Source organism: Apium graveolens, chromosome 3 (genome assembly GCF_009905375.1).
Source record: "Apium graveolens cultivar Ventura chromosome 3, ASM990537v1, whole genome shotgun sequence".
Lineage (NCBI taxonomy): Eukaryota > Viridiplantae > Streptophyta > Magnoliopsida > Apiales > Apiaceae > Apium > Apium graveolens.
The window spans coordinates 106,724,223-106,796,311 of NC_133649.1; the positions used below are offsets into that span (position 1 = coordinate 106,724,223).

Sequence of the window (72,089 nt, forward strand, 5' to 3'; positions counted from 1 at the left end):
CGAGATTCCAGCTTATCTGGGTCAACTTTCTTGACATAAGCTGGACATCCCCAAATCTTAATGTGTTTAAGACTCGGTTTCCTTTCTTTCCATATCTCATATGGATTTTGAGGAACAAATTTGGAAGGCACCTTATTCAGTAAATATGCTGAGGTTTCCAATGCATAACCCTACAGGAATACTGGAAGATTCGCATAGCTCATCATGGACCGAACCCTGTCTAACAAAGTTCGATTTCTCCTTTCAGATACCCCATTCAACTGTGGAGTATATGGAGGAGTCCACTGGGAGACTATACCATTTTCTTTGAGATAATCTAGAAACTCTCCATTCAAGTATTCACCACCTCGATCTGATCGAAGAGTTATAATACTATGTTTGGTTTGTTTCTTCACTTCATGCTTATATTCTTTGAACTTTTCAAAGGCTTCAGACTTGTGTTTCATCAAATACACATATCTGAATCTAGATCGATCATCTATGAAAGTAATGAAGTATGAAAATCCACCCATGGCTTGCGTAGACATTGGTCCACATACATCTGTGTGTACCAATCCTAGCAAATCTGCAGCCCCCTCTCCATGTCCACTAAATGGAGATTTGGTCATTTTACCCAATAGACAAGACTCGCATGTAGGATATGATTTAAAATCAAAGGGGTCAAGTAACCCTTCCTTATGCAATGTCCACAGTATATTTTCACTAATGTGACCAAGTCTGCAGTGCCACAAAAAAGTGAGATTTTTATCATCCTTTTTTCTTTTATTAGTATATTCAATTTGTAGTAAATTATGCTCTACATCACATACATACAGACCATTATTTAAAATACCACTTCTATAAAGAATGTTATCTCTAAGAATTGAACATTTATTATTCTGAATAACAAACGAAAATCCAGCCAAGTCTAACATGGGAATAGAAATAATATTCCTCACAATCGAGGGAACAAAATAACAATTATTTAAAACAATAGTCTTGCCCGTAGGCATATGTAAATGAAATGATCCTACAGCTTCAGCAACAACTCTTGCTCCATTTCCCATCCGTAGAATCACCTCCTCTTCCTCAAGAGTCCTACTTCTCCTTAATCCCTGCAACGAATTGCAAATATGAGAACCACAGGCGGTATCTAATACCCAAGTAGAAATTTGATTTAATGACATATTCACTTCAATCATGAACATACCTGAAGCAGAAGCGGTAGTCTCACTGCCCTTCTTCTTCTTCTTCAATTCTGCAAGGTAAACCTTGCAGTTCCTCTTCCAGTGCTCCACCTTATTACAGTGGAAGCAAACATCTTTGCTCTTGGGGTCTTCAGCTTTTGGTGGAACCGGCTTTTTCTCACCTACTTTCTTCTTCTTGGAAGGGCTTTCTTTTCTTAGGATTGGAACCTTCACCAATTAGAAGAACAGAGCTCTTCTTAGGGGGGGAATTCGATTCCGCAGTCTTCAACATGTTGTGGAGTTCAGCCAGGCTGACATCCAGCTTATTCATGTGAAAGTTCACAACAAACTGTGAAAACGAACCCGGAAGTGATTGCAAGACCAAGTCTTGGCTCAGCTCCCCATCCATGGCAAAACCAAGTTGTCCAAGACGTTCAATCAAATTGATCATCTTAAGTACATGGTCATTCACAGATGATCCCTCAGATATCCTGCAACCGAACAGCTCCTTTGATATCTCATATCGAGTTGTCCTCCCTGCCACATCATACAACTCTTGTAGATGCATAAGGATATTGTGAGCATCCATATGCTCATGCTGCTTCTGTAGCTCAATGTTCATGGAAGCTAGCATGATGCATTGAGCAATATTTACATCATCTATCCACTTACGATACACAACATGTTCATCATTATGTGCATCGTTAGCAGGTTCAGTAGGCTTACGTGAGTCAAACACATATTCCAGCTTCTCAACCCTGAGAACAATTCTCAAGTTTCAAAGCCAGTCAGCAAAATTAGGACCAGTCAACTTGTGAGCATCTAGTATACTCCGGAGTGATAGTGCAGAAGACATAACATATATAGTAAATCTGTAAATGATGAACACATAATAACACTTAGCAAATATCCAATTTCATTTCAAAACACTATATGAATTGGGTCTTTATTCATAAGTGGCTCCCACTAGTTTATCTAATTTATACAACCCCCTAAGTGAAAAATTAAGCATTCATAATGCAAGGGGGAATAGGGATCCTATATTCCATCACACAACCTCGGCTGTAGCACGAAACGTCATGTGATGTTCAATAGGCAGACAACTCTTGTCATTTGCATATTATGTTATTCCCTAGTAAAACTTTAGCCTCTTGAATAATTGAGTCACGGCTGTAGCACAACAGACATAATATTCTAAGTCAAGTCTAACCCAACATTTTGTACAATTGAATCAGTCTCCAACGGCCCACGGCTGTAGCACGTAACGACCTTTAGTTTCTAATTCAATGTACACATCTCTATGTAATAGACAAGTATTTCTTATTTCTAAATCAAAGCCCTCGGCTGTAGCACGAAACGACAATGATTTAAAAATAAGAACTACTTTCTACCATGTTGGAAGGCTATGACCAACACAAGCTCGTAGTGTCATTGGCCAATTACTACTTGATATTATTTAATTTTAGAGGGATTATATTATGTTACAATCATAATCATATTACAAAGAGATTCTTCCTTTTAAATTAAATATTTCAAATCAATAATCGATAATTAGATGATTCCCAGATCGGGGGGAGCATTGTCAAGAGGCGTCACTTAATACCCCTTTCTCACAGATCGAAATCTGTTTTTGACAGAATCATCCTTTCTCTCAAAATTGAAAATTCATATTTAATTACGTGTTTCATAAATACAAGAATCTCATGATTGTATTCATAATATTATTGTCAAGGCAAGAAACGATTCCTATTCTAGATTTTCTAGAGCACGCCTTATTTTGATTTACGTTCACCTAAATCTATCATCGCATGGTAAACATAGGCATATATTTCATATATAAAAATAAATAAACAAGTAAGCATGCAAGCAATATCATGTCACACATTGATATAATGATGTATGGATTTATTATAGCATTTAAAAGCAATTAAAACATGCTTTAAAACACTTTTAGGAATATAAACAGTTCAAAACTTTTATATAAAAAATATTTGACCACCCCATTAGATCCGTCTCAGAAAAACGAATCCAACGATATATTGCACGCCCAAAACGGAGTTACGAAACTCCCAAAAAATCAAATTTTAAAAAGACAGATGGGCTGTAACGCATTACATGAACGCGTTACAAGCCCTCTAACGCATTCCGGTAATGCGTTACAACCCTTTTAAGCCATTAAAGGGTGTAACGCATTCCGTGAATGTGCAACAGGGTGTAACGCATTCCCGGAATGCGTGACATCCCCTTCCCCGCGTGCGCTGCGCGCGCCTGCAGCAGCCGACACGGCTGTTTTTTTTTCTTTTTTTTTTGTCAGTCACCTGCCTGCCGTTTGTCTGCCAGCCGTTACAAAAAAAATGTAAACCCCTTTCCTTTTAGTCCCTTCCTTAATAACTCTTTATTAATTTATTATTTTAATTTTATTATTAAATAAATTAATTAACATTTAATTAATAAATTAATTAACATTTAATTAATAAATTAATAAAAATCAAAATAATATGATTTATTAAATCAGGGAGTAGCAGAAAAATACCAGATCAGCCATGGGTCCTTGTGCAAATTTTAATCATATTTATTCTCATGCATAATTATTCCATGAATTTTTAATTAAAATAATTTAAAAAATTCATAACAAATAATCTACACATCACAAAATTATGAAAAAAATACCTAGATGATCTACAACACTTGTAGAACCCAGATCAGTAGTCAAGATATTATGCAAAAATTATTTCAAATTAATTCATAATTAAATCTAAATAAACTTGTAAAAATCATAACAAATCCATACATGCATTAAAAATCTGAATTTTTTTATATGAATCTCTATATGCAGAACTTAGCTCTGATACCAATGAAGGAATTTACGGGTGAGCGGAAGCGTGAAATAACATTTATTCCGTAAAAATCATATACCGCACATATAGAAAAACGTATAAAAAAAGAAAAACTGAGGAATCGTAACCATACCTTGTGAATCGAAGCTTTATAAAAATGGAGTGCTAGCAGTTGCTCCTCAGTGTGTGAAGCACTCTTACCGGTATCCACCAAGAACGATCCTCTTCGATGAACCTTTTTATAAAACCGAGCTTTTATAAAATGGAGTTTTTGGGAGAGAGAGAGAGAGGAAGAAGATGGAGGCTAGGGTTTTCACAAAACCAAAATTGTGTTAATAGAATGAGTCATCTCATTCTATTTATAGGGCTCTCCTAGGGTTATAAAATATATCTTTATATATATATATTAACCCCCACATTTTATCTTTATAAAATGCTTTAATAATTAAAATTATTTTAATCATTATTTCCTTTTCTAAACTATTTAGAAAATAATTCTCTCTCTCATTATTTCATCAAAGAAAATATTCTTTTATGGTGTGACCCTGTAGGTTCAATATTATTCTGGTAGTAGAAATAAATAATAATAAACTTTTATTAATTATTTATATGAATACTAAAATTCACTAAATATAATTAACTGATTAATTATATTTATTCTACATCGTGAGTGATGCTTCTCAACATATCGCGATTATTCGGATATTATTAATTCACTGCTTAGAATACCAAGAACCTGTCAGTGACTAGTTACCGTACAATGAATTCCTTCTACCCTTACAATATCCCGATTAAATACAAGGCATGGATCTCGTGTCAAGCCTATCAAATTTAATCATATGATTTCTTATTCATAATGCAAAGTTCATATTAATGCAAATTAGAAACTCCTTTCTAATTTCATACACTCTGGCCAGAGATTCCAGAACTCGCATACTAAGAATAACATAGGATATTCTCATCCTATACTGGAAGGGGTAGATCCTCTATTGACGTTAACTATCTCTGTACACAAATCCCTATGCCCAGAATAGACCTAATGGATGTCCTTGAGATAAAGGACTAAACCAAAGCACAGTTCATCATATACAAGATAACTTTAACGATCTCAAGTCTAAGGACACTTGTACAACTATCACTCAGTGAACCACTATTGACACGTGAGTAATCTCCATTAGCTGTTCAACTTATCGAGTCATGTTCAGTGAACTTATTCCCTAATAAGCACCTACATACTAGCTATAGTGTCACCACACAAATGCCTATGTGAACAGACATCCTCCTAAAGGGAGCAAGCATAGTATGTATCAATCTTTTTGGATTCACTAACATCCGATTAGTTATCCTATGATCAGGAACTGTTTAAGTCTAGAGTTATCATCTTCTAGATCTCACTATTATAATCTCATTATAATTCTAAAAGCTTTACTCTAAACTATGGAACATCTTATTTAAAACACTTTAAATAGATAAAGCCCATAATAAAATATAACAAGTCTTTTATTATTTTTAAAGAAATCAAATAGGATTACAAGAAAGTTCTTCCTAACTCATCATACATGATTGGATTTAGGACAAACACTTTCACAAAATTGACAGGAAAGGCACAAGTGGAAGCTGCCAATTTCTTGGAGGCAGATTAGTTTCTTGGTTTAGCAAGAAACAAAAGTCAATTTCCACATCAATTGCAGAGGCATAGTACATTGCTACAGGAAGCTAATGTGCACAGATTCTTTGGATGAAGAATCAGTTACTGGATTATGGGTTAGAATTTTCTAAAATTCCTATATACTGTGATAATCAAAGTGCTATTGCTATGACAGGTAATCCAGTTCAACACTTAATGACAAAGCACATCAGCATTATGTACCACTCCATAAGGGAATATGTGATGGAAGGTACAGTGGAATTGTATTTATTCCAACAGATCAACAACTAGAAGATATCTTCACAAAACCACTATGTGAAGCTACTTTTACAAGATTTGTAAATGAACTTGGAATGGTTTCAGGTTCTTTCTTTAAATCTGCTTAGTTTATATTCTGATACATCAGACATTATGATCAGTCTTTACAGATATTACTATCTTTATGTAATATGTGCTTAAATTGAAATTTACTTAGTGATGATTGTTGTCTGATATGAATTTCTAAACTCTGATAGTGATATGAATGTTTCTGTGACTATTCAATCCAATGATGATACGTGTGCTAGATACTGACACAGGAGGAGTATGCACTCTGTCTTGAGCAGTTTCTTCAGCTTTAATTGGTGACAGTGGAGATGTAGATGCAGTGGCTTCATCAAATTCTGGCTGTGTAGATGGAAGGGATTCAATCATAATTGGCTCCTTTGGGATCAGAGATTCCTGATCCCCTTCCTTAGCTGTTACTTCCACATCCTCTGAATCTGACTCAACTGTGTCCCTGTTAGCTCTTTGTTTCTTCCATCTCTTCAAGGGTGGAGAGAGTTTGGGAGCTTTGTCATCATAATTTCTCTTTCTAAGCCTTTTGAGGGGCCTAGAACTCCCAGTTTCCTTTATTTTCTGAGGATACACTTCCTCAGCTGCTTCCACAATAGGTTCTGATGGTTGAACCTGTACCTCATCTTCTGATTCATCTCTCAGAATCATCCTCCTTCTTTTTCTGTTGTGTCTGAGGTACAGTCTTTGTCCTCTTTGCTCTAGAAGAAGAAGGCTGCACAGTAGGTGCTGATGGTTGATTGGCATGTGCTGATGTATGTGGTTGTTGTGTTTGGGTGGTGGTTGGTTCTGATGGCTGTTGTGTGTTGGTGGGTTGGACATCAGGATATAGTAATGAATAGGTTGCATAATCAGCATTTACCAGAGCTTGCTTTACTGATAAAGGAATACTAAGGGGTCTCAAAACTCCCTTCTTGTTCTCAGTAGATAAAAGATCAGTAAAAGCCCTTTTTGCTAACCTAAAAAGTTCTATGATTTCACCTGCTAGTTGTGGTTCATCTGATGTACAGTAATTGTAAATTAACTGACAGAAACTAGCAAAGTAAACTACATTCTTGTCCTCTTTCATTCTATCTCCTATAAAACATAACACAATCTTTGCATAATCAAAATGAGACTGGTTTAGGAGTGCATACCCAATTTGTTGTGTCAGAATGGGAATGGCATCAAAATTTGAGCATTTGTTGGCGAACGTCTTCATGATGCAATCGAAGAAGAAGCTCCATTCCCTTCGAATATATGGGCATTTGAGTTGACACATCTTAGCCAAACTCTTTTTATATCCAAGATTAGCCATCATTTGCTGTAGCAAGGGCTCCTCCACAACAGAACTGAATTGGCAGGATTCAGGTAGGTGTCGAGCTTTTCGAACTGCTCCTAGAGTAACAACATACTCAACCTCATTTTCTGTAAATACGATGCTTGGAGTCCCATGCTTACCACCATCATCATAATGTCCAGTACGCCAGAATGTCAGAACTTGAGTTCCAGATATACTGGAGGGCTGTGTCAATGCGAACCCAATTTTACTATGAGATAAGAAATCCTGAATAAAATGAAGTTCCGAAGGAGCTTCACTCTTAGTGAGAATGGCAGCATAGTTGTTGGGGACGAACTTTGCTCCATTAAAGATTATATTCTTGGGTGCCATTGAAAATAGGTGAGAAGTTAGAATGCTTGAAAAGTGTTTGAGAAAATATCTGTATAGTAAGCCGTCAGAAAATATGAGAGAATAAGAAAAAGAGAGAGAGTAAATAGAATAGAAATGTAAATAAAAGATTTGAAAATCTTTTATCTCTTTTACTTAGACACCCCACGTGACAACAGTTATTGAGAAGTGGAACAGACGTTACACCTGTCAGGCATGCAGCAGTTAAGACAGTAGTTAATGGGCACGGGAAATAAGTAATGATTACTATGCACATGCAGTTTTTCAAAAAAAAATTGTTCCCACTAAACAAATGATTATTACTGTCTTTATCTCACTTAAACCAATATTCTGATAAAATATAACCGTTGAAGTATTGACCAAAAATAAATCAAGTAAATAAATACTGCCACGTTAGCATCAGAACTTGATTTTTATCAGAACTTAAAAGTCATCAGAATATGGCTTCTTAACTCAAAAAGTGAATGTTTATTTCTGTAATTCTTCACACAAATACTGATGTGGTTTCTTCAGAACTTAATCATCAGAACTTGTCCTCAGAATTTATGCAACTGACACTTAAACTGTTCATCTAAAACAACATTGATCACCACAGTAATTTTCATCATTTATATGGAGTGTAAGTGTGTGCATTAAGCTAAATATCAGACAAAGAGTAAAGTCTGATTCACTTCAGTACATCTTAGAAATAAGGCATAACTAAGAACTTTGCTCAAAATATGTCATTAGTCTGAAGTCCACTACAGAATGAGTTCATGCATGAGTCCACCTCAATTGTTTTGTGCTCATTTTATGCATCTTTTGAAATTCATTTTTACAGTGGCTTCTCAGTGTAAGTGAGTCACAACTGCTTATCAGAATTTATGCTATTATCAGAGTATTTCTCCAGTAATCAGAGAATGTGAAAAGTCGCCAAGAAAAATTTATTTTTCTTTTCTAATTCATATTACTTAATACCAGCAATGCACTTGGGTCTTCCCTTCCACATAAATTTTTCTCTATATCTCAAAGGAGTACCTGATATTTATTTCTTTTCTTTTCTTTTCCTTTTGATAAGTGAGGCTTATCAACACTTAGTACATCCATAAGATTTACCAACATCAAAACTTAACAGATAAGAAGCACTATTCTAGTTTGTGACTTAGTAATAAGATACACAAAGTAAACCTAACTAAACTCAATATCAAAATTTGTTTGTGTCAAAAGATTTCCACATAAACAATTACTTCAAACATGGGATCTTTAGTATATTAGAGACTACTAGGTCATCATCTAGTACAGGTATCCTCATTGGATTGAATAGTCACGAAAACATTCATATCACTATCAGAGTTTAGAAATCCACATCAGACAACAATCAGCACTTAGTAAATTTCAATTTAAGCACATATTACATAAAGATAGTAATATCTGTAAATACTGATCATAATGTCTGATGTATCAGAACATAAACTAAATAGATTTAGAGAAAGAATCTGAAACCATTCCAAGTTCATTTACCAATCTTGTAAAAGTAGCTTCACACAGTGGTTTTGTGAAGATATCTGCTTGTTGTTGATCTGTTGGAATAAAATGCAATTCCACTGTACCTTCCATCACATGTTCCCTTATGAAATGGTACCTAATACTGATGTGCTTTGTCATTGAGTGTTGAACTGGATTACCTGTCATAGCAATAACACTTTGATTATCACTGTAAATAGGGATTTTAGAAAATTCTAACCCATAATCCAGTAACTGATTCTTCATCCAAAGAATTTGTGCACAACAGCTTCCTGCAGCAATGTACTATGCCTCTACAGTTGATGTGGAAATTGACTTTTGTTTCTTGCTAAACCAAGAAACTAATCTGCCTCCAAGAAATTGGCAGCTTCCATTTGTGCTTTTCCTATCAATTTTGCACTCTGCAAAATTTGCATCTGAGTAACCTATTAGCTTAAAGTCTGATTCCCTAGGATACCACAATCCTAGATCAGCTGTACCCTTAAGATACTTGAAAATTCTTTTTACAGCTGTTAAGTGAGGTTCTCTTGGATCCGCTTGAAATCTTGCACAAAGACAGGTAGCATACATGATATCAGGTCTACTTGCAGTTAGATAGAGTAATGAGCCAATCATACCTCTGTAATCGGTAATATCTACTGATGTACCAGTATCCTTATCCAATTTTGTTGCAGTGGCCATAGGAGTGGATGCACTTGAATAGTCTTGCATTCCATATTTCTTCAACAAATTTCTAGTGTACTTAGATCTACAAATAAAAGTTCCTTCTTCATTCTGCTTGACTTGAAGGCCCAGAAAATAACTAAGTTCTCCCATCATACTCATTTGATATCTTGACTGCATTAGCTTAGCAAACCTTTTACAAAGTCTGTCATTTGTAGAACCAAAAATGATATCATCAATATATATCTGCACCAAAAGTAAGTCCATTCCATGGTTGAGATAGAATAAAGTTTTGTCAATAGTCCCTCTGTTAAATCCACTTTCCAGAAGAAACTGAGCTAATGTCTCATATCATGCTCTTGGAGCTTGCTTAAGGCCATAAAGTGCTTTATCAAGTATGTAGACATGATGAGGAAATTTTAAATCTACAAAACCTGGAGGTTGTTCAACATAAACTTCTTCTTCCAATTCTCCATTAAAAAAAGCACTTTTTACATCCATTTGAAAGACTGTAAACTTTTTGTGAGCAGCATAAGCGAAAAATATCCTTATGGCTTCCAATCTAGCAACTGGTGCAAATGTTTCATCATAATCAATTCCCTCATGTTGAGAATATCCTTTTGTAACTAGTCTTGCTTTATTCCTTGTAATTATGCCATCACTGTCAGTTTTGTTTCTGAACACTCATTTTGTACCAACAACAGATCTGTTCTTTGGTCTTGGAACTAGGGTCCAGACTTTATTTCTTTCAAATTTATTTAACTCTTCTTGCATTGCTTGCACCCAATCAGCATCTTGAAGAGCTTCTTCCACTTTCTTTGGTTCAGCCTGAGAAAGAAAAGAATGATAGAGACATTCATTTGATGTTGTTGTTCTAGTTCTAACACCTGCTTCAGGATTTCCAATAATTAAGTCAGGTGTATGTGCTTTAGCCCACTTCCTCGCAGATGGAAGGTTATCTCTAGAACTGGATACTCCCGCATGATCCATGCTGTCTCCATCAACATTTTCTGATGCTCCCCCTGAAATTATGCTCTCTGAGTTGGATTCTTCAGAATTTGAAGTTCCAGAATTATCAGAATTTGGCCCATCAGAACTTGATGAATCAGAATTTGAGTTTCCAGAATTATCAGAACTTGATGAATCAGAACTTGAAGAGCCTGTTCTAGGTTCTGATGCTTCTTGAGATGTGGTTGGATCTTCAATATGCTCCCCCTGCACAGGTGCATTTTCCTTTGGCGTAGTCACCACAGTTTCAATAACATCAAAGTTTAACCCATCAGAGTTTGCAGTATCAGGATTTAGACTATCAGAATTTACAGAATCATAATTTAAAGCTTCATTCTCAAATCTCAGCTGATCATTATCATTGAAAACTTCAAGTCCAGTAATCTTCTTATCATCAAAAGAGATATTAATAGATTCCATGACAACCCTTCTTCTTAAATTGTAGACTCTGAAGGCTTTTGTGGAAAGTGGATATCCAACAAAGATTCCTTCATCAGCTTTTACTTCAAATTTGGATAGTTGTTCAGGATGAGTCTTAAGAACAAAACACTTGCATCCAAATACATGAAAGTACTTCAAATTTGGTTTATTTTTCTTCACCATCTCATATGGTGTCTTTCCATGCTTGTTGATAAGTGTTGCATTCTGAGTAAAACAAGCAGTCTGCACAGCTTCAGCCCAAAAGTAGGTTGGTAACTTTGCTTCATCAAGCATAGTTCGTGTAGCTTCAATAAGAGTTCTATTCTTTCTTTCAACAACTCCATTTTGTTGTGGAGTTCCAGGAACAGAAAATTCATGCTTTATTCCATGGTCTTTGCAGAACTCTTCCATAATCATATTCTTGAACTCAATGCCATTATCACTTCTTATGATTTTCACAGAGTCTTTGACTAATTTATCCAGTTGTTTGACATGATCAATCAAGATAGATGCAGTTTCACTTTTTGTGTGCAAGAAATACACCCATGTGTATCTGGTAAACTCATCTACTATGACCATAACATATTTCTTCTTTGCAATAGACATGACATTCACTGGACCAAATAGATCAACATGTAGTAGGTGATAAGGCTCAAGAATTGAAGATTCGGTCTTGCTCTTGAATGAAGATTTTCTTTGTTTTACCTTTTGACATGAATCACAAAGGCCATCAGGAGCAAATACTGATTTTGGAAGTCCTCTCACAAGATCTTTCTTGACTAGTTCATTTATATTGTTGAAATTTAAATGAGAGAGTTTCTTGTGCCAATTCCAGCTTTCTTCAATTGATGCTCTACTTAAGAGACAGATTGTAGAACCATCAAAACTTATTGAAAGCTTGGCTTCATAAATGTTACCATGCCTGTATCCCTTTAGAACAACTTTGCATGTAGATTTGCTTACAACTTCACAGTGTTCTTCAAAGAAATCCACATGATAACCTCTGTCACAGATTTGACTAACACTCAGCAGATTGTGTTTAAGTCATGAGACTAGAGCTACTTTTTCAATGATGACATTCCCAAGATTGATATTGCCATATTCCATAGTTTTTCCCATGTTGCCATCTCTATAAGAAACTCCTGGGCCAGCTTTCTCCACAAAGTCTGATAGCATGGCTTTATTTCCAGTCATATGTCCTAAACATCCACTGTCCAGAACTAGGATATTTTCCTGTTGCCCTGCAATCACAAAGACCACTAATGATTAGTTTTAAGGACCCAGACTTGCTTGGATCCTTTGGCCTTATTAAGTTTGTTAGCATTTGCAGCGGATTTAACATCAGAGTTTATGTTAACATTTTTTTATCAGAATTTACAGTATCAGACATTGCATCAGAACTTACACTAGAAGGAACAATGCTAACTTTCTTTGAAGAAGGTTTTATTTGATAATAATCATAGTATAAACCATGATATTCCTTACAAGTATAAATGGAATGCCATACACCACCACAATGAAAACAAGGATTTTGTGGCTTAAACCTAACAAACTGACTGTTAACTCCTGACTTAGAAGGTAAGGAGTTTATATTCTTATTCTTCCTGCAAAAAGAAGCTAGATGGTTAGAATTTCCACAGTTATAGCATTTCTTTCTAGAGCATTAGGAACAGACTTATAATTATTGCTTTTGTTCACACCTTCCTTTCCATTCCTATTTTTCCTAGGCGGCTTTACCTTGTTTACATCCTTAATCTCTTTCAGCTTGTACTTAAGTTGCTTCTTTGTCATTAAGCCTATGTTAACTTCAGCTGGTTTATCCTATTTTAACTTATCAGAAGTTGACTCTGCCTTAACTTCTATCTCACTATCTTTCATCTTTTCAGAATCAGACTTTACAGTTTTAGCTACAAATTTAACAGGATTTACCTTTGGCTTATTAGTTTGTTTAACAATAATTGGCTTAATTTGTTCAGTTCCTATTTCACTTTTATCATCTCCATAACCTAAGCCCTCTTTCCAGTTTCCACTACTTAGTAAATTCTGAGTTGTTCTACCAGAGTTAGTCCAAGTCCTGATAATCTTTCTTTCCTTTTCTAACTCAGTTTTTAGAGATTGATTCAATTTTAACACTTCATCTCTAACATAAAAAGCATCATCTCTTTCTTTCTGAGTTTGATGGAACATAACTAACTCCTTTTCTAAATAGTCATTCCTTTTCTTAAAAGCCAGATTTTCAGAAGTTAACCTATCATATGTTAAAGTTTGATCTCTATAGCTAATGAATATGGTTTTAAGATAAGATCTCAACTCAGTAATATCACCAGTATGAAAAACATAAGTTGTTTGAGGTACCTTTAACTCAACAGCTTCAGAACTGCTATCAGCATTTGCCATCAAGGCATAGTTCACCTCATTTTCAGAATCTGAAGTGTCTGTCCAGCTTTTCTTCTTTGTGACAAGTGCCTTACCTTTGTCACTTTTTCCTTTCTTGCAATCAGGAGATATGTGGCCTTTCTCACCACAATTGTAGCATTTAACATTTGAGTAATCTCCTCTTTCAGACTATCCTGCTTTGCCTTCAGATTTTCTGAATCCCTTCTTATCAGAACTTCCACTTTTCCTGGAAAACTTCATTCCCTTTCTGAATTTTTCTGTAGGCTATCTTTGTGATGCCCTTCACCATAAGAGCACACAATCTCGTCATCTCTTCATCAGCATCCATCTCAGATAGACTTTCAGTTTCTGAATCCTCATCATTATCAGAACTTGATGATTCAGTATCAGACTTTGTGATGAGAGCCTTTCCTTTGCCTTTCTTTGAGACAGCCACTTTGGGGGGTTCCTCCTCATCCTTAAGAGCAACTGTTCTTGACTTTCTCCCATGTCTCTTGCTTCTTTGATCCATCTCAAGTTCATGAGTTTTGAGCATACCATAAATTTCATCAAGAGTAGTTTCATCAAGAGCATAGTTGTCTCTTATAGTAGTTGCCTTCAAGTCCCAACTTTCAGGAATAACTAAAAGGAATTTAAGATTAGTATCTTCAAGATCATATTCCTTATCCACCAGTGACAGATCATTCAAGAGTTTGACAAATCTGTCATATAAACCAGTTAATGACTCATCAGGTTTTGAGTCAAAGTGCTCATACTCTTGAGTGAGTATAGTCCTCATGTTCTTCTTAATTGAATCAGTTCCCTGACATCTTGTCTCCAAGGCATCCCATATCTCCTTTGCAGTCTTGCAGTTAATTATTCTGTTTGACATGACATTATCAATGGCACTATGCAGCAAATGCCTTACCTTTGCATCCTTGGAAATAGATGAGATATCTTCAGCTGTATATTCACTTTTCTCCTTTGGTACAGTCATTGCTGGCTGATTCGCAACTACAACAGAGAGCTTGGTTGGCTTATGTGGCCCTTCATTAATTCTGTCAAGGTATTCTGTATCTGTAGTTTCTAGAAACATATTCATCCTCACTTTCCATATGGGATACTCAGAAGGTTTCAGTATGGGAACCTGTTAGGTCACACTTTCACTGTAGAGGGGGTGAATACAGTGTTTATTACAATCAAATCAAACTTCAAGAACTTATGTAACAGAAAACAAACTTTATTTAAACAATAAACTCTGTTACAATCTGGAACTGTTATCTCTCAGTGATGAACAAAATATCACGAGAGCTGCTAGAGTTATATTAAATAATATTCTCGATAATGATAACACTTCTAGTGTAAACTCTATTTCTGTGTTTATATACTACACAGTTACAAGATATTCGCTAATTGATATGGAATATAATTCTGCTTCCTAAAATATATCAATCAGATATCTTTTATTCCAAGTATTCCATTCTTCACGGAATTCCTTCTTCATGCATATCTCTTCTTATGTTTATCTTGATCTTCTTAACTTTAATCAGCTACTGTCCTTATCTGATCGTCCTTCAGCACTTAAGTTCTGATATCTATCTCCTGATAACATAAGTACTGATATCCCTTAAGTTCTGACTTCCAGTACCTTAAGTTCTGACTTCTAGTATAAGTACTGATCAGTTAAGTACTGATTTGTTCTGTTCAAATAAGATCTGAAATCTAAACATAAAACATATTAGCCATGACATTATCAAATATATCTAACAATCTCCCCCAACTTGTAAATTAACAAAATATACAAGTTTAACAGATATTTGATGATGTCAAAAATATTAAGTACAAATGCATGAGAAATAGACAAGATAACTACAACTTACAGTCCTTAAAGTTTTTACCAATTCAACTTCTGATAACAACTTCAACCTGTATAAATATCAGAATTTAAGCAGTTGTAGATCTTCGACTTGGCTTCATCATTTTCCGATCTCTCTGATGTCAGAAGTTGTTCTGAGATAATTCTTCAACAAACATTTCTCAGCATATCTGAGTTCATCAATCATTCTCCGTTTGACATCTTTAAGCTCTGCAGTATCTTCACCAGTTTGAAATATTGCAGCTCTGAGATCATTAATCTTTGCTTTTCTCAACTCCCGATCTAGTCTTATGACATAAGCTTTGTTAGACTCTAGATTGAATTCAAGCCCCTTAATACCAAGATATGTTCTGATCTGTGCAGTATTAGGCTTCATATCAACAATATCACCATTGTGATTTCTGTACTTTGGAACATATCTGCTGTCAGACTTAACAGAATAAAGTCTTTTCTGTCTCTGAATCTGTTCCTTTAAGTAGTTTGCAGCAGTCTCTGTTATTCTGTCATCCACTTGAAGTAAGAATAATACATGTTCCAATTCTTCAAAATACTTCAATGGAATGGCATTTTGTCTTATATGATAAACCCTACCATCTGTCATGAAATACAACATGATGTATTCTTTCAAGTAGGTATGGTAAACCATCTGTACAGATTCTAGTTGATTCAATCTCTCAGGAGTTGCTCCAATACCTGGTTCACTCAAGGAAGTTGGATCATCAGTAGTGTTGTGTACTCTTCTTTCATCAGCACTTCCCAATCCAGTTTTATCTCTAGCTTCCTTTCCAGTAACTACTCTTGCTTCAAAACCACTTAAAGTAGTCTTCAAAGATTGAGTCTGTTTTGCTTTAGTGAATCCTGGTAGGAGTGTTTTAGATTTATCTTCTGATATCAAGTTAACTTGAGCACTGTCAGAGGTTACTTGCTTCTTCTGAATATCAGAACTTACAATTTCTTGACTCTGAACAACTTGAGCCATGTCAGAGGTTGTTTTAAGAATTTTTCTTGAAGTCAGAGCAAGATTATGTTTTCCATCAGTAATTTCTTCTTCCTCAGGAGGTACATAAGGCTTGATAGGTTCACCAACCTTTTCTTTACCCTTGGATCTTGGATCTATCTGTGGTTGTGATCTAGCCAAAGTTTCTTCAGTATGTATCCTCTCTTTGATCACAATGCCTTTAGGTTTTGGAAGTAACTTTTTACCAGAAGTTTCAGATTTAGATGTGACTTTCTCTGATTTAAGTCTGGCTTCTTCTTCCTTTAAACTTTCCAAGTCCATCCCTGGATTTTCTTGAAGAAATAACTGTCTTGACATTTCCTCATCAAGATCTAGAAGTTCATCAGAACTTATCCTTTTACCAGCAGCAGAACTTATTCTTTTCCCAGTATCAGAACTTGTTCTGTGACTAGCTTGTCTTGATGTAAATCTTCTACCTTGACTATGACCACTACCCATTCCAGAGTTTCCTTGGTCATCTTTTCCATCATCCTTTCCTTGCAGTGACTTGTTGGTTTTGCATTTGGACTTAATTACCTTCTCCCCCTTTTTGGCATCAGCAGGTAATAAAAGAGAGATAAGTAGTTCCACTGAGGTCTGGATTTCAGTAAGTTGCGATTGCTGAGAAGCTTGATTTGTCAGAATTTGATCAATCTGAGCTTGTTGCTTCTCTTGAGTTTTCTCAATATAAGCAACCCTGTCAATGGTAGGTTGGAAGAACTTTTTCTTATCAAGTTTCCAAACTTGTTCCTGTTTAATAAAGTTCTCCTGAATCTTGTGTAGCTCTGCATGAGTGTTGGAATGAAGACCTTGTAGATGTTTAGTACTCAATGCAGTGACTCTAAGCTGGGTTTTAAAATCATCAGAATTTAACATTTCATCAGCTTTAGTCAAGTGCTCAGCAAGATGTAAAGCATTTGGAACACATGAAACTGAGTTCCATTCCTTAGTCCACTCCTGTCCTGCAGGAGTTTCACTCCAAGGTACTGGTGCATCCCTGATAACAAACTCCTTTAGCAGTTCAGACTTAGGAAGAGTCAGTGGAGGAGTATGTCCTGAAGGTCCTGCTGCATCAGCATCTACAGTTGTAGCAGCTTCACCAGTATCTCCAACATTTGCAGCATCAGAACTTAAAGAATCAGTATCTTCTGATAAGACAACTGTATGAGTAGCAATGGAGGCTTCAACATCCTCTAATTGCTGATCTGATACTAAGTTCTGATCAACAGCCATATCCTGATGCTCACCTAAAATCTGATCATCATCTTGATGCAGAGAAGGTGTTAGTGATAACTCAGGAGTTTGAACAGCATCAGTAACAGGTGTTGTGAAAGGATTATTTGCTGTTGGAGCTTCTAAGAAAAGTATTTCAGGCACAACCAAGTTCTGAATATCAATTTCAGCACTTGTGCCTGGATCAACAAGAGATAAAGAAGGTAAATTAGCCTTGTCAGATACAGGTTCCTGAAATGGAGTTGATGGAGAAGAAGTGACTGGAGCAAATTCCTTGTCTTGTGAGATCAGAGATTCCTGATCCCCTTCCTTAGCTGCTTCCTCCTCATCATCTGAAACTGGCCTCTGTGCCCTCTGTTTCTTGTACTTTGTTGTTGATTTGGATTCCTTGGGAGTTGCAGGAACCGTCATACGTCTAAGCCTCTTGAGAAGCCTAGAACCCCCAATTGCAGAATCCTTCTGAGAAGTTGCCTTCTCAGCTTCATCGATCATAGGTTCTGAAGATGGAATCTGATCCTCAGAATCTGATTCATCTCTCAAAGTAATCCTCCTCTTCTTCTGAGATGTTTGAGGAACAGTCTTTGTTCTCTTTGGCTTAGAGGATGTAGGCTTCACAGTAGGTGCTGAAGAAGAATGTTGAGCAGTCTGTGAAGTGGAGAGATAGGATTTGAGATAAGTTCTGAGGGTAGGTTGAGTAGAATTAGAGGTAGGGACTGAGGTTGATGGATTTTGGTTATGGTGAGTTGGTTGAACATTTGAGTAAACAGATTTGTAAGTAGCTGGATCAGCATTTACCAGAATCTGTTTCACAGACTGAGGAATCTGTAATTGTCTCACCATTGATTTCTTTGTGTCAGCATTTATCAGGTCGTTAAAGTACCTTTTTGCAACCTTAAAAGGTGGGGTTTGAGTGCTGACTAACTGGGGTTCAGCAGTACAATACGTATAAATAAGTTGACAGAATCTAGCAAAATAAACAACATCTCGATCCTCTGTCATCCTATCCCCAATAAAACCAATTATTCCAGTTGCAAAATCAAAATGAGTTTGATGGATAATAGCATACCCGATGTGCTGACTCAGAATTGGGATAGCATCAAAATTAGAACATTTGTTCCCAAAAGCCTTGGTGATGCAATCGAAGAAGAAACTCCATTCTCTTCTGATATGAGCCCGTTTCAACTGTCCAAGTTTCGTCAGACTCTGTTCATATCCCAAATCAGTCATTAACCCCCGAAGTTCTGATTCCTCTGGTATAGAGAAGGTACAATCTTCTGGAAGATGTAATGCTCTTCGTACTGTACCAGGAGTGACTACATAGGAAGAATCACCCACTTGGAAGATAATACTGGGAGTTCCTCGTTTACCACCATCATCAAAAATTCCAGTCCTCCAGAACCGCAGAACTTGTTGACTTGAAAATAATTCAGGCTGAGTTAAGGCGTACCCAACCTCACTATGTGCAAGAAGATCTTGCACAAAATGCAATTCAGATGGAGCGTCAGCATGATCAAGAATTGCAGCATAGTTGTTTGGAACAAACTTTGCTCCATCAATGATTAAATCCTTTGGTGCCATGTGAAAAATATTGAAATTCAAGTATGCCTGTTAGGTGTTTGAGATAATATCTGTATGAAAACAACGGAAATAGTAAAGTGAAGGAGAGTAAAAGTAAGAAGAGAGATAGAAGATGAAGAAATTAAAAAGATTAAAGAAATCTTCTCTCTGCTGTACTTATACAAAAGAAATATTACCGTTGGACACCTGTCAGACATGCAGTAATAACGGATAGTTACTGGGCACGAGAAAACAATAATCAATACTTACCTATTTGCCGAGTTTCAAGGAAAAACTGTTCCATTTATCAATGGAAACAATTCAAATTTTAACCCGTTATCACTGATTGGTTATTTTGCACTGCAACATTAATATTCTGAAAATGAATCATGTTAAAAATGACCGAGATAATTTCGATGAATAAGTGCTGACTAAGAATCAGGACTTAAATCAGAACTTAAGACAAAATTTAAATGGTCATCAGAATATCAAGCAGGATTTAACAACACAAGATAAAATAACTCAGAGACAAAATCTTGAAGTAAAAACAATTTTCATTAATATATCAAGTCAATACATAAATGAAATAGAAATTACAGCAATGCAAGATTTTCCCTAAGCTTCTAATCCTAACGTCAACAGCTTTAGTCCTAGCTAAGAAGCCTGATAAAGCTGAGGATGAAGAAGAACAGGAAGAAGACGAGATTAAGTCATCTTCCTCTTCCTATCTTCAACAAACAAGATAGCGAGTCGAATGATTCGCTCTTGCTGACGGATAGCTTCCTGCCTTTCCTCCTCCAGGCGCTCCAGATGGCGATGATAATCCATCTCGAAGAATAGAAGGTGAGCCAGCACCTCCTGTGGGACAGAGTCCCAGATCTCCTCAGGAATGGCTGTTATATGCCACTCCTGCTGCCACTCGGCACAACTGAGCTCCATTGTGAAGGTTTGAGTGTTCAAAAACATGTTGTATCGAACCATTGTGTTTTTGACAGAAGAAGGAGGATAAGTGTGTGAGAAGAATGTGATGGAAAGACTGATGTGAAGTGGTTGCATATATAGGCAAGAGAATGCCAAGAGACACAAACATATTGAATGCAGACAGGTAGAATTAATTCTACCTCGTCTCCCTAGACCTTGAAAAAGAATAACAGTCATTGGAAAAGGAATGGGCACATGTAACAAGAGTGAACTGTTCAAGGACGAGTGCCATTATGTTTTAACCATAGACTATTAATCTTCCACTTCAACATTTCGAAATTAATCTGAGACTGTTACCAAATTTTACTCATAAATAAGTCAAGTAAAGAGTTAGACTGAAAAATCAGAACTTAGACCTATACCAGAACTTAACAGTCATCAGAACATAATGTCTTACCTCGAACAAGGAATATCTATCTTAGTAAATACTCATACAAGTTCTTAGTTATGAACGTCAGAACTTAATCATCAGAACGTGTAACTAGAACTTGTCCTCAGAATTTGTGCAGAAGTGACACAATGACTGTTTATCTAAAATAACATAGATCACCACAGAAATTTCATCATTCATATGGAGTGATGTGTGTGTGCATTAAGCTAAATAACCGACAAAGAGTAAAGTCTGATCTACTTCAGTACATCTTAGAAATAAGTCATAATTAAAATTTTGCTAAAGAACTGTCATTATCCTGAAACCTACTGATAAACGAGTTCATGCATGAGTCCACCTCAACTGTTTTTGTGCTAATTTTATGCATCTTTTGAAATTCTATTTTACAGAGGCTTCTCAGTGTAAGTGAGTCACGACTGTTTATTAGAATTTATGCTATTATCAGAGTATTTCTCCAGTAATCATAGAGTGTGAAAAGTCACCAAGAAAATATTTTGCTTTTCTAATGCATATTTACTTAATACCAGCAATGCACTTGGGTCGTCCCTTTCACATTTTTACTCTAGATCTCAAAGGAGTACCTGATATTATTCTTTGATTATTGTTCTTCTTCTTTTGATAAGTGAGGTTTATCAGCACTTAGTACATTCAGCAGTTTTACTAGAATCAGAACTTAAACAGATGAGTAGCATTATTCTAATTTGTGACTTAGTAATAAGATATACAAAGTAAACTTAACTAAGCTCAGTTATCAGAATTTGCTTGTGTCATAAGATTTCCACAGAAATAACTACTTCTTTCATGGGATCATTTGTTTATTGAAGACTAGTAGGTCAGTATCTAGCACAGTTATCCTCATAGGATAGAAGAATTACTGAAACAGACATATCACTTATCAGAGTTTAGACACATATATCAGACAACAGTCAGTACTTGAAGACATTTATCAATTAATGCACAGAATATACAAAGAGATTAATTCTGTAAATACTGATCATAAAGTCTGATAACATAGAACAAGTTTAAGCAGATTTAGAGAAAGAACCTGAAATCATTCCAAGTTCATTTACCAATTTTGAAAAGGTAGCTTCACACAGTGGTTTTGTGAAGATATCTGCTACTTGTTGATCTGTGGGAACAAAATGCAATTCCACTGTACCTTCATCCACATGTTCCCTGATGAAATGGTACCTGATGCTGATATGCTTTGTCATAGAGTGTTGAACTGGATTACCTGTCATAGCAATAGCACTTTGATTATCACAGTAAATAGGGATTTTGAAATATGTTAACCCATAATCCAGTAACTGATTCTTCATCCAGAGAATCTGTGCACAGCAGCTTCCTGCAGCAATATACTCTGCTTCTGCAGTTGATGTGGAAATTGACTTATGTTTCTTGCTATACCAAGAAACCAATCTGCCTCCAAGAAATTGGCAGCTTCCACTTGTGCTTTTCCTGTCAATTTTGCAACCTGCAAAATCTGCATCTGAGTAACCTATTAATTTAAAATCTGATTCTCTAGGATACCATAATCCTAGATCAGCTGTTCCTTTAAGATACTTAAAGATTCTTTTTACAGCTGTTAAGTGAGGTTCTCTTGGATCTGCTTGAAATCTTGCACAAAGACAGGTAGCAAACATGATATCTGGTCTACTAGCAGTTAGATAGAGAAGTGAGCCAATCATACCTCTGTAATCAGTAATATCTACTGAATTACCAGTATCCTTATCCAGTTTTGTTGCAGTGGCCATGGGAGTGGATGCACTTGAACAGTCTTGCATTCCAAATTTTTTCAGCAAATTTCTGGTGTACTTAGATTGACAAATAATTCTTTATCAAAATTTTAATTATGACTTATTTCTAAGATGTACTGAAGTAGATCAGACTTTACTCTTTGTCGGTTATTTAGCTTAATGCACACACACATCACTCCATATGAATGATGAAATTTCTGTGGTGATCTATGTTATTTTAGATAAACAGTCATTGTGTCACTTCTGCACAAATTCTGAGGACAAGTTCTAGTTACACGTTCTGATGATTAAGTTCTGACGTTCATAACTAAGAACTTGTATGAGTATTTACTAAGATAGATATTCCTTGTTCGAGGTAAGACATTATGTTCTGATGACTGTTAAGTTCTGGTATAGGTCTAAGTTCTGATTTTTCAGTCTAACTCTTTACTTGACTTATTTATGAGTAAAATTTGGTAACAGTCTCAGATTAATTTCGAAATGTTGAAGTGGAAGATTAATAGTCTATGGTTAAAACATAATGGCACTCGTCCTTGAACAGTTCACTCTTGTTACATGTGCCCATTCCTTTTCCAATGACTGTTATTCTTTTTCAAGGTCTAGGGAGACGAGGTAGAATTAATTCTACCTGTCTGCATTCAATATGTTTGTGTCTCTTGGCATTCTCTTGCCTATATATGCAACCACTTCACATCAGTCTTTCCATCACATTCTTCTCACACACTTATCCTCCTTCTTCTGTCAAAAACACAATGGTTCGATACAACATGTTTTTGAACACTCAAACCTTCACAATGGAGCTCAGTTGTGCCGAGTGGCAGCAGGAGTGGCATATAACAGCCATTCCTGAGGAGATCTGGGACTCTGTCCCACAGGAGGTGCTGGCTCACCTTCTATTCTTCGAGATGGATTATCATCGCCATCTGGAGCGCCTGGAGGAGGAAAGGCAGGAAGCTATCCGTCAGCAAGAGCGAATCATTCGACTCGCTATCTTGTTTGTTGAAGATAGGAAGAGGAAGATGACTTAATCTCGTCTTCTTCCTGTTCTTCTTCATCCTCAGCTTTATCAGGCTTCTTAGCTAGGACTAAAGCTGTTGACGTTAGGATTAGAAGCTTAGGGAAAATCTTGCATTGCTGTAATTTCTATTTCATTTATGTATTGACTTGATATATTAATGAAAATTGTTTTTACTTCAAGATTTTGTCTCTGAGTTATTTTATCTTGTGTTGTTAAATCCTGCTTGATATTCTGATGACCATTTAAATTTTGTCTTAAGTTCTGATTTAAGTCCTGATTCTTAGTCAGCACTTATTCATCGAAATTATCTCGGTCATTTTTAACATGATTCATTTTCAGAATATTAATGTTGCAGTGCAAAATAACCAATCAGTGATAACGGGTTAAAATTTGAATTGTTTCCATTGATAAATGGAACAGTTTTTCCTTGAAACTCGGCAAATAGGTAAGTATTGATTATTGTTTTCTCGTGCCCAGTAACTATCCGTTATTACTGCATGTCTGACAGGTGTCCAACGGTAATATTTCTTTTGTATAAGTACAGCAGAGAGAAGATTTCTTTAATCTTTTTAATTTCTTCATCTTCTATCTCTCTTCTTACTTTTACTCTCCTTCACTTTACTATTTCCGTTGTTTTCATACAGATATTATCTCAAACACCTAACAGGCATACTTGAATTTCAATATTTTTCACATGGCACCAAAGGATTTAATCATTGATGGAGCAAAGTTTGTTCCAAACAACTATGCTGCAATTCTTGATCATGCTGACGCTCCATCTGAATTGCATTTTGTGCAAGATCTTCTTGCACATAGTGAGGTTGGGTACGCCTTAACTCAGCCTGAATTATTTTCAAGTCAACAAGTTCTGCGGTTCTGGAGGACTGGAATTTTTGATGATGGTGGTAAACGAGGAACTCCCAGTATTATCTTCCAAGTGGGTGATTCTTCCTATGTAGTCACTCCTGGTACAGTACGAAGAGCATTACATCTTCCAGAAGATTGTACCTTCTCTATACCAGAGGAATCAGAACTTCGGGGGTTAATGACTGATTTGGGATATGAACAGAGTCTGACGAAACTTGGACAGTTGAAACGGGCTCATATCAGAAGAGAATGGAGTTTCTTCTTCGATTGCATCACCAAGGCTTTTGGGAACAAATGTTCTAATTTTGATGCTATCCCAATTCTGAGTCAGCACATCGGGTATGCTATTATCCATCAAACTCATTTTGATTTTGCAACTGGAATAATTGGTTTTATTGGGGATAGGATGACAGAGGATCGAGATGTTGTTTATTTTGCTAGATTCTGTCAACTTATTTATACGTATTGTACTGCTGAACCCCAGTTAGTCAGCACTCAAACCCCACCTTTTAAGGTTGCAAAAAGGTACTTTAACGACCTGATAAATGCTGACACAAAGAAATCAATGGTGAGACAATTACAGATTCCTCAGTCTGTGAAACAGATTCTGGTAAATGCTGATCCAGCTACTTACAAATCTGTTTACTCAAATGTTCAACCAACTCACCATAACCAAAATCCATCAACCTCAGTCCCTACCTCTAATTCTACTCAACCTACCCTCAGAACTTATCTCAAATCCTATCTCTCCACTTCACAGACTGCTCAACATTCTTCTTCAGCACCTACTGTGAAGCCTACATCCTCTAAGCCAAAGAGAACAAAGACTGTTCCTCAAACATCTCAGAAGAAGAGGAGGATTACTTTGAGAGATGAATCAGATTCTGAGGATCAGATTCCATCTTCAGAACCTATGATAGATGAAGCTGAGAAGGCAACTTCTCAGAAGGATTCTGCAATTGGGGGTTCTAGGCTTCTCAAGAGGCTTAGACGTATGACGGTTCCTGCAACTCCCAAGGAATCCAAATCAACAACAAAGTACAAGAAACAGAGGGCACAGAGGCCAGTTTCAGATGATGAGGAGGAAGCAGCTAAGGAAGGGGATCAGGAATCTCTGATCTCACAAGACAAGGAATTTGCTCCAGTCACTTCTTCTCCATCAACTCCATTTCAGGAACCTGTATCTGACAAGGCTAATTTACCTTCTTTATCTCTTGTTGATCCAGGCACAAGTGCTGAAATTGATATTCAGAACTTGGTTGTGCCTGAAATACTTTTCTTAGAAGCTCCAACAGCAAATAATCCTTTCACAACACCTGTTACTGATGCTGTTCAAACTCCTGAGTTATCACTAACACCTTCTCTGCATCAAGATGATGATCAGATTTTAGGTGAGCATCAGGATATGGCTGTTGATCAGAACTTAGAATCAGATCAGCAATTAGAGGATGTTGAAGCCTCCATTGCTACTCATACAGTTGTCTTATCAGAAGATACTGATTCTTTAAGTTCTGATGCTGCAAATGTTGGAGATACTGGTGAAGCTGCTACAACTGTAGATGCTGATGCAGCAGGACCTTCAGGACATACTCCTCCACTGACTCTTCCTAAGTCTGAACTGCTAAAGGAGTTTGTTATCAGGGATGCACCAGTACCTTGGAGTGAAACTCCTGCAGGACAGGAGTGGACTAAGGAATGGAACTCAGTTTCATGTGTTCCAAATGCTTTACATCTTGCTGAGCACTTGACTAAAGCTGATGAAATGTTAAATTCTGATGATTTTAAAACCCAGCTTAGAGTCACTGCATTGAGTACTAAACATCTACAAGGTCTTCATTCCAACACTCATGCAGAGCTACACAAGATTCAGGAGAACTTTATTAAACAGGAACAAGTTTGGAAACTTGATAAGAAAAAGTTCTTCCAACCTACCATTGACAGGGTTGCTTATATTGAGAAAACTCAAGAGAAGCAACAAGCTCAGATTGATCAAATTCTGACAAATCAAGCTTCTCAGCAATCGCAACTTACTGAAATCCAGACCTCAGTGGAACTACTTATCTCTCTTTTATTACCTGCTGATGCCAAAAAGGGGGAGAAGGTAATTAAGTCCAAATGCAAAACCAACAAGTCACTGCAAGGAAAGGATGATGGAAAAGATGACCAAGGAAACTCTGGAATGGGTAGTGGTCATAGTCAAGGTAGAAGATTTACATCAAGACAAGCTAGTCACAGAACAAGTTCTGATACTGGGAAAAGAATAAGTTTTGCTGCTGGTAAAAGGATAAGTTCTGATGAACTTCTAGATCTTGATGAGGAAATGTCAAGACAGTTATTTCTTCAAGAAAATCCAGGGATGGACTTGGAAAGTTTAAAGGAAGAAGAAGCCAGACTTAAATCAGAGAAAGTCACATCTAAATCTGAAACTTCTGGTAAAAAGTTACTTCCAAAACCTAAAGGCATTGTGATCAAAGAGAGGATACATACTGAAGAAACTTTGGCTAGATCACAACCACAGATAGATCCAAGATCCAAGGGTAAAGAAAAGGTTGGTGAACCTATCAAGCCTTATGTACCTCCTGAGGAAGAAGAAATTACTGATGGAAAACATAATCTTGCTCTGACTTCAAGAAAAATTCTTAAAACAACCTCTGACATGGCTCAAGTTGTTCAGAGTCAAGAAATTGTAAGTTCTGATATTCAGAAGAAGCAAGTAACCTCTGACAGTGCTCAAGTTAACTTGATATCAGAAGATAAATCTAAAACACTCCTACCAGGATTCACTAAAGCAAAACAGACTCAATCTTTGAAGACTACTTTAAGTGGTTTTGAAGCAAGAGTAGTTACTGGAAAGGAAGCTAGAGATAAAACTGGATTGGGAAGTGCTGATGAAAGAAGAGTACACAACACTACTGATGATCCAACTTCCTTGAGTGAACCAGGTATTGGAGCAACTCCTGAGAGATTGAATCAACTAGAATCTGTACAGATGGTTTACCATACCTACTTGAAAGAATACATCATGTTGTATTTCATGACAGATGGTAGGGTTTATCATATAAGACAAAATGCCATTCCATTGAAGTATTTTGAAGAATTGGAACATGTATTATTCTTACTTCAAGTGGATGACAGAATAACAGAGACTGCTGCAAACTACTTAAAGGAACAGATTCAGAGACAGAAAAGACTTTATTCTGTTAAGTCTGACAGCAGATATGTTCCAAAGTACAGAAATCACAATGGTGATATTGTTGATATGAAGCCTAATACTGCACAGATCAGAACATATCTTGGTATTAAGGGGCTTGAATTCAATCTAGAGTCTAACAAAGCTTATGTCATAAGACTAGATCGGGAGTTGAGAAAAGCAAAGATTAATGATCTCAGAGCTGCAATATTTTCAAACTGGTGAAGATACTGCAGAGCTTAAAGATGTCAAACGGAGAATGATTGATGAACTCAGATATGCTGAGAAATGTTTGTTGAAGAATTATCTCAGAACAACTTCTGACATCAGAGAGATCGGAAAATGATGAAGCCAAGTCGAAGATCTACAACTGCTTAAATTCTGATATTTATACAGGTTGAAGTTGTTATCAGAAGTTGAATTGGTAAAAACTTTAAGGACTGTAAGTTGTAGTTATCTTGTCTATTTCTCATGCATTTGTACTTAATATTTTTGACATCATCAAATATCTGTTAAACTTGTATATTTTGTTAATTTACAAGTTGGGGGAGATTGTTAGATATATTTGATAATGTCATGGCTAATATGTTTTATGTTTAGATTTCAGATCTTATTTGAACAGAACAAATCAGTACTTAACTGATCAGTACTTATACTGGAAGTCAGAACTTAAGGTACTGGAAGTCAGAACTTAAGGGATATCAGTACTTATGTTATCAGGAGATAGATATCAGAACTTAAGTGCTGAAGGACGATCAGATAAGGACAGTAGCTGATTAAAGTTAAGAAGATCAAGATAAACATAAGAAGAGATATGCATGAAGAAGGAATTCCGTGAAGAATGGAATACTTGGAATAGAAGATATCTGATTGATATATTTTAGGAAGCAGAATTATATTCCATATCAATTAGCGAATATCTTGTAACTGTGTAGTATATAAACACAGAAATAGAGTTTACACTAGAAGTGTTATCATTATCGAGAATATTATTTAATATAACTCTAGCAGCTCTCGTGATATTTTGTTCATCACTGAGAGATAACAGTTCCAGATTGTAACAGAGTTTATTGTTTAAATAAAGTTTGTTTTCTGTTACATAAGTTCTTGAAGTTTGATTTGATTGTAATAAACACTGTATTCACCCCCTCTACAGTGAAAGTGTGACCTAACAAGTTTCAGGCAAGCTTTCAGAATCTGAGTCATCATCACTCTCAGAACTTGATGACTCAGTATCAGATTTTATGATAAGAGCTTTACCCTTATCTTTCTTTGAGGAAGGTGGTTTGGGGGATTCCTCTTCAACCTTGAGAGCAACTGTCCTTGACTTTCCTCCTTTTCTCTTGCTTCTTTGTTCCATCTCAAGTTCATGGGTCTTGAGCATTCCATAGATTTCATCAAGAGTTGTTTCATCAAGATTGTAGTTGTCTCTTATTGTTGTTGCCTTCAAATCCCAACATTCAGGAAGAGCTAACAGGAATTTGAGGTTTGTATCTTCAAGATCATACTCCTTATTTACTAATGACAAGTCATTCAAGAGTTTGACAAATCTATCATATACATCAGTCAATGACTCATTAGTCCTAGAGTCAAAGTGTTCATACTCTTGAGTGAGTATTGTCTTCCTGTTCTTCTTAACTGTTTCAGTTCCTTGACACCTTGTCTCCAGTGCATCCCATATCTCCTTAGCAGTCTTGCAGTTGATTACCCTGTTTGACATTACATTATCAATGGCACTATGCAATAAGTGACGTACCTTGGCATCCTTAGCAATAGATGCTATATCTTCAGCAGTGTAATCAGTCTTTTCCTTTGGTACGGTCATTGCTGCTTCACCTGCAACTACAACAGCGAGCTTGGTAGGTTTGTGAGGCCCTTCCCTGATTCTATCAAGGTATTCTGGATCTGTTGCTTCCAGAAACATGGTCATCCTTACCTTCCATATGGGATATTCAGATGGTCTCAATATGGGAACTCTGATAGTCTCATATCGACTCTGAGTTGATATCTTTGATGATTCCTCAGTTTTGGTAGGCTTAGTTGGAGTTTCTGTGTCAGACATGATTGTGTTTGGATCTTTAACTGTATGTGTGTTAACAGATAGCTCTGATACCACTTGTTAGGTCACACTTTCACTGTAGAGGGGGTGAATACAGTGTTTATTACAATCAAATCAAACTTCAAGAACTTATGTAACAGAAAACAAACTTTATTTAAACAATAAACTCTGTTACAATCTGGAACTGTTATCTCTCAGTGATGAACAAAATATCACGAGAGCTGCTAGAGTTATATTAAATAATATTCTCGATAATGATAACACTTCTAGTGTAAACTCTATTTCTGTGTTTATATACTACACAGTTACAAGATATTCGCTAATTGATATGGAATATAATTCTGCTTCCTAAAATATATCAATCAGATATCTTCTATTCCAAGTATTCCATTCTTCACGGAATTCCTTCTTCATGCATATCTCTTCTTATGTTTATCTTGATCTTCTTAACTTTAATCAGCTACTGTCCTTATCTGATCGTCCTTCAGCACTTAAGTTCTGATATCTATCTCCTGATAACATAAGTACTGATATCCCTTAAGTTCTGACTTCCAGTACCTTAAGTTCTGACTTCCAGTATAAGTACTGATCAGTTAAGTACTGATTTGTTCTGTTCAAATAAGATCTGAAATCTAAACATAAAACATATTAGCCATGACATTATCAAATATATCTAACAGAACCCTAATAGTATCATATCGATTATGGATTTGAGTCTTTGGAGTTTTTTCAGTTTTGGTGGGCTTGGTTGGAGTTTGTTCTTCTTCAGATATGATTGTTTTAGATCTTTACTGTATATGTGTTAACAAATAGGCTCTGATACCACTTGTTAGGTCACATACACTGTAGAAGGGGGTTGGATACAGTGTATACTACAATCAAATCGAATTAAAAACACAAGTATGAAACACATAATAATCTTATTAATAAAACAGTATTACAATGGAACCGTTCTCTCTCAGTGATGAACAAATATCACGAGAGCTGCTAGGGTTACAATGAATAATATTCTCAATTATGATAACACATATTGTGTAAACCCTATGATGTGTTTATATAGACACACAGTTATAAGATAATCTTCTAATTGATATCGAATATAAGTCTGCATCCTAAAATATATCAATTAGTTATATTTTCCTCCAAGTATTCTATTATTCATAGAATTCTTCTCCATGCATATCTCTTCTTGTGTTTGTCTTAATCTTCTTTCCTTCAATCAGCCGCCTTCCTTATCTGAAAGTCTTCTTAAGTCCTGATATTATCTCTTGATGAATATCCTCTGATATCTTAAGTTCTGATAACTTAAGTTCTGATATCTTAAGTTCTGACTTCAGTATAAGTACTGATTTTCAGTTAAGTCCTGATTTGTCCTGTTAGTCAAGATCTGAAAACTAACCACAAATCATTATTAGACATGACATCACAAATATATCTAACACTGATGCTGCTCAAGCAACTCCTTCACTATCAAGGAGATTAAAGAAAATGAGGGCAGGAAGGTATATGGCTAAGCCTCCATCTGAGGATACTGAAGAAGCGGAGGAAGGGGATCAGGAATCTCTGATCTCAAAGCTAATAGTAATTGAATCTTTGTCACCCCCAACTCAGGCTGAAGACACTGTTCAGGATACAGTGATCACACCTCATGTCTCTCCTTTTCATGACAATGTTACAGTTGAAGATTCAGGATTAAGTCCTGAAATTGAAATCCATAGGCTGCACATTCCAACTGTTCTTTATCTGGAAGCTCCATCAGCAACTCAGCCATCTACAGTTAATTCTCCAATCTTACAGGCTGAGATACCATCTACACCAATTCAGGATCAGGAACCTGGAGATCAGAATTTAGATAAGTTGTTCCAGAATCTCCTATAGCCTCACACACTCTTGTGTTATCAGAGGATAATGAGTCTTTTTCAAGTTCTGGAGACAATGTTTCAATAGATACTCCAGCTCCCATTCTTGGAAAGGAGGCACTTATTGAAAAGTTTGTTGAGCAAGATGCTCCTGTTCCTTGGGAAGAAACTCACAGAGGTGTTGAGTGGACCAAGAAGTGGAATGAATCTGATTTCATTCCAAGCTCTAAAGTTCTGTCTGAACATATTTCCAAAGCTGAAGAGCTGATGACAAATTTTGATTTCAAGCACCAACTCAAGGTCACTGCTCTAAATATCAAGTCTCTTCAAGGTCAACATTCTACAACTCATGAAAAGGTTGACAAACTTCTTGAAAAAGCTGAAAAGCTAGATATGGAGATCAAGCTAGATAAAAAGAGGTTTATCAGACCTATTTCTGAGAAAGTTGAAGCCATTGAGAAGGTTCAAAAACAGCAACATGCCCAAATTACTGAGGTCCTGCAGAATCAAGCTTCTCAAAAAGCTCAATTGGATGAGATTCAATCTTCAATAGAACTTCTTCTCTCTCTCCTACTTCCAGATGATGCCAAAAAGGGGGAGAAGGTAGTTAAGTCCAAATGCTCACCTACTCAAATACTGAAGAAGAAGGATGACAAAGGTGATGACCAGGGAAACTCTGATAAGAGTAGAGGTCAAGAAAAAGTTCAAGGAAAATCTTCACAGAAAGTAATTTCTGATGTTAGCAAATCTTCTACACAGAACAAGTCAAGTTCTGATGTTGTGAATGCTAAAAGTCTGATATCAAGTTCTGATAAGCAAAGTCTGATGACAAAGCCTGATGTTCTGATTCAAGGTGGAAGTCAAGACTCTCATAAGTTTCTGCAAACTCTGAAGCTCAAGGGAAAGCAGACTACTGTCTACTACAAGGATCCTAAAATCCAGACACTTGATGAAGAGATTGCTAGAAGATTGTTTCTCAAACATAATCCTGGAATGAATTTGGAAACTCTCAAGGAGGAAGAAGCTAGATTTAAAGATGAGAAGACAAATCTAAAGTCTAAAGCTTCTGTTGCAAAGAAACCTCCAAGGCCTAAGGTAAAAAACATTGTGATCAAGGAAAAGTCAAATTCCGAGGCTTCAAAGCCCATGACAAGATCACAGATTGATCCCAAAGATAAAGGGAAAGGAAAAGTTGATGAACCAACAAAGCCGCAGGAGATGAAGATTCCTCAAATCCTGATGAAACCTGTGTGCAAAATGGTTCAAGTTTATGATGATACTGCTGTTGAAGATGAATCTATTCAAATTCTGAAAAGAAGGAAGATAACTGAAGAATCCAAGATAACCTCTGACAAAGCTCAAGTTGTTCAGAATGAAGAATAACAAGCAACATAAGAAACATCAAATTCTAATCAAGTCATCAAGAAATCAACCTCTGACAGTGCTCAAGCTGATTTAGACAAGATGAAAGTTGCTGATAAGAAGAAACTCCTATGGAAGAATGTCAAACCATCAGATCCAAAGAAAAGTCAATTGTTATCTGATTTCATGACTATTGGATTGAAAGCCAGAGAAGCAATAGACAGAGCTGGACTAGGTTCTGATGAAGCTAAGATCAAGACAGGAGTTGAAGTGCTTATAAGAGATCCATTTTTATTAACTGACAAACCTCTTGAAGATGTTACACAGAAATACCTTGATAATGTTATATATGTTCAAGTGGTACTGGATTCTCATGATAAGCATAATGTCAAAGAAAATCTGATTCTATTTCTTGAAGATGGAAGAACATATCAAATGTCAGAATCAGATGTGCTGAACAAATCTCTGAAAGAACTTCAATTCTTTCATTATCTTTTAGAGATAAAGTCTGAGATTACCAGGAGATGGTCAAATTTCATTATAAAGACCATAAGAGATAAAGCAAGAATTTCTGGTTCAAGGGTTACAGAATTCATTTCAAACATAGTTGAAGATGATGGAAGTGAAATTCCAATGAAGAAGGATTCTGCTAAACTTGAAGTCATTCTGAAAGAGAAATGTCTGTGCTACAATGAAGACTATTCTCATCTAAGGGTAATTAGACTTGTTGATGGTTTGGAAAGAAACCATATCTCAGCACTTAGGACTGCAATCTACCATATTGGAAGTCAGAATGAAGAATTGAAGCAAGTCAAAACTACACTATCTCAAGTCCTGAGGAATAAAGAAGAAAAACTGATATCAAACTTTATCAAGAATCATTTTGGATTCAGATTGACTCAGTGAGATTGGTAAAAGCTACAAGGACTGTAAGTTGTAGTTAGTTGTCGTATTAAACTCTTATTGCATTTGTACTTAAAATGTTTTTGACATCATCAAATCTATTAACTTGTATATTTTTCATAATTTACAAGTTGGGGGAGATTGTTAGATATATTTGAGATGTCATGTCTAATCTGATTTGTGTTTAATTTTCAGAACTTAACAACAGGACATATCGGGACTTACTGAAATCAGAACTTACTGAAGTCAGAACTTATTATCAGAACTTAAGGTGTCAGAAGATACATATCAGTACTTAAGTACGAGAAGACTTTCAGATAAGGAATACGAATGATTTACAGGAGAAGATCTAGACTAAAGCAAAAGAAAATATGCATGAAGAGTTAGAGGACTAAAAGACTTGTAGAAGATATCTAATTGATATAATTTAGGAGACATAATTATATTCCATATCAATTAGAATATATCTTGTAACTGTGTACTATAAAAATACAGCTTAGGGTTTACACTATATGGGTTATCATTATCGAGAATATTATTCTTTGTAACCTAACAGCTCTTAGTGATATTTGTTCATCACTGAGAGAGAACAACAGTTCATATTGTAACAGAGTTTATTTGAATATACTTGATCTTTGTTACATACTTGTGTTGAAATCGATTTGATTGTATAAACACTATATTCAACCCCACTCTATAGTGTTGTGTGACCTAACAACAATTGATCCAAAATGACACAAAATTAAAATTAAAATATAATTCGACCAACTAAAACAAAATCATATATACTACCTATCCGAGCTAAAACAAAATTATCTTATTGATCCGGACATAAATAATTAGAATTAAACTAAAAATAATTAGTTGGATTTGGTCGTAGTAATGGGCTTCATGCTAAAATAAAATAATGTAAACTCTTATACGTGATAAATCAAATTAATATCAGATTAATCTTATTAATATGAACCAAAAATTAACTTTTAACTAAACCTTATTATTATTATTATTATTATTATTATTATTATTATTAAAACACACGTAAAAATGATAAATAAAACTTTATCGTTCAATCAGTCCTATTGTCTTTTTTCAAATAATTTTTATAGTTTATCGATTAAGTAATAACCTCTCTAAAATAATATTTTTGTCAAGGTTATAACATAATGGAGATATTGTATTTTTACTCTTAAAAAATTATAAAATCGCTATAATAATATTATTTTCCCCCCGGTATTAAGACTATTATCTTAAATAGGTTTAACTATTCTAAAAAAATTATGAACATATATGTGTATTAATATAATTATCATGAAGTCATATCATTTAAAAAAAGTAAATATAAAAAATTTTAATAAACAAATTTAAGAATTCAATTTAAAATATTTTTTAAAGAAAATATATAATATTAAGAAAAATTTATTCATCCGCACGGTTTTAATCTAATATACTTTAAAATGCAATTTTCAGTTTTTTAAAATAATGAAATAATGAGGGTTTATTTGAGTCAATTTGACCAAAATCAAAGACAAATATTTTTGTCCGGTACGAGTCTGCGAGACGCACTATAAAGTCCCAAGTGCTATGTGTTTGCGGAACAATTGAATTGTAGTTATTAGTTGTGAAAGCTATGGTCTGGGGCCTCTTTCCCGCCGAACCCCTTTCAGGTTTACTATCTCCCCCATCTCTCCTTTGCATACATCATGTTTCTATCTTGTACTCCTCTTTCTTCATCCTTTACTATCTGTTTTTTCTTTGAGGACTTTTCACAAACATTTTGCGAGTACACTTTAATACTGTCAAATTTAATGGGGGGTTTTGGCGATAATAGTTAGAGACAAGTATCGCAATGTCGTTTTTTTGTTCATTTATTTGATTGTTGTGGTATCTAGAATATTTGAATTTGAATGTGTAGGGTGGTGCTAATGTATTTTTTTTATTGTTACAAATGTGCAGGTGAAAATCGGTATTATATCTTTAGTAAAGGGACTTATAAAGTTGGTCGAAAAGGTACTCTACGTCGTGCCTACTGTTTTTTCTTTTCGTAACATCTTAATGTATCTGGATTACAATTTAGGGTGAGGGGATTTGGATTGTGTAATACATGAGTATGAAGGGAATGCGAATATTTTTGTTAATTATTTGGAAATGCATTGCTTATGTGGGGTACGGACTCCCGGTCAATAGGAATGAGTTTCCGATTCTAGCTAAATTTACTTCTCTACTAAAATTTATGGGTTCATATACCTGCCCATAAGAAAAGTAAGCTCATCTCATAATGATTTAGTCATTATCAACCACCTCAAAGTTGATTCCTCATGTTGATTTTATTTTATAATTCTATTATTTTTTTATATATATGTAGTTAAAAGGATTGTTTTGTCTTCAGTATTGTATAGTTTAATGCTATCCTCGATATTTATGCTATTTAATTAGATAAGTTGATAGTTTTCAATTGCTTGGCTAGATTATTTCTTAAACTCTTCTTTAGCTGCTTTGCTGTGATACATATACACAAATTCATGCAAGTATATTGGTTTAGATGCTATAGCAAGATTTTATTAAAGTGAGTGGAGATATATAATATATGATCATTTTGCTAAATGGAACCTGTTATTATCTTAGGTGAAAACCATGCCTTTCATTGTACATATTCTGTAAAAATAAAAATGAAATGATGTTATTATTTATTAGGTATTGGCTGATAACCTGATTTAATTATTTTCATTTGGTATGTAGGATGCGATGTTATCATAAATAAAGATAAAGGAGTTTCAAGAGTTCATGCCGAGATAGTAATTGATGCAATGATTGCGTTGGATACACAGAGGAATACTTCAAGTGTTGCTACTAAAGTTAGGATAAAGGACTGCTCAAAGTATGGGACAATCATTAACAAGGATCTTGTCTCAAAGAAAAAAGTGCATGAATTTCCCAGCAGAGAAACAAATCTGCAAGAGGGGGACCTGGTCTCTTTTGGAACCGGTAATGCTACTTACAGGTAAATAAACACGTAGTTACCCCTTTACATAGCCCTTGTTTCGTTCATATATCACATTGCACAACAGTCAAAGACTTCTTAAAGTTGCTAAATTAGGCACAAGAATGCAGAAGTAACGGTTAGACTATTGACTTGAATGTGCAGGTTTTCTTTTGTTCCCTTCAAGTTCTCTGTCTGCTGTTCTGTGCCTTTTCAGACGCTTCAAGACAAGATATCATTAATAGGTCAGTAATTTTCTCTGAGACTTCATGGCTTAAGTGCTTTTTGTCAAACTTATATTTCCTTTTGCTTCAGCTAAAGTTTTCTCGTGTTTGTATTGTTTTTCAAGATTAAAGGTTTTTCACTTCTTTACGCTGTGATAATATTAGTGCTAGTACTGTACAGGCAGATGTGTATAGTTTATTCAAGTTTCTTGTGAGATAGTTTCTGTTATCTATGAATCTCTGATCAAACTACTGTAGTTTTGAAGTACACTTTTCAATTAGTGTGTAATGCTGTAACGATCTTAAAATTGCATAGAACATGTCATCATCTTCCTAATATGACTTTGCTAGTCAATGTTGGTTTTTGTTATTGACAATACCTTGTTTTGTGTTACTGATAGCGGTGTGTTTAATATTTCTTAGGCTATGTCACATTGTCATGACATTACATTAAAGTTCTTCAAAATCGAGCCTTTTTATAGTAACGCTTCTTAACATTTACGTTAAGTGTGAAGCTGGCAATTCCTTAAGCACAATTTTTGCAGGGCATGGTTTATCCATCTCATTTGTTTTACCTGTGAACACATCAAGTGTCTGAAAGAAAGTTCTGGGTATGAATTAACTGTGGGCCATAAGTATCAGTAATGATATGTTTGGTTAAAGATTTGTAAGAGGATTTCTTGCCCCTCTCTTAAAATTGTAGAGCTGTAATAGTGATGAGTTTGTTGATATTGAAGGCTAACTTCATCCGTTCATTTAAAACTCCTTATAAAGCTGTAATATTGAAGATTTTGTTGATATTGAAGGCCAACTACGGGGCTTTGTTCTAAAAACTTAGCGTCTAAAGTAGACAGAATAGTACTAATCTAGAGCCATTTCTGCCTCCTTCCATAGTGTTGTACATAGTTTAGGTTGCACATGAATTTTGAAGATGATGAAAGCAAAAATATTAAATTTTCTTGGTACTGTAAAATGAAATATAATTGATGATATATCTGTCTTGTGAAGGTGCATTTGTTATTCGTCATTGGAGTATGGAGTGCACCCATGTGCTTGTAGATGACATTACACCATTTAATGTGGATGTAGTTGATGCTATTGTGGGAAAAAAACCTCTAGTCTGTCACAAGTGGGTTGAGGTACAGTCACATCTTTGTCTATAATGGCTTCTTGTTTAAATTGTCACTGTAATTATATATCGTGTTGTCTATGCAGCCGCCAAGTGTTAAATGGTTTGAGCTTTGGTATTTATGTTATCGATACTTGCTGTATGTACATTTTGCATTAAGAACTAGGGTAATATGTACAGTATAAATTTGTACAGTTTTTCGAATGGAACTCAATCTGAAATTTTAACCGGGGGTCTAAATGTTTCTATTTAGTGAGTATTAGGATGGCGAGGATGTGAGATCCTGTAATGCTAAAAACTGTTGAGTTAATGAAGAAGCCTGAACTAATCCATTGTGTCTGTCTATTGCTATTAAGAACCCTACAAGGAAATTAAAAAGTGCCACTTATAGGGTGGTGAATAATCTTTTACTGGTCATTAGAGCATCATTCTCCGGAAAGGAGAAGAAGAAATGTATAGACTATCAAAGCAACCCACATGCAAAACTGCTTGGTGTGTACTCAACCACGAAATCAGGTAAAGAGTACCTTGCTACAAATTTTGGTTGTTTCCTCTAACAAAGCAACCACCTCCGTTGAATGAGATATGACGTGAACAAGTAACAGCTTGCAAATACACCGCAACTCCGCAAGTGTTTAGTGAAAACGCTTTCTAGGTCTTTCACTGCTGAAAAGCAACAGAAGATATTAATTTATTAGGAATTATAGCTTTTTGTCTACGGGAGTGCACTTTGAGATTACGACCTAGGAAAGAAGCAAATATTGACTTGCAAGGAAAAAAAACCCAAAATGGATATTCGGAAATGACATAAGAAGTTGTCTGAATTAAGTGAGAGGAAGTTTTTTAATTGGCAATTCCACAGTTGTCTGAGACTCTGATTTATCAAAAAAACCAAAAAGACAAATACTTGAAGACATTTATTTTGCAGTGGTTGATGCAAGTCTGATCTTGCAATGACCCAGGTGAGCTGAGAATTATTTGGAAACAACCGATAACGAGATAACTCGTCTACCAAAAATCATATAGCTTTATCTCGTAAGGCCTTACAAGTTTCAAATTTTCTCAAGCTCTTTGTTGTAGCATGACATCCAATCAACATGGGAGACTTGGTGTAATGGTGTTAGTAAGATTTGTTATGGTTTTTGGATCTCCATCTCTGGTTACTAGCTATTGGATATGTACTCTCAAGATTATAATGTCTGAATTACGAGTTAAGATCTTACTATCCAAGTAGGTTAAAGTTCATGTGATCGTAATGATGGGAGATTGACTTCTATGCTTGGCAGCTTTGATTCTCCAGTAGATCTTCATTAATGTATGGCTCTTAACGTTAATTTTATGGCCTATTGAAGTGAAAGTGGAGCTTATTTTATGGATTGTTTATTATATTTTACTTGTTTTCCTATACTATGTTAAACAAGAGACAAATTGGATAAGTTAATGCAATTTTTTTTTGTTTGCTTTTAGATTTTTACAAATAAATGATAAATGAAAGAAGTAAACTAAAAGTATTATAAAACAAAGATATTTTATTATCTGATTCCATATATATAAAATACTCCGTCAGCCTCTTTATATAGGCTTTATATCCAACAAATACACCTTAAAAATAGTTAACTCTAACCACTAAAATCTGATCAACAATTCAAAAACCACATTATTTAATAATTATTCAAAATCTACTTTTAACAACCTAATCCAAATAAATTCAAATAATTTCGAAATATAATTTTCAACACTCTTACTTAATTCAAATTTTCAAAATTAATTTGAAGATGATGTACTTCCGACCATCACCATTGTTGTTGGAGCATTTCTCCCACAATTTCTTCTGAGAGCATTTCTCTCCATAATTTCATGTTGGTGCACTTCTCACCAATTTGATTAAGAACTATTATGATATTGGAGAGAAGTGCTCCAACATGTAAGTTGGTGAGAAGTGCATCAACATGAAATTGGTGAGAACTGAGAAGTGCACCAACATGAAATTGTGGAGAGAAGTGTTCACAGAAGAAATTGTGGAGAGAAGTGCTTTAACAACAATGGTGACAGTGGAAGTACATCATCTTTAAATTAAATTTAGAATTTAAAATTTGAATTAAGAGGGAGTGTTGGAAATTATAATTCAAAATTATTTGAATTTATTTGGATTAGGTTGTTAGAAGTAGATTTGAATAATGACTAGATAATGTGATTTTTGAATTGTAGATCAGATTTTAGTGGTTAGGGTTAACTATTTATGTACAACTTTTATAAAGAGGCTTACAGAGATTTTTTTTATATAGAATTATATAATAAAACATATTTTGTTTTGGTTTACTTTGTAATTTAGAATACTTTTTAGTTTACTTCTTTATCAATTACCATTTATTTATAAAAAACTAATAGTTGCTTATCAAAATTTGATTTGATTATGTTGCCGGTATGCAAGGTTGTTACGGTGTTGGGAGGACCTTTAATATATATATATGTATATGTATATGTATGTATTACTTTAAAAGTATATTCTACACATACCATAAATTTAGTAGGATACTAACAAAAGTTAGTATCTACAAAAGACAAATAATGAATATCACATCAATTTTGTATCAATTTTGTGAACAAAATGTGTATAAACAGTTAACTTAAAAGTTATATATATAAGATAAAGTTAGTAATTAAAAGCATAATACTTATAAATTAGTAGGATAACAAGTCAGTATCTACATTAGTTTTGTAAACAAATGTTTGTAAAAGATAACGTTTTGTTTAACATTGGCATAGGTTTTGGAGCAGTTAAATCAAGTTTGTTTAGATTTTTATCAATCTAATTAGGAGTTTTGGTTTGTTAACAGTAAGATTCGTCCTGTTGTTTCACGTCATAGTTAATAGTTATCATATTTTCCAAATCATAACTTGTAAACCCTGGGACACACGATCTTTATCATCAGTTTCATATCTTTAATTATAAATTAAAAGTTTAATAGTACAATAAAATAAAAATAATACTTACATTCAACTTTTGTTATCGTTTTAAATTATGAAAAAATATTTAAAGAGAAAACTAATATCTTCTTCAAAATTAATAATTGATATGTTAAAATGTAAAATAATTTTATATATTATAACTATTTAATTTCAATTCATGTAAATATAATATATGTTATTGATTTTGTATTAAGAAAAATTATAACTCTTTCTTTGTAAATATAGAGTAAATTAAATATTTACAAAAATTAAATAGATTGTAACAGTGTTTGTTAAAATCAGTTTATATATTGCAGAGTTATTTGACAAAATATTAAGTTTTAAAAAAATATATTAGAAATAGGTTATATATCAATAAAACACTTAAATAAAATAAAAAAAATATGACACAAACTAGTTTTTTCACTTCCTTGGCGGGTCAATGTATGTTGGCGCTTAAATTTCCTCCATAATTTTATAAAAGAACTTAGTTGTTATATATATATATATTTATCTTTATATAGGAAACACACATCAGTGATAGATTTAAATGAGTTTTTGAGTAAAAATATGTAGATTTATACACTTACTTTATTCTTGCATTTTATTACTTAATATATTTGAGATTATTTTTTGAACATTATATAGTTTACATTTATGTGAATTGATCTTTTCTTTTAAAAATTTAAGAGTCATTTTAATGTAGTAATTAGTATAGATCAATTTTTAATATTTAGATTATTTTGAATATTATACATTTTTAGTATATAGCTCCTAAAAATTCAAAATACATGTACTCCCTCCGTCCAGTTGAATTGTATACGTTTGGCTTGGGCACGGAGGTTAAGAAAAAGTGGAATGTTGTAAGAAAAAGTAAGAAAAATGGGTAAAATGATGGGGTCAATCAATATTAAATGTATAAAGTTAGTGTAGTGGAAGAAAATAGTGGATGTAAGTGGGTATAATTAATTTTTGTATTATAAATTTTTTAGTATTTTTAGTAAGTTTTGAAATGTATAGATATAAATGGGACATTCCAAAAAGGAAAGTGTATAGAAATGAATGAGACAAAGGGAGTATCTTTTTACAACATGAAAAAATGTTTTAAAATCTACATATTAGAAAAGTAACATGCAAACAATATCAATAATTAAATAACATTAAGCAAACAAAACCTACATATTAGAAAAAGTAACATGCAAACAATATATTAATAATTAAATACAATAAAAAACATGACTTATGTTGATACAAAATCTTCATGTTAACAATCCAAAACTTCTCCTTAGGTGGATAAAAAACTGAACAAACTTGTTTTAACTACTTTTAGACCTATGCCCCACTGACACAAAAAAACAAACCGAAAAAGTAAACTTGAAAGTTCTATCTTTTAAGATAAAATTAGTAATTTTGTTGCGATTTTGAAGTCCCTGTTGCAATTATGTTTATTTGGAAAATATATTTTGAAATGAATGAATAAAAAATTTAAAATTGTTAAATTTTACATAATGATTAATGAATGTAATACATTTTAATTTCAGTACAACAATTAAAAAGAAAAAAAATAGTTGTGGCTTCCATAAGGCATCCGCCGTTGGGTTTCAACCCAATAGGTCATATGTGTTTGGTGATACAAGACATAATTGGATTGAGTAATATTTATATGAATAGATAATGATTATCATAATTGGGTTGGATAATAATTGTATGTAGACAATTATTATATATGGTATGTTTTGGTCACAAAGTTTGAAGATTGGACATCAAGAAAGGAAGTTTGTATAGCAAGTATGGGAAAACTTGTAGAACAAGTATGATATGTCTTGGTGGCTAGGTTTTGGATGACTATCATAGTCATCTTATGTTTGATAGGTATGCTTAAGGGATGTAGTTCGTTTGGAGATGCTTGGGCATTGGTTGGCTCAAGTATCAGTTTGAACACCGTTCGGTATTATTGTTTTGATTTTTGCTTGTTTGGCTTAAGTATGGGGTTTGGGACACGATTGAGGTGTTATGTATTGATATTTTTATTGATAATTGTTTTGATTAATAATGCAAGTTGTGGCGTGTGTTTTCAGCATCAAATATTTTGTGTGTGTACTCTGCACTGGTAGATTGAATCTCGTATATGTGTGTTTGTTTCCTCCTAACATCCGCAATGTCCAAATTGGACCACCTTTTAGCACTAGTACATGAGGCGACGAGGATGCCTTTCAATTTCTGCCTGCCATACCCCAGTATGGATGCCAAATGGAAACCATGACAACCTTGCTGGAATGTGATAGTTGGGACAGCTTTACTGTTAATCTTTCAAGCTACCCAATTTTAACATAGCTTCTAAAATTATGATCAACTAATACCTTCAACTTTAACCACAAATAACATGCATTGTTTAGTTTCCCTGGAGTGGAGAGAGTCGTATTCGTTAGGTCTCTTTTGTTTTTTATTTCTTTAAACTTCGCTTTCATTCTGTTTGTTTGTGCAATTGAGGTACGTGTATACTGTATATATTTGTCTCTCTTTATGGGAGGCAGTAGTCTGCATGATTTTATTCCTTCCCTTGTGCACTAGTTTTTGATATATCTCTTTTCAGTTGGAGTAACGTCCTTAAAATTAAGCTTTAGGTTGCATTCCATGGTTTACTATTATATTTCTAATTGCTTACTATGACCTTCAGTTGATTGCAGAATCCAATATATGCACAGAAATTCCCTGCTGCAGTTCGTAAGTATTATATGGACTGTTAAGATCCTCTTAGATTGCCTTTACTAAATTTAATATATGATAAAAACAGATAACATATTGTTCTCTTCCTCAGTCATGCTCCAACACTGAAGGTCGAAGATGTGTCAGTCAAATTTGCAGATTCCGTGTCTAGAGAAAATTGTTTAAGAGGATACACTTTTCTGTTGGAATCAGCCCTCAAGGTATTAAATGTTTTGACATATCTGTTTTGTTATCTACTTTACAAATTTTATGGTCCGAGAGGATCCCTGTCTCTAGGAAGTTGGGAACAACCAAATAAGATCTAATATATATTCAAAATATGTTTTATTGCCACACATACTTGTATTTTGTTATTACTCAACATAGATACCTATAATATAATATAAATTGTGCAACTGCAAGTACATTTCATGCCCTTGTTAGCAGAAAAGGGTAAGTACTTCTGGGGGAAATTAAGAATGTCAAAAGCTTTGCACGCTTTTCTCAAAACAATCAGTTACTTGTTGCAGATAATATGTTACTAGAAATTTACTTTATCAATCTTGCTGCTTCAGTATCAGCTGAAGGATAGGTTGCAGGCTCTATTGGAGGTCTCTGGTGCCAAGGTTATTGCTGTTGAGGCATTCTATCAAAATACTCAAGTATGTTTCCTTGTTTTTAGTGTGTACATTTATTTATTATGATATTTTTCACTTTTCGCCAACTGTTTCTTTCTTCTTCATACTTCATATTCTCCTTCAAAATAAATTTATCATATACACCAGGTGGCTCATAGCCAAGCTGTACCCCTTACAGAAGGTTAAGGGTTCAAATCTTGTCAAAGACAAGTTTGATGTGTGTCAGTGTGTGATCATTTTATATGCAAATATCCTTTGATGCGTGAAGCTGAAAAACTGAAACTATTGCTTTTACAGCAGTGCTAAAGCTAAAATTCTGAAGTTGTATGCCCATATAAAATATGTCCACTTGTCTTTATTTTCTTTACGACACCACTTTTATTAAGTAGAAGAGATCAAGCTATAATAGATTTATAAAGTAATAAAGTGAAAGAAAAATCAACAGAGAGGAGTTGCAGAGAAACTTATCTTCAGATCCTAAAAAATGATTTGTGTTCTCTCGAACCATCTATCATCTGAAGATACTTTCCTTTGTTCTATTGTACAAAATAGTATCAAAAGCATCTGACCATCCTTTCATTTTTTTTTAGATTGGATATATAGCTTATCAACTTTTCTTTTTCTCAAGCAATTTAGCATAAGGCCTGATCATTGGTGGATGTCTCAGTGACAAATTTTTTCTTCTCCCCTTTTATTTCGGACAGTCCTTAGTTGTAGATGATTAACTTCCTTTAACGAGAAGGTGTCTTCTTGCTCTCAGACTTCACAAAGAGGAAGAGTCTAGTCATACATACTAATTGTGGAGAAACACATGGTTTTGCATATACACAATTTTGCAAGTTTAAACCTCTGAAATGCACAAATATTTGCCTACACAATCTGTTTAAGCTTGAAGTAGATTTCAACGAGAAACTAAGAAGCTTGTCATGATTTGTATTGTAAATATTATTCTTTTCTTAGTATTTTACATAAACTTATTTTTGGCGATAGGTCAATGTTGTTGTTACTTGAACATGATCTGCATTGAAAAATATAGTTCTTTTCTTATAATTTTACATGTCAACCGACTTCTGGTGAGTGGTGATAGGTCAATGTTATAGTTACCTGAACGTCTAAACATATATATATACGTTAAATATAAATTGCAGGGTTCAGAGGGTGAAGGAAATGAGCGCATTGCTCTAGTTACACCTACTGGGTCAGTCGATGGTTCTGAAAGCCTCCGTCACCTCAGTTCTTTATTAAGAGTGAATGAGATACATTTGATACGTGCTACTTTGTCTGGACAGCTTGATCCTTCTATTTTGGTGTTGCCACCTGGTAAGCCTTGTACCATTTTTTAGCAAGTCCCCTGGTCCTTGATTGATTTGATAGGAATTTACTTTAATGCAAGTTAAATTTCTGGGGTGTATATATGATTATTGTATCGTATCTAATTTAGATATCTTTTGGCAGTGGTTATTACGTCTTCATGCTCCACAGATGAGACGGTAGTAGCAGATTCTGATGAAGAAATAGAAACAGCCACATCAATTCCTAATTCTGTTGCTTTAGACACAATCAAAATTGGGGAAAGTGAAAGCAAAAGGAAGGCAAATGGCTTCGTTGCAACGTCTGATGATCAAGGGGCTGAAGGACACATATATGATACTAACATAGAAGAATCTTTTCATAATGAAAGCATAGGGAATATGATAACAAATCGTGGTAATAAAAGAGTAGAAACATCAGTGCAAATAGCATCTTCAGAGGATAGATACTGTAGCAAAATAGCTAGAGGAATGAAGGATGAAGATTCTGATACCAAAAATTCAGATATTATATACAGCCAAGATTTAGTTATCAGAGACCTTAATTTACCAGCGAAAGCCCGTTCTTCACGGAACACTGCAGTCATAAACTTTAAACGTTTCAGGAAGGTGAATGAAGTTTACTTTATGTCTTCCTATCAATTCCATACGAAACTAGATGAGTTTTGATTTGTTCCAACAAACTTTCAGAATAGATTGTCTTCTTTTCTAATCATTAAAAGTTAGTTAGTGCTGCACGAAATCTCCTCCTCTGCTACATATTTAAATACAGTCTCTTAGGCTGACATGGTAATACTACTTAAGGTGGTCAGGTAGTTATCCTATGTGCATTAGAATAGTCACCGGAAAGAGTAATTGAGGGAATTATTTCTCTTCTAGGATAAATAGGAAGGTCATGACTAATTTTAGACTTTGTTTTGCAATATGCTGTTCTTTTGTGGATGTTGGACTCGCATAGATAAATCTTTGAGTCTTATTGATGCAGCCACAAGTCTTTAACTCGTATATATATAATATATCTTTAATCTTCCTTTTAACTCTAAAATGGATACACAGGTGGAGATGCAATCAGGGAATAGCTTTGAAAATCTGATTCCATTTGCAAAAAATCCATACAAGTACATGCCTCGTCCCTTGCTATTACATTTTAACTGATACTTGTATAGCAACTTGCGATCACATTTAACTTTCTTTCTTGACAACAGAGACTCTGACTATGGGAATGAGGAAGTAGCTGAATCTGTGAAAGAAAAGAAACGGAGGAAACAAATGGAGGCTGTTGCAGATGACTTATTTAACAACGAGAAGGTTTTTTCCCTTAAAAATAAAGTGGATTAACATCAATTAAAATTTAAATGAGAATTGTAATGAAGAGTTTTTGTTGTTTTTCGTTATTCCAGGGAAAGAAATGTGGTACAGCTGGTTCTCTTCATGGTCTTTTTACTCGTAGATAAAATGAAGGTATGCTGATTGCTTAATGAAGAAATTAGTTGCATGCATTTGTTTTTATGCAGCCGCCAGCCGGTCCCTGCATGAGATGGTTGGCAAACCATCTGTATGCGGAAATTATCCGGGGATAGGTGAAGTTCAAAATAAAAATGAAAGTAAAGCGCGGATAGAGTGACGTGATTCACATCAATATCAGTGTTAAACCTATCCGCGAAATTTTTTATGGTTACGCCCATTGATTGCCAAGGACACGGACCCTTATATGCATGTTATAATTTTATATCACATAACTGGGATTCTTTGAGATATTTTGAATATGTTACCACTATGTGTTACACTTTTCTATAAAATATTTCATTAAATGAAAATAATCACTGATATGGAAATGATGATAATGTTTGAATGTTTCTACGTTTTGACTGCTAATTTTTTAATGGCTTTTGCAGGTACCAATTGATTCTGCTATTCCTTTCCGTCTCACCTGATTTTGTGAAGCTTTCCTCTAGCCTACGGAGGCTGCTGTACATAACCGAGAATCGCTTCTGGGCTGCATTAACAGCCAATTTTTAACCTTGGGCTGCACCTGTATACATGTACATCAGATATGGCAACACAATGTGAAATGAGTTGCCTTTTATCACTTTTATGTATCTTGTTTTGGTTTAGTGTTAATGCTTTACCATGGTGGGTACTTTATATTAATTGTTTTAATCATATCCGTCCCGTATTTAGACGGAGTAAAGTTTGATCCCCCGTCACTGCTCCCATTTCCTATTTAAGCAGGGCAGGGAGGCTCCATTCGGGTTGGGGTGGGGCCAGTTCCCCACTTTTCCAGCCCCATTAAGAAGTCGTCTTAATGATTGAAGAGAAAATGGGGTATATGTACTATGTAGCTCTGTTTGGAATTAGTTTTTTGGATAGAAATTAGCTTTTTGAACCAAATTTAGAGGTTTAATCAAATGAAACATCTAATATTAGTGTTGGGTAATTAGTTTTTTGGAATAGTGGTTTCGTTCTTAAAAGCTAATTTTGAAAGCTTTTTCATGTGGATGATTGTCTATGTATAAAAAAACTAATTAAATATCTATTTATCAAATAATAATATTCACAACAGTTAAATTTAACCCTTTAGTCAAAATAGCTAATTCAATTTGCTAACAATTAATTGTCAAACATGATCACCTTTGAAGGAATACTTTCTTGTAGTGGATCAAAATTAGAATGAGCTCAGGATTTAAACAGGATTGAAATTTGTACGAGCAATAAAAAATCGAACAAGGTCTGAAAAATTCCTCCTACAAAACCCTTCAGCTACTGAGTTTTTCTTTCCAATCTATTTATTTTTTGTAAAATGTATGAAGAATATAGGGGGGCTGATTGAGATTGAGCTTCGGCTTCTGAGAGATCAAACGGAGCTCGATTCGTTTCTCCTGGCCCAAGAGTCAACTTTCCCGTATGAGCATCCGGTATCTGGAACCTGTGTTTGATAGAAATTGACTGGATCTGTAAGAAGAATATTTAGACTTCTTTAGCAACATAAGATTTGAAATACAGGACAGTCTTCGATGCATATGCGAGACGCCACATTCCGACTAGTTGCCCACCTGTTGACAACATTAGCTGCCAGGTCAATGTTATTCTGGACGGTTCCGCCAAGTAATTTATATTTATCAAATCCCGAATCTAAACTCATATAACAAGTTCATAGATCCATGGGCATGCACATGACGAGTAACAAGAAGCGCCGGGAATGCCAGCTTCTGTATGCCTACAACTCATAATTTATACTATCAATAATGGCCGAACCACGTACTGCAATTACAGTTGAGTTGACCTTTCTATATTTCATTTATTTGTTGTTTATTCCAGATCTACTTCTTTTCTTTAAATTGATGTATTCTACCAACATTAGCTTCTGAAGGAATACAGTAAGTTGATAGTGTTTTTAGTGATACTCCACTGAGAAGTATGAGGACTTCTACTTGCAATACATTCTTTTTTCTTCTGTTAGCTCTTTTGGTTTTTGCATTAGCTCAAGGGGATAGTACAGAGTACTCGCCTCAATCTAGAGTTTGCTCCGACTATTCTACCAAATGTGTTGGAAAACAGATATACTGCCCAAAGCAATGCCCAACTTTCAAGGCCTCGACTCAGAAAGGCAAAGGCTGCTTCATCGACTGCAATTCCAGAAACTGTGAAGCTATCTGCAAAAGTATGCACCACTAGTCCTGTTACTGTCTGTGGAAATATACATGCCTAGTTTAAATCTAAAGTTTCTTTTTTCTCTTCTGCAGCTCGTAAGCCTAATTGCAATGGAATTGGTTCAGCCTGTTATGATCCAAGATTTGTTGGTGGAGATGGAGTCATGTTTTACTTCCATGGCAAGACAAATGAGCATTTCAGCTTGGTTTCCGACACTAACTTTCACATAAATGCACGGTTCATTGGACGACGACCTCAGGGAAGATCACGCGACAATACATGGATTCAAGCACTAAGTCTCATGTTTGGTTCACACACCTTCACATTATCAGCAAACAGAGTTGCAAAATGGGACGGCGGAGTTGATCAGTTCCTCTTCACGTACGATGAGCTACCTATTCACATCTCATCAGGCTACATAACCACCTGGACTGCCCCTGACAGCAACCTAACCGTTGAAAGAACGACATTGTACAACAGCATTTCCCTGACACTGCCAGGAGTTGTTGAGATGTCCGTAAATGTTGTGCCAGTAACAAAAGAAGACGACCGTCTACATAATTATCAAATACCTGCAGACGACTGTTTTGCACATCTGGAGGTGCAGTTCAAGTTCTTTTCACTGACAGATAAAGTGGAAGGAGTGTTGGGACAAACTTATCGTTCTGAGTTCAAGAGTCCGGTTAAAAGGGGCGTGCCAATGCCAGTCATGGGCGGGGAAGATAGATTTATGACATCTTCTCTTGTCGCTGCAGATTGTAAGAAGTGCATTTTTGTAGGTAATGAAATTAATATTGCAGCTAAGGCTATGTTGTTGGATGGAGATATGACGGTGGATTGCACGAGCAGAAGTACTAGCCATAGCCATGGATTTGCTTGTCGCCGATAGAAGTAACTTGAGTTCTTGCAGCGAAGTCATAAACTTTGTTGTGATTGTTTTTGTTGTATAACGGTTAAAATGTCGACGTGACCAACTCTTCCAAATCATGTTGTTACGAGAGAAAATATGTTAGTTCTACTGGCGCGCTAATAAAGGAGACATACCAACTTAGTAAGGGCTCGTTTGCTTGGTTATGGGGCATGATTTTCGTTCATTCCAACCCCATGCCTCATGTTTGGTTCATAATTTTTCACTTTAAAAAACTAGCTTTTAAAAATGAATTCTTTTAGATCAGCAATATTCATTGATTAAGATAATATTGTACAAATATTTTAAATTATTTAAATAAAAGTTATATCTATACTATATTGTAGCATTTGATTCAATGCATTTTATATTATTTAAGGAAAAAAACATATATTGTTCAATAATTTGAAGGAATTAACCAGTTCAACTGATATTTATAAAACTTTATCGAACTGAAATTTTTTAATTTTAGGAGAATAGTATAAAATGTTATCAAATTATTATATGAAGAAATATCAGAGTCGTAATGAAAGAAACTTAAAAACGGTTTAAATAACGACATAATTACAATTTTTCTTTCGAATTCTTGAAAAAAAATCATGAATATCAATATTAAGTCTTAAAAATATATAATTCATTTTTATGTTACAACTATGATTGATACCCGGTTGCGTAAAAAATAGATATGGATTGTTTGTCAGTGATAATGTGAATATCATATATAAATTATAGCAATTTAATTATTACATAATTTTAATTTTTGAATAATTATAAATGCATGTTAGTTAAGTAATCAATTATATCACTAGATGTTAATAATGATTATACATGTACATAAATCAGATATTTAGCATATAAATAATTGAAACCGTCATAATTTACTAAGAGATATAAAACATACAATAATTTACATGCTAACACACACATACATATAACTTAATCTTACTTTCTTAACAGTAGTGTAAATAAAAAAACTAACATTTTTCCATACATACATGATACATACATACGTTGAATTTCAAAAACTAATATTTTTCATTAAAATCAACTTTAATATTAACAATAATATAAATTTTACATTATTGTATATTATGATTGCAAGACATTCTGACTTCAATTATGCATTTTTTTATCTTTTTAAATTGAGTATGTCAATTGTAAGTTAGTAGTGAACTAAGTAATAATATAGAGCAGTACATATAGTTTATTTAAATAAAATTCAAGATTTTGGTCAACTCTGTATTCAACATGTATGTTAATTTTTAACTTTATATTTGTAAACATACTAACGACATTCTACAGATTAAGTTTAATCGTTTTGTTTTAAACGTACAGTTACTACCCTGTTTATATTCATTTATTAAATATAAAATAACTGGTAAGAAAAATATAATATAATAATAGTTGACGGGATATTCACTCCTAAAAGTGAGGAAACATTCAAAACTTTTAATGTTATAGAGGGGACATGAAACTTGTTGGAGAGAAATTTTATCTCCATTTCTTCAAAATTTGACTCAAGAGCCTATATAAGGATATCGTTGGAATTACTCTAAAAACATTATAATTGTATGGTGTATAAAAAAACTCTAGAAAATGACCTGTGCCTCGCATGGGTTATTATGCTAGTTCACATATAGATGTTAATACCACTACACCATATTGTGACATGTGTTATTAATAATACACATAGTATGTGAGTGTTGTAAATAGTAAGACATTTTATTTTTCACTCCAAACATATTTATTAGATTATTTGTATAATTAATTAAAAAAAATTGAATGTATCTATCTATCCATCCATCTTTATCTATACAATACACAAACATGGTTATAAAATTAGTGAGATATTTTATTTATGATTTTAAATGACTAACCTATATTTTATATTTATTAAAACAAAATTTGTTTGTGGTAATCGAACTCGAGTCTACTGATTCACGTATACATTTTAATACCACCGGAGGGGTAATATCGGATCTATGTGTTAATATGTACAAATATGCAAATTTCAAGGGCCAATCTATATTTTATGGTCGACCTTCAAGTCGACCATAAGTATCCTCTATCTTTGTTATATGTCTATTGCAAAATAGTTGACAAAGTAATCAAGTAAAAAACCTTCAAATATTATTATCTCCAACACAAGATCATCAATGCCACAAGGCATATATTTCATAAATTCAATTGTAGAGAATGAGGGTCTACGGCTTAACATAACATAACAATGGTTATAAAATATAGCTCTTTTACGAAAAAGAAAAATGAATTGACACATAAAATATTTTTTAGTTAGTAATATAATACTTTTTAATTTCATCGTTATATTTACATTTACGAAAAAAATGTAAGAAATAATTTTAAAATCTAAATCAAGTATACACTTATACTTAAAAACTAAATAAAAATTATAATTTGAGTTTATTTTACATTGATACAATATATATTACTTGCGCATATAAGAGATGATAATTAACATATAATGAATATGTATACACTTATACTGAAGATTTTTTTTTATAAAATGAGATTGTTCAATATTGATACGATATATTTGGTAATTAATCTTTAAATTAAAATTACCGATACAATACACATGAAAATTATACCGATTAAATAATTAAAAAACAATAATATATGTATATACACGCGTACATATGACATTATCTTTTCTAATTATAAAAGATTCAGTGTTAATTATGTATTCAAATTTATTGATCGATTTGTAGTGATAAAATACTAGATGTAGACACACAAACAGATTATCAAAAACTCACTTGATTTGTATTAAATTAAATTTGTCTTCCTACAAATCTGTGTTCTTAAAAATAAGAACCCAGCTTCTTCTCTAGAGAATTATAAGATTTTCTAGATCTATTTTGTTATCACTAAGCAAAGGACCCGTGTCATGCTTTATAGATCAACATGCACGGTTTCCATAACTTGTACTTGTTGGATTTTTAAACGCAGCGGGGCATGGCAAAACACTTTTACACATACAAAATCCAAATAAAAGCATATAAATCGTGAATAAAAATTTGAGGGATCGATTCTAACCTTTAAAATAATTCGGAGACAACGATCAGAGATCCTTAGCAGTTGCTCCTCAAGTGTGAAGCACTCCACCGGTATCCACCAAGAAAACGATGTTAAGGAGGAGGAAGGAGGTGGAGAGAATTGGATTTTTCAAACTTTTAGGGTTTTCGGGTTCGATGGGGTTAGAATAAAATAGGGTCTATAATAGTGTATTTATAGGCAAAATTTTCAGCTGAAATTTTCCCATAAATATTATTATTATTATCCCATTTATTATTCTTATTAATAATTAAAACACCTTTTAATTATTAATCCTTTTTCTAAACACTTTAGAAATAATTCTCTCTCTTGATTTAATTTCCAAAAATTAAATCCTTTAATTAATAATATTAAGAACTTTTCTTAATTAATTTATAATCAATTAAATCTCATTTAATCAATTATTAAATTTGCCAATTAATTATTTATTTCACAAATAAATAATTATTAGCCATTATTAATTAATTCCTCCACCATTAAATGATTCTCTTTTTTATGGTGTGACCCTGTAAGTTCAATATTAAGCCGGTAGTAGAAATAAATAATAATAAAACTATTTTATCATTATTTATATAAATTCTCTAATTTATTAAATATGATTAATTAATCAATCACATTTATTCTACATCGTGAGGGATACTTCTCAACATATCGCGACTATCCGGATAATATGAATTCACTGCTTAGAATACCAAGAACCTATTCAGTGAATAGTTACCGTACAATAAACTCCTTCTACCCTACAATGTCCCGATTAAATACAAGGCATGGATCTCGTGTCAAGCCTATCTAATTTAATCACTTGCTTACCATTTACTATGCATAGTTCTATGCAAATTAGAAACTCCTTTCTAATTTCATTTACTCTGGCCAGAGATTCCTGAACTAGCATAAGTGGATCAGCCTTGAACATTCGCTTCCTTCACTAGAAGGGGTAGATCCTTTATTGATCATACACTATCTTCGTGTACAAATTCCTATACCCAGAAGAGCCCTAATAATTGTCCCTGGAGACTAAGAACTAAACTAAAGCATAGTTCAGTGTACACAAGATGACTATGATAACCTCAAGTCTAAGGATACTTGTACAACTATCACTATGTGAACAACTGCTGACACGTGAGTGAACTCCATCAGTTGCTCAGCTGTGCGAGTCATGTTCAGTGAACTTATTCCATAATAAGCACCTACATACTAGCTATAGTGTCACCACACAAATGTCTATGAGAATAGACATCCTTCATAATGAAGCAAGCATAATATGTACCGATCTCTGCGGATTATTAATTACCAGTTAGTAATCCTACGACCAGGAACTATTTAAGTTTAGAGTTATCATCTTTTTAGGTCTCACTATTATGATCTCATCATAATCCATAAAAAGCTTTACTCTAAACTATGGTATATCTTATTTAAACACTTAAATAGATAAAGCCCGTAATAAAAACAAAACAAGTCTTTATTAATATCAATGAAATCAAAACAGATTACATAAAAGTTATTCCTAAATCCTAATACATGATTGGACTTAGGACATATTCCTTTCAATCTCCCACTTGTACTAAAGCCAATCACTCTGGTATCTAATACCCATCTTGTCTTTATGAGGATCAAAGTGACTTTCATAAAGTAGCTTTGTGAGTGGGTCTGCTATGTTGTTATGTGTGTCAACTCTAATTCAATACAATACAAGAAATGTTACCGCGCTCCCACTAACCCTTTTGTAGACGCATGGTTCATCTACGTTTTTGATAAAATCAAACTCTTTGATTGTCTCATCAAAACGAATATTCCATCTTTCGAGAAGCTTACTTTAAACCACATATGGTTCGCAATAGCTTATACACTAGGCTTTCATTTCCCTTGGAAAGAAAACCATCTGGCTATTGATAAGTGACATTTTATACCACTTAGAACGTCTTAAAATGGCTTAAATTGATGTCTTGAAATCTAGTATTTTGTGTATTTGATGCGTTTTTCTAGTGTTTATGCATTTCAGGGTATTAGTTACATTTCGGGGGAGGAATCATCAAGAATAAGCCTTGGCATGTGTTCACCATTGCGAGAGGAAAGGAACGGGCAGATTACGGCGAAGAAACGGAGCAAACTTGGATTTTTTCCAGTAGAGGCCTGCGCGCCCGCGCAGCTATGCTGAGCGGCCGCGCAGTAACCTGCGCGCCCGCGCAGCTATGCTGAGCGGCCGCGCAGGGTCGGGAATTTTGCTGAATTATTTTAGACTTCTACTTCTGTTTGGCTTCCAACTTCTATGTAATCTGAGTTTTATGGGACTATTATATAAGTAGATTTGAGACGTTTTCACAGGGGGATTAAGAAGAAGAAGATTGTGTTTTACACAAGAAGCGAAGGAGATAAGGAAGAAGACCGATTTAGCACACCGCAACGAAGAGGAAGCATATTTTCTTGTGATTCTTGTTTCGTTGTAGCGTTGGATGCTAGTTTTCTTGCTTTGACTTATTTACTCTTGTGACGTACTTTGTTTTAATATAATTAGTTTAGTTATTATTTTCTTGTGTTTGTTTATCATGATTTCATATGAACCCATGATGGCGATAAGTTCTATTATGGGCTAATCGTGATCATGGGGTTGCAACGGATTTATTATGGAATTCTTTAGTTAATTGTTTAATACTTTAGTGTGTGATGATTGCTTGATATCTAGTATTGGTTGTGCGTATTCGTCTTATGTGCGTCGCAAACATATAAGATAGGGTGTTAATCTCTTGTGAAGCGACAGTGGATCTTGAGATTTAGAACTTGCCATGCTAGCATAGGTTCATGTACGTTGTGCATGATTAGTGGGTAACTCTAACAGTTTTATTTGCCCTGTGTAATCAAAAAGAATAACTTGTGCTTAAATCGTTGTGTTGTCAATTTCTGTAGACATATGGGGACTCAACATAATTGATGACTATTCAACTTCTATCTTAATTGTGGATGCTTGGTAGAATGGTATTAGTACAATGAAAGTTGGCTTTTATCAGTTTCGTGTTATTCGATTAATATCATCACTGACACATGCTAAAGGTAATAACAATGGCTATAGAAGGAAGTAATAATGAAGTTGTGATCTCATGAGTGTTTTATTATTGATAAATTGAAGTGTTAGTTAAGTGGTTAATTAAGTAGTTAATTATAGTTAATATTTAATCAATAGTTTTAAGTGTTATTATCTTAACATTGAGAAGTAATCATACATTGGTGAGTGAGTTTAATTAGACAATAATTTAGTCTGAGTCTCTGAGGGAACGAACTAGAAAGTATTCTATATTACTTGCGAACGTGTATACTTGCGTGAATATTAGCGCATGTTTTCGCCCTAACAAGTTTTTGGCGCCGCTGCCGGGGACTCGGCGTATTTGTTTAGTTTATGTACTTACCATCATTGGTCATTAGGACTCAGTGATTAGGACGTAGTAGTTACTTATTTTTTTTTTCGGTTGTGTTTCAGGTACTTTAGCAAGCGTTTATGCAAACTCGTTCTCGTGCTCGCAAGAGGACTTTAGATACAGCTGAGGAGACAGACGAAGTTCTTGATATTCCGGAGAAGTTAGATTTTGAGGATTCGAATTCAGGAACTGAGCAGAAAGAACCAGTAAACATGGGAGATCGTATTGTTCAAGCTGATCCAGCTCTTATGGATTTTTCTCGGCCTAAAATTGATGACATTCAGTCAAGCATCCTTCATCCGGCTATTCAAGCTAACACCTTTGAAATCAAGCCGGGCACTATTCAGATGGTGCAGAATTCTGTTTCTTTTGGAGGAGCGGCAACTGAAGACCCCAACATGCACATAAGGAATTTTGTCGAGATCTGCAGCACTTTTAAGTATAATGGCGTGACTGATGAGGCTATCAAGTTGAGGCTTTTCTCATTCTCACTAAGGGACAAGGCTAAAGACTGGTTACATTCTGAACCAGCTGGGTCCATCACTACGTGGCAAGATCTTGCGCAAAAGTTTCTGGTGAAGTTTTATCCGATGGCAAAGACTGCTGCTATGAGGAGTGCTCTTACTCAGTTTGCGCAGCAACCTACAGAATCTATGTGCGAGGCTTGGGAACGCTACAAGGAAATGTTGAGAAAATGTCCACATCATGGAATGCCGGATTGGATGGTGATCACTGGTTTCTATAATGGTTTGGGGGCCCAATCTCGGCCCATGCTCGATGCGGCAGCTGGAGGCGCCTTATGGGCTAAAAGCTATACTGAGGCGTATAATCTTATCGAGACGATGGCTGCAAATGAGCATCAAAACCCAACTCAGAGGATGACGTCAGGCAAGGTAGCAGGTATTCTGGAAGTTGATGCAGCCACCGCTATTACAGCCCAGCTCCAAGCGCTATCAGTGAAGGTTGATTCTATGGCTACGTATGGAGTTAATCAAATAGCTATGGTTTGTGAGCTTTGTGCAGGTTCTCATGCTACGGATCAGTGTTCTCTTGTAAACGAATCTGTTCAGTATGTGAATAATTATCAGCGACAACAGCAGCCTGTACCAGCGACCTATCATCCTAACAACAGAAATCATCCAAATTTCAGCTGGGGGAATAATCAGAATGCTATTCAGCCACCATATCAGCAAGGAGTGAGTAAACAGTTTAACCCACCTGGATTCCAGCAACCTCAGCAGTACGCTACAAGGCAATCATATCCTCAACAAGGAAGTGCAGCTACACCTACTAGTGCTGATTTTGAGGAACTTAAGCTGTTGTGCAAGAGTCAGGCGGTTTCTATTAAGACCTTGGAAAATCAAATCGGTCAATTAGCCAATGCAGTGCTCAATCGTCAACCTGGCACTCTTCCCAGTGACACGGAAGTACCAGGCAGGAAGGAAGCTAAAGAGCAAGTCAAGGCTATTACCTTAAGGTCTGGAAAAGTAGCTGATGCTGAAAAGGCAAAAGAATTAGAAGCTGAAATTAGAGGTGAAGAATCTAAGCAAAAGGAGAAAGCGGCGGAACCAAGGAAGACTACTGTTGAACACACTCTGCCTGAGGCTAATACAGGGGAGAAACAGCTCTATCCTCCACCACCTTTTCCTAAGAGATTGCAGCAACAAAAGCTGGATAGACAGTTCGGGAAGTTTCTGGAGGTGTTCAAGAAACTTCACATCAATATACCTTTTACTGAGGCTCTGGAACAAATGCCTAGTATGCGAAGTTTATGAAGACTATTCTTTCAAGGAAGGTGAAACTGGATGATCTTGAAACCGTTGCTCTCACGGAAGAATGCAGCGCTGTTCTGCAACAAAAGTTACCACCAAAACTGAAAGATCCAGGGAGCTTCACCATTCCTTGCACAATTGGCAATCTGACGTTTGACAAGTGCCTTTGTGATTTGGGAGCAAGCATTAATCTGATGCCGTTATCGATCTTTAAAAAACTGGATCTGCCTGATCCAAAACCCACGTACATGTCACTACAATTGGCTGACCGTTCCATTACTTACCCAAGGGGCATAGTTGAGGATGTGCTCGTCAAAGTGGATAAGCTCTTCTTTCCAGCAGATTTTGTTATTCTGGATTTTGAGGAAGATAAGAAGATTCCCATAATCTTGGGGAGGCCTTTCTTGGCTACTGGCCGTACCTTGATAGATGTGCAAAAAGGGGAACTTACTATACGGGTCCAAGATCAGGATGTAACCTTCAACGTATTCAAGGCAATGAAATTCCCTACAGAAGATGAGGAGTGCTTAAAAGTGGATGTGATTGATTCTGCGGTTACTTCGGAACTCGATCACATGCTAATGTCTGATGCATTGGAAAAGGCCTTAGTGGGGGATTTTGATAGCGATGATGAAGATAGCAACGAGCAATTACAATATCTGAACGCTTCTCCCTGGAAGCGGAAGCTGGACATACCATTTGAATCTCTTGGTACTTCTGACCTCAAGAATGCAGAAGGAAAGCTCAAACCATCAATAGAAGAAGCACCTACCTTGGAGCTCAAGCCATTACCTGAACACTTGAGGTATGCTTTTTTAGGTGATTCATCTACGTTACCTGTTATTATTTCATCTGACCTTTCAGGTAGTGAGGAAGACAAGCTCTTAAGGATTTTGAGAGAATTCAAATCGGCTATAGGATGGACCATAGCAGACATCAAGGGGATAAGTCCTTCATATTGTATGCATAAAATTCTGCTAGAAGAAGGTAGTAAGCCAACTGTGGAACAGCAGCGAAGACTGAATCCCATCATGAAGGAGGTGGTGAAGAAAGAAATTCTGAAATGGCTAGATGCAGGCATCATTTATCCTATTTCTGACAGCTCGTGGGTGAGCCCCGTACAATATGTACCTAAGAAGGGAGGTATCACTGTGGTCGCAAATGAAAAGAATGAGCTCATCCCTACTCGAACAGTTACAGGATGGAGAGTATGCATGGATTATAGAAAATTGAACAAAGCCACAAGGAAGGATCACTTCCCTCTTCCATTTATTGATCAGATGCTTGACAGATTGGCGGGACATGAGTATTTTTGTCTTCTGGATGGTTATTCCGGGTATAATCAGATTTGTATTGCACCAGAGGATCAGGAAAAGACTACCTTCACTTGTCCATTTGGCACATTTGCTTTTCGCAGAGTTTTGTTTGGGTTATGTGGCGCCCCGACCACCTTTCAGAGATGTATGATGGCTATATTCTCTGACATGATTGGAAATAACGTCGAAGTGTTCATGGATGACTTCTCCGTCTTTGGACACTCATATGATGAATGTTTGAATAATCTGCGCGCCGTACTCAAAAGATGCGTGGAAACTAATTTGGTGCTTAATTGGGAGAAATGTCACTTTATGGTGCGTGAAGGCATTATCCTTGGGCATAAGGTCTCTTGCAAGGGTCTGGAGGTGGACAAGGCCAAGGTGGGAGTCATTGAAAATCTTCCTCCACCTAATTCTGTGAAAGGAATCCGTAGTTTTCTTGGTCATGCGGGTTTTTATCGGCGATTCATCAAGGACTTTTCAAAGATATCTAAGCCGTTGTGCAATTTGCTTGAGAAAGATGTGCCGTTCAAATTTGATGATGAATGTTTGGCAGCATTCGAGACTCTCAAGAAGAGTTTGATCACGACACCAGTCATTACAGCACCAGATTGGACAGAACCATTTGAGATAATGTGTGATGCGAGTGATTATGCGGTAGGTGCAGTTCTGGGACAGCGCAAGAAAAATCTCTTCCATGTGGTCTACTATGCGAGTAAGACTTTAAATGGTGCCCAATTGAACTACACCACTACTGAGAAGGAGCTTTTGGCTATAGTCTTTGGCTTTGAGAAATTTCGATCTTATCTGCTTGGTACGAAAGTAACAGTATTCACTGATCATGCAGCTATTCGCTATCTGGTTTCTAAGAAGGATTCGAAGCCAAGACTCATTCGTTGGGTGCTTTTACTTCAGGAATTTGAGTTAGAGATCAAAGATAGAAAAGGTACTGAGAATCAAGTAGCTGACCATCTCTCTAGGTTGGAGAATCCCGATTCTACTTCACAAGATAGGACGTTAATCAATGAATCTTTTCCGGATGAGCAGTTGTTTGCAATTCAGGAGGAAGAACCATGGTTTGCAGATATTGTAAACTATCTCGTCAGCAATATAATGCCTCCTAATTTGACATCCGCTCAAAAGAAGAAGTTTCTGCATGAGGCGAAGTGATATATGTGGGATGAACCATATTTGTTTAGACAGGGAGCTGACCAGATCATCAGGAGATGTATCCCGTTCTGTGAGACGGAGGGGATATTACGAGACTGCCATTCCACGGTTTATGGTGGACACTATGGCGGTGAGAAGACGGCAGCTCGTATTCTACAAGCAGGTTTTTTCTGGCCTACTTTGTTCAAGGATGCTCATCAGTTTGTTTTAAGGTGTGATCGTTGCCAAAGAGTGGGAAATTTGTCAAGGAAGGGTGAAATGCCATTAAATGTGATGCTTGAAGTTGAGGTCTTTGATGTATGGGGAATCGATTTCATGGGGCCTTTTATCTCGTCTTGCAATAATCAGTACATCTTGCTGGCAGTCGATTATGTCTCAAAATGGGTCGAAGTTAAAGCTTTACAGACAAATGATGCAAAGGCAGTGCTAAATTTTCTTCATAAGCAAATTTTCACAAGGTTTGGAACACCTCGGGTAATCATAAGTGATGAAGGATCGCATTTTTGCAACCGTAAGTTCACTTCTATGATGCAGCGTTATAATGTGAATCATCGAGTAGCTACTGCCTATCATCCGCAAACAAATGGTCAAGCGGAAGTGTCTAACAGAGAGATAAAGCGCATTCTATAGAAGGTTGTTTGTCCGTCAAGGAAGGATTGGTCTTTAAAGCTCGATGAAGCTGTTTGGGCTTACAGAACAGCATACAAAACTCCACTTGGGATGTCACCGTTCCAGTTGGTGTACGGTAAGGGATGTCATCTACCTGCGGAGCTTGAGCATAAGGCCTACTGGGCATTGAAGAAGTTGAACCTGGATTTAGATGCAGCTGGTAAGAAAAGAATGCTTCAGCTTAATGAACTGGATGAATTTCGACTTCAAGCGTACGAAAATAACAAAATGTATAAGGAAAAGGTGAAGAGGTGGCACGATAGGAAGCTACATCCAAAGTTATTTGTGCCAGGGCAACAAGTTCTCTTATTCAACTCTCGGCTCCGACTTTTTCCTGGGAAGTTGAAATCAAGGTGGTCTGGACCTTTTATTGTCAAAACTGTGTTTCCACATGGAGCGGTGGAAATTTTTGAGAATGATCCGGACCAAGCATTCAAGGTTAACGGTCAACGGTTGAAGCACTACTATGGGGACATGGCAAACCGAGAAGTGGTTAGTGCCATTTTGTTGACTACTTGAGCAGGGTACGAAACGTCAAGCTAATGACGAAAAAGAAGCGCTGCGTGGGAGGCAACCCATGAATTATTGTTACAGGAACCCTTAGAAGTTAATAACCTATCCAAAAACACAAAAAAAATCAGAAAACAGGGGTTGAAAATTTTTTTTTCCAGTGACCCCCTGCGCGCCCGCGCAGCTAAGCTGAGCGCCCGCGCAGCAAGCTGAGCGCCCGCGCAGCTATGCTGAGCGGCCGCGCAGGGGTTGAGTACCAGAAATTTTTTTTACAGTTCAGAAAAAAAAAACACAAAAACAGTTTTAGCCCATAAACCCACGATTTGTTCCCACTACCCCATCATTTTATCCCTTAATTCCCAAACCCTAATCTAATCCACACCCTATATATACATACACCTATCCTACATATCTCCCACAAAACTTCCTACACTTAAACCCTCTCACAAACATCAAATATCAGTTCTTACACGCTTTTATTCACGAATCAATGGCACCCAAGAGAGCACGCACTATTGACAGCAGCAGCACAGTCCTACTGCTAATTCATCGAGGGGTACTGCTGCAAGGCCTCGGTTAACTGACAGAGCCGCGGAGGAGGAGTACACTAGGCTGTTGGGTAAGCCGATTCTGAAGGAGAGGGGGTTTTGCCATCGGGGAGGGATGGTGAATTGCTACCCATGATTGCAGAAAAAGGGTGGATAGCTTTTTGTGAGTCACCCGAAGCAGTACCGATGAGCGTTGTTTGCGAGTTCTACGCGAACGCGAAGGCTGAAAAGAATGGGTTTTCTGTGGTCCGTGGGCTGATGGTTGATTATCATCCTGCGGCGATTCGCCGTGTGATTGGACAGCGAGAGAGGAAGCCCGAGGAGGAGAACTGGAATGAAAAGACTGCTGAGGATTTTGACTTGGATTTGATTTGTGCGACTCTCTGTCGACCGGGCACAGTTTGGACCCGCAGTACAGGCAATAATGAGTATCGTCACTTTCCGGCGATCGCCATGAACAGGTATGCCCGTGCATGGAATGCATTTATTTGTGCTAATATTTTGCCTTCTTCGCATGCACACGAGGTCACAGTTGAGAGAGCACAGCTGTTGTGGGGAATTCTGAATGAGGAGTACTATGTGGACCTTGGTGAGTTTATCTACCAAGGAATTCTGAAGTTTTTGAGGGGAGCAAAGCATATGAACATCCCTTATGCATCTACGGTTACGAAGCTATGCCGAGCAGTGGGAGTGAACTGGCCGGCTCATGAGCAGTTGCAGTTGCCAGTTGCTCCGATTGATTCTGGCACTCTGAATGGGATGCAGGAGTGGACCGGTGGTGAGCCTGAGGAGCATGGGCTGGGTTATCGTCTTCCAGAAGGGCGTCCAGCACGAGGTGCTACTATGGCTAGGCCAGGGCGTGATGGGGCTGGTTCTTCGAGAGCTTAGGAGGGTGCTGGGATGATTGATGCCCAGTATAGGAGGCTTTCACGGCGGATGGATGCCATGTATGAGACACAGAGCAGGTTTGCTCAGGAACTCACCCTTGCGTTAGGGACTGCTTTTCGAGGCCTTGGAGCTGATATCCAGTGGCCAGTTTTTGGTGAGGACTCTGCATACCCGCCGCCTGATACTCCACCCACTGAGGGTGATGATGATGATGACTCCGAGTAGGTATACCCTGTGTTCCTTTCTACTACTTTCACTGAGAACAGTGAAGATTTTTAGTTTGGGGGTGGTAGTTAAGGAATATTGTGTGTGTGTCATTTAGTTGCATATTCATGATAGTTTAGTTCATGTAGTTGCATAATTTATGCCATATAGTTTTTTTTTATGAATGTCATGTAGCTCATGCATTTACCATGATCCCTTTTGCAATGATTTATCGACTGAATTGTGATATTGATGCGAGTGTAGTGATAGCATTAAAGTGATATTAAGTTGTGTAGGTTGATATGCATGCTAGAAACAATTGTAAGTCCACTAAGTCTTAGAGAATGTGAAAGGGCTAGATTGTGTTATGATTTGGTTGTTTTCAAGGTCAATCTACTTATTATGCTTAGAATTCGATTATAGGTTCTTAGTGATAAAGACATGAAAAAGAAAAATTTTGGAGAAAAAAATATGGAAGTTGTTGCTAGTTGTGGCTAGGCGTCAAATGGCTAGTAGCCGGCTCGCGTATGTTGCGAGTAGTCTAGGGTTGAGCAAGATGGAGCGAAACGCACTTGCTCAGAATTTAAAAAAAAAAAAAATTTGCATAATTGATCAAGAGTGGGCTCTTTGGTATTCGAGTTATTAAGTTCATAGGGGACTTTGTGCCTAGTGACCTAAGGCTTTTAGAGTCTGGGATCTGCTAACCTAATGCTCGTTACATGGATATCATTGTATAAGTCTTTTGTGGACCTCACTCATTGCACGGTCAAATAAGCATTTGAGTTGTAAATAAAAAGCACGATTCCGTAGTAAGCTTCAGAGTTCTTGTAGTGTTGAATATCACTTTGTGCCTAGAATTTTTTTATTCTTTGTATAATCATAGCATTGTCTTGAGGATAGTCTAGTCATAGTAATTGGTCTAGTTCCGAAGCATATCTGTTAAGCATTTGCACACACCACGTTTCTGGCTGTATGTCCGTTTGCATGAGTTTATTGATCTTTAGTTGTCTAACTGCATTCGTTGAGATGTGGCAATTTGGTTGATTAATTGTAGTAAGGGGGATCGCTGCATTTTCATATAGATTGCATTCATGCATATTTTTATTTGTTTTTGAGTCTGTGACGCTTGAGGGCAAGCATCGATTTAAGTTTGGGGGTGTGATAAGTGGCATTTTATACCACTTAGAACGTCTTAAAATGGCTTAAATTGATGTCTTGAAATCAAGTATTTTGTGTATTTGATGCGTTTTTCTAGTGTTTATGCATTTCAGGGTATTAGTTGCATTTCGGGGGAGGAATCATCAAGAATAAGCCTTGACATGTGTTCACCATTGCGAGAGGAAAGGAACGGGCAGATTACGGCGAAGAAACGGAGCAAACTTGGATTTTTTCCAGTAGAGGCCTGCGCGCCCGCGCAGCTATGCTGAGCGGCCGCGCAGGGTCGGGAATTTTGCTGAATTATTTTAGACTTCTACTTCTGTTTGGCTTCCAACTTCTATGTAATCTGAGTTTTATGGGACTATTATATAAGTAGATTTGAGACGTTTTCACAGGGGGATTAAGAAGAAGAAGATTGTGTTTTACACAAGAAGCGAAGGAGATAAGGAAGAAGACCGATTTAGCACACCGCAACGAAGAGGAAGCATATTTTCTTGTGATTCTTGTTTCATTGTAGCGTTGGATGCTAGTTTTCTTGCTTTGACTTATTTACTCTTGTGACGTACTCTGTTTTAATATAATTAGTTTAGTTATTATTTTCTTGTGTTTGTTTATCATGATTTCATATGAACCCATGATGGCGATAAGTTCTATTATGGGCTAATCGTGATCATGGGGTTGCAACGGATTTATTATGGAATTCTTTAGTTAATTGTTTAATACTTTAGTGTGTGATGATTGCTTGATATCTAGTATTGGTTGTGCGTATTCGTCTTATGTGCGTCGCGAACATATAAGATAGGGTGTTAATCTCTTGTGAAGCGACAGTGGATCTTGAGATTTAGAACTTGCCATGCTAGCATAGGTTCATGTACGTTGTGCATGATTAGTGGGTAACTCTAACAGTTTTATTTGCCCTGTGTAATCAAAAAGAATAACTTGTGCTTAAATCGTTGTGTTGTCAATTTCTGTAGACATATGGGGACTCAACATAATTGATGACTATTCAACTTCTATCTTAATTGTGGATGCTTGGTAGAATGGTATTAGTACAATGAAAGTTGGCTTTTATCAGTTTCGTGTTATTCGATTAATATCATCACTGTCACATGCTAAAGGTAATAACAATGGCTATAGAAGGAAGTAATAATGAAGTTGTGATCTCATGAGTGTTTTATTATTGACAAATTGAAGTGTTAGTTAAGTGGTTAATTAAGTAGTTAATTATAGTTAATATTTAATCAACAGTTTTAAGTGTTATTATCTTAACATTGAGAAGTAATCATACATTGGTGAGTGGGTTTAATCAGACAATAATTTAGTCTGAGTCTCTGAGAGAACGAACTAGAAAGTATTCTATATTACTTGCGAACGCGTATACTTGCGTGAATATTAGCGCGTGTTTTCGCCCTAACAGCTATATGCCATATCTCATAGTCATAGTAAGCAGCAATCGCAAGCAAAATCCGAACTGATTTTAACAGGGCTACAGGTAAAAGGTTTCATCAAATTCAATTCATTGCCTTTGTTTGAATTCTTTTGCCACAAGCCTGGCCTTATAGGTCTCCACCTGGCCATCTGCTATAATCTATCTTTTGTATACCGTATACATAGATTCCATTCTGGATTTCATGGCACTATGCCATTTCTCTGAGTCAACACTACTCATAGCCTCATTATAGGTTACAGGGTCGTCATCATCAATGATCGACAACTCATTGTCATTCTCAATGACAAGGCCATATTACCTCTCAGGTTGGCGAGACACTCTCCCTGATCTATGAATGGGCTATTCCACAAAAGGTTGTTTAGTCAGAACAGGTGTTTCCACTCGATCTGTAGTAGTTTGTGCTTCTTGAACTTCATCAAGTTCAATTTTGCTCCCACTGTTTCCTTCAAGGATAAACTCCTTTTCCAAGAAGGTAGCATGTCTGGAGACAAACACCCGATGATCGGTGCAAAAGTAATACCCTAATGTCTCTTTAGGATATCCCACAAAACTACATTTTACAGATCGATATTTCAGCTTATCTGGGTCAACTTTCTTGACATAAGCTGGACATCCCCAAATCTTAACGTGTTTAAAACTCGGTTTCCTTTCTTTCCATATCTCATACGGAGTTTGAGGAACAGATTTGGAAGGCACCTTATTTAGTAAATATGCTGAGGTTTCCAATGCATAACCCCATAGGAATACTGGAAGATTTGTATAGCTCATCATGGACCGAACTATGTCTAACAAAGTTTGATTTCTCCTTTCAGATACTAATCTGGAGGAGTCCACTGGGAGACTATACCATTTACTTTGAGATAATCCAGAAACTCTCCGTTCAAGTATTCACCACCTCGATCTAATCGAAGAGTTATAATACTATGTTTGGTTGTTTCTCCACTTCATACTTATATTCTTTGAACTTTTCAAAGGCCTCAGACTTGTGTTTCATCAAACACATATCCGAATCCAGATCTATCATCTATGAAAGTAATGAAGTATGAAAATCCACCCATGGCTTGCGTAGACATTGGTCCACATACATCTGTGTGTACCATTCCTAGCAAATTTGCAGCCCTCTCTCCATGTCTACTAAATGGAGACTGCAATGCCACTATAAAGTGAGATTTTCATCATCCCTTTTCTTTTATTAGTTTGTTCAATCTGAAATAAATTATGTCACATACATACAGACCATTATTTAAAGCACCACGTCCATAAAGAATATTATCTCTAAGAATAGAACATTCATTATTCTCAATAATAAATGAAAATCCAGCCAAGTCTAACATGGGAATAATATTCCTCACAATCGAGGGAATAAAATAACAATTATTTCAAACAATAGTCTTGCCCGTAGGCCTATGTAAATGAAATGATTCTACATCTTCAGCAGCAACTCTTGCTCCATTTCCCATCAGTAGAACCACCTCCTCTTCCTCAAGAGTCCTACTTCTCCTTGGTCCCTGCAACAATTGCAGATATGAGAACCACAGGCGGTATCTAATACCCAAGTAGAAATTTGATTTAATGACATATTCACTTCTATCATGAACATACCTGAATCAGAAGCGGTAGTCTCACTACCCTTCTTCTTCTTCAATTCTGCAAGGTAAACCTTGCAGTTCCTCTTCCAGTGCCCCACCTTGTTACAGTGAAAGCAAACAACTTTGCTCTTGGGGTCTTCAGCTTTTGATGGAGCCGGCTTTTCTTCACCTACTTTCTTCTTCTAGGAAGAGTTCCTCTTCCTTTTCTTAGGATTGGAACCTTCACCAATTAGAAGAACAAAACTCTTCTTAGGGGGGAAATTCGATTCCGTAGTCTTCAATATGTTGTGGAGTTCAGCCAGGCTGACATCCAACTTATTCATGTGAAAGTTCACAACAAACTGCGAGAACGAACTCGGAAGCGATTGCAAGACCAAGTCTTGGCTCAGCTCCCCATCCATGGCAAAACCAAGTTGTCCAAGACGTTCAATCAAATTGATCATCTTAAGTACATGGTCATTCACAGATGATCCCTCAGACATCTTACAACCGAACAACTCCTTCGATATCTCATATCGAGCTGTCCTCCCCGCCACATCATACAACTCTTGTAGATGCATGAGGATAGTGTGAGCATCCATATGCTCATGTTGCTTCTGTAGCTCAATGTTGGAAGCTAGCATGATGCATTGAGCAACATTTGCATCATCTATCCACCTACGATACACAACATGTTCATCATTATGTGCATCACTAGTAGGTTCAGTAGGCTTAGGTGAGTCAATCACGTATTCCAGCTTCTCAATCCTGAGAACAATTCTCAAGTTTCGAAGCCAGTCAGCATAATTAGGACCAGTCAATTTGTGAGCATCTAGTATGCTCCTGAGTGATAGTGCAGAAGACATAACATATAAAGTAAATATGTAAATGATAAACACATAACATCACTCAGCAAATATTCGATTTCATTTCAAAACACTATATGAATCGGGTCTTTATTCATAAGTGGCTCCCACTAGTTTACCTAATTTATTCAACCCCCTACATGAAAAATTAAGCATTCATAATGCTAGTGGGAATAAGGATCCTACATTCCATTACACAACCCCGGCTGTGGCACGAACCGCCATGCAATGTTCAATAGGCAGACAACTCTTGTCAATTACATCTCATGTTATTCCCTAATCAAACTTTAGCCTCTTGAATAATTGAGTCACGGATGTGGCACGACAAACTCAATATTCTAAGTCAAGTCAAACCCAACATTCCGTACAATTGAATCAGTCCCCAAAGGCCTACGGCTGTGGCACGTAACGACCTTTAGATTCTTATTCAATGTACATATCTCTATGTAATAGACAAGTATTTCTTATTTCGAAATCAAAGCCCTCGGCTGTGGCACGAAACGACAATGATTCAAAAATAAGAACTACTTTCTACCATGTTGGAAGGCTATGACCGACACAAGCCCGTTGTATCATTGGCCAATTACTACTTGATATTATTTAATTTTAGAGGGATTATATTACATTACAATCATAATCATATTATAAAGAAATTCTTCCTTTTAAATTAAATATTTCAAATCAATAATCAATAATCAGATGATTCCCAGATCGGGTGGAGCATTGTCAAGAGGCGTCACTTAATAACCCTTTCTTACAGATAGAAATCTGTTGTTGACAGAATCATCCTTTCTCTCATATCGAAAATTCATATTCAATTACGTGTTTCACAAACACAAGAATCTCATGATTGTATTCATAATATTGTTATTAAGGTTATGAAACTATTTCACTATACTAGGTTGTCTAACAAGCACCTTATGTTCATTTAAGTTCACCTAAATCTATCATCGCATGATAAACTAAGCATATATCACATATATCAACATGAATAAACATCAAGGTAGGCATGTTACATCATCTAGCACATTAGTCTAAGCAATATACATCTCTATGTATCACAAGAAGCATTTAAAATCAATTCAAACGATCAAAAACAGCTTTAAAACACTTCATGAAATATAAACAGTTCAAAACTTTTATATAAACTAAAGTTGATCACTCCATTAGATCCTTCTCGGAAAAACGAATCCAACGGTATATTGCACGCCTAAAACGGAGTTACGAAACTCCCAGAAAATCAATTTTAAAATCAACAGACGGGCTGTAACGCATTACAGGAACGCGTTACAAGCCCTGTAACGCATTCCCGTGATGCGTTACAAGAGTGTAACGCATTCCGTGAATGCGCCACAGGTGTGTAATTTCCAAAAATTAAATCTTTTAATTAATAATATTAAGAACTTTTCTTAATTAATTTATAATCAATTGAATCTCGTTTAATCAATTATTAAATTTGCCAATTAATTATTTATTTCACAAATAAATAATTATTAGCCATTATTAATTAATTCCTCCACCATTAAATCATTCTCTTTTTTATGGTGTGACCCTGTAGGTTCAATATTAAGCCAGGTAGTAGAAATAAATAATAATAAAACTATTTTATCATTATTTATATAAATTCTCTAATTTATTAAATATGATTAATTAATCAATCACATTTATTCTACATCGTGAGGGATACTTCTCAGCATATCGCGACTATCCGGATAATATGAATTCACTGCTTAGAATACCAAGAACCTATTCAGTGAATAATTACCGTACAATAAACTCCTTCTACCCTACAATGTCCCGATTAAATACAAGGCATGGATCTCGTGTCAAGCCTATCTAATTTAATCACTTGCTTACCATTTACTATGCGTAGTTCTATGCAAATTAGAAACTCCTTTCTAATTTCATTTACTCTGGCCAGAGATTCCTGAACTAGCATAAGTGGATCAGCCTTGAACATTCGCTTCCTTCACTAGAAGGGGTAGATCCTTTATTGATCATACACTATCTTCGTGTACAAATTCCTATACCCAGAAGAGCCCTAATAATTGTCCCTGGAGACTAAGAACTAAACCAAAGCATAGTTCAGTGTACACAAGATGACTATGATGACCTCAAGTCTAAGGATACTTGTACAACTATCACTATGTGAACAACTGCTGACACGTGAGTGAACTCCATCAGTTGTTCAGCTGTGCGAGTCATGTTCAGTGAACTTATTCCATAATAAGCACCTACATACTAGCTATAGTGTCACCACACAAATGTCTATGAGAACAGACATCCTTCATAATGAAGCAAGCATAGTATGTACCGATCGCTGCGGATTATTAATTACCAGTTAGTAATCCTACGACCAGGAACTATTTAAGTTTAGAGTTATCATCTTTTTAGGTCTCACTATTATGATCTCATCATAATCCATAAAAAGCTTTACTCTAAACTATGGTATATCTTATTTAAACACTTAAATAGATAAAGCCCGTAATAAAAACAAAACAAGTCTTTATTAATATCAATGAAATCAAAACATATTACATAAAAGTTATTCCTAAATCCTAATACATGATTGGACTTAGGACATATTCCTTTCAGTACTAAAACAGACTAACACATTTTCTAAAGATACTTTTTCTATTTAAATTTCTAGAATTAGCATATCTTGTGCAGAATCTACCAGGTCTATGACCCTCCTTTGTCCAGTTCATCTTGGCCCTTGATCTTGTATTCTTCAATCTGCATTTGTAGGCTTTCCAATTCAATGCTAGAATTATTTATTGATCGATAATCTTGGATCTTCAAGTTGTCTGTATTCCGAATTCTGAAGCTTGTTTGTCGAAGTCTCTTTTACTTTATAGAGATGTCACATATCGATAAGTAAAATGACTTATCAATATCTCAATATCTCTACATAGGCTTTTGACTTGTGAAGGTCTTTATTTTTCTACAAGTACAATGACTTGTCAATATCTCCAGTTCTCTACACGAGGCTTTGACTTGTCGATATCTCTAGTTCTATATATGAGGAATTGACTTGTCAATATCTCTAGTTCTCTATATGAGGAATTGAATTGTCGATATCTCCAGTTCTCTACATGGACTTTTTGATTTATTGATATCTCCAGCTCTCTACATACAGATTGACTTGTTGATATCTCTTGGGACTTCTCTGGACGTTATTTTAGACTTCTCGACATACTTTTCTACATTCATTGATCCGTGACTTGTCGAAATCTGACTTAGAACATTTTTCCTAGAACAATATTATTCAACTCCAAGCTTCTATACTTCTCCCTGAGGCATGATCATGATTGATCTTCTTCC

General features: G+C 35.6%; 2 protein-coding genes and 1 non-coding gene across 3 annotated transcripts; 2 read left to right on the forward strand and 1 right to left on the reverse strand.

The window, feature by feature from the left end:
• Positions 1–35,205: 35,205 nt before the first annotated feature.
• On the forward strand, positions 35,206–47,769 carry LOC141712679 (nibrin homolog). The gene is made up of 14 exons (XM_074515710.1): positions 35,206–35,337; positions 35,627–35,680; positions 36,410–36,671; positions 36,816–36,895; positions 37,883–38,013; positions 43,630–43,676; positions 43,771–43,879; positions 44,234–44,320; positions 45,445–45,616; positions 45,752–46,215; positions 46,663–46,724; positions 46,812–46,914; positions 47,007–47,067; positions 47,502–47,769. The coding sequence occupies exons 1-13, from the start codon at positions 35,301–35,303 to the stop codon at positions 47,058–47,060; spliced, it is 1,662 nt and encodes a 553-aa protein (XP_074371811.1). The 5' UTR covers positions 35,206–35,300; the 3' UTR covers positions 47,061–47,067; positions 47,502–47,769.
• A 577-nt stretch (positions 47,770–48,346) lies between these two features.
• Positions 48,347–50,389, forward strand: LOC141710846 (uncharacterized). The gene is made up of 2 exons (XM_074513357.1): positions 48,347–49,267; positions 49,350–50,389. The coding sequence occupies exons 1-2, from the start codon at positions 49,024–49,026 to the stop codon at positions 50,144–50,146; spliced, it is 1,041 nt and encodes a 346-aa protein (XP_074369458.1). The 5' UTR covers positions 48,347–49,023; the 3' UTR covers positions 50,147–50,389.
• A 6,862-nt stretch (positions 50,390–57,251) lies between these two features.
• Positions 57,252–57,358, reverse strand: LOC141715659 (small nucleolar RNA R71). Its single transcript, XR_012572413.1, has one exon. It is a non-coding gene; the product is annotated as a small nucleolar RNA R71 (small nucleolar RNA).
• Between the last annotated feature and the right edge of the window lie 14,731 nt (positions 57,359–72,089).

Bases quoted from the DNA above. Each gene is read 5' to 3' on its own strand.
- LOC141710846 (XM_074513357.1), top strand. From the start codon at position 49,024: ATGAGGACTTCTACTTGCAATACATTCTTTTTTCTTCTGTTAGCTCTT. The intron at 49,268-49,349 runs GTATGCACCACT...TCTCTTCTGCAG, and splicing joins CTGTGAAGCTATCTGCAAAA to CTCGTAAGCCTAATTGCAAT.
- LOC141712679 (XM_074515710.1), top strand. From the start codon at position 35,301: ATGGTCTGGGGCCTCTTTCCCGCCGAACCCCTTTCAG. The intron at 38,014-43,629 runs GTACAGTCACAT...TATGACCTTCAG, and splicing joins TCTGTCACAAGTGGGTTGAG to TTGATTGCAGAATCCAATAT. The intron at 46,915-47,006 runs GTTTTTTCCCTT...TCGTTATTCCAG, and splicing joins ACTTATTTAACAACGAGAAG to GGAAAGAAATGTGGTACAGC.